The sequence below is a fragment of the Chelonus insularis genome, unplaced genomic scaffold (genome assembly GCF_013357705.1).
Source record: "Chelonus insularis isolate UGA/USDA-ARS -01 unplaced genomic scaffold, ASM1335770v1 contig_75_pilon, whole genome shotgun sequence".
NCBI lineage: Eukaryota > Metazoa > Arthropoda > Insecta > Hymenoptera > Braconidae > Chelonus > Chelonus insularis.
In genome coordinates, this window is record NW_023276737.1 from 460,764 (window position 1) to 520,676 (window position 59,913).

Below are 59,913 nucleotides of genomic sequence, written 5' to 3' on the forward strand. Positions count from 1 at the left end.
TCGCCTTGAGAAAATTTAGGTGTTACAATACGAAAATAAACCCATTGAATAAATGTCACATTAGTTATGAAAATTCTCAGTAATTGTGTCAATAACAATAAAAACTAGAGTTAATTTACGTTTGATAATTAAATTATAATTATATATTATGGTATTTCCTTTAAATAAATTCGATTGAACTATATTACGTTTTTTTTAATAAGAATGGAAATAAAATTTAAATTTTTTCCAAACAACTTAACGATTTTCTTCTTTATAATTTAATATAATCCTTTTTTTCAACATTAAATAATGGTACATTTCCATAATACTGTAGTATTCCTTAAACAAATCGAAATTTTATCTTATTAATTTTATCTAATCTATTAACATTTTTCTTGCGCTCAAAAGTTCGTGTATGATGCTAAATACGAAGCACATTCGCTATATTTTTCAAATATTGCAACTTGCATTCATTATCATAGTGTTCGACAATATTTTTCAATCGTGTGTTATAATCACAAAAGTCTTTCCGACATTTCGGAGGAGCTAGACCAGTATTTCGTTTATTTATTTTCAAATCAACAATAGCGTGTTCAGCCTTTAAAGCCGAAATAAATTTAACAATATCGGCATGCTTGGTTCTTACAAGCGCATTAAAAGATCGATGCCACTCTTCTACTCCGTTATTCGAACGCATATCACCCGCTAACACGCGTTCATAACAATTCCACATATTAATTGCGAACAATGGATTAGAACGTGTTTTCTGATTGCGTTTCAATGATCCGAGCCACGTTGACTCATAATAATCTAATAACTTTCCAAGCATATCATTATTTTCAACAAAAAATTGGCCATTAATAAGATCATCATAAGCAGCGTATACATCATTGGGTGGTACAAACGCCAAACTCATCAACATACGGATATTTTGCGCAACTCTGATACAATTATTGTACGATGACTGTAAACCATACTCTTGTATGTGACGCCACACACACTGTAAATAATGAAAGAGACATCCGCTAACCAAAATTCCAGGAAATACAATTTAAAAAGCATTTATATAAGCTAGTTCAAAGTCAGTTAACATACATCGTAATCGATTTTCATTAGATAAATGTTCTTTTAGTACACTTAATATTTTTACGTAGATCTTCTCAGTTTTATCTGGTGCCAAAACATAAACAAGCGGTGTAGTACGTCCATCAACAACACCATGTATTGTATACAACTGTTTAAATAACAAAGGTACAGAGTTGAAAGTACCATCCCCACACCACATTTCACACTGTGATAGTAAATCGGAATTAGCAGCTGTAGAGTAGATCAAAAAACGCGATTTATTCCCACCATTATCATGGAGCAGAAAAATCTCATTATTTTTGGTTACTTTTAATTCTTCTGGAATCACCAAATCGCTTCGAGATGTAGATTTTACATGCATTTTATTCACCTGTCGAACACGATGGATTGTATGCTGCAACGATGAAATTTTTTCCAACAACAGGAGATTTTGCTGCTTGAATTGTTTTAGCAATAACGCTCAACGGTGCTGAATCACTATTGCCCGCATGACATTTTAATTTCGCACGTAAAATTTTTGCTTTAACCTCCGCAGCATCAGCTGCATGCTCATGTTTCGGCACTGATCTAACAACTTTACCTGAAACAATGTATGCTGATAATATACATATAAAATCAAGACCATTTCATCCAATATTCATTATATTTACGTACCTTCAACTTCATCAGAATTGGTATGAAGAATTTCTGAGCAAGGCATCCTACTATTGTGCGAAACACAACGCCATGTGACACTTCCGTTATTATAACTTTTGAGCGAATACAAATGTCCCTCAAACAATAACAATTTCTTTCCTTTTTGGGAAGTTACAAATTTCAGCGTCATGAAACTAAAAAAAGCAGCTAGAAATTGCAGAAAAATATTCCCTTTGTACTTGCTTTACACACAATACAAGTCTCACTAATGTACAACAAAATATACACTACTCCATTCTTCATCGATATTCGATACACCTTGTTACGGCATGATCGCGAATTAACAGCAGTAATGTCGCGAATTTGAAGATAATTTACCGACAGACTATTTCCGTAATCAATTCAGGTACTTCTACAGCTGACAAATATTTTTAATGGCGGGAATTTTATCTATCGGTTACTTTCAACACGGGTATTATAACAGAGGTATTTTTGATTGCGGGAGTTTCGCTGAGGGTTTTTTGTCTACGGGTAATAACACGCGTTACCAGTAAAATACAATATCAAATATCACTTTCTTTTTCATGATATATTAAATATGACGATTATTAAACTAAAGAATATTTTATTTCGGATGACTACACAATAAATGAAAAATAATGAATTCAAACAAATAATTTATTAAAGTTGAACATGAGAAATTAAAACTACATATTTTGAACATATTTGTGATGATTTGACTGCAACTATTGCACGTATTTGAAACTTGCACTTGACCTTAATTAACTTATTTCAATTAAAAATTATTTTACTTATTAATATTTAACAAGAATTATTTTTTCCTCCAAATTAACGTCACAGAATCACTATTATTTATAATAATATTATTCTTATGGTCAAGATAATTAACATATTAAATTACATCAATTCAGTTGAATAATAAAATATTACAAAACATTGTAACAATGTTTAAGTAAGAACGATATAATTTCACCACTAACTTACTACTATTTTTGGCAAAAAGGACAAGATTAATTAGTAATACTGTCACATTCAATTATAAGTAATTAGTAATTAGAGCATTACACGAGGTACAACTTTTAATTGTATAACTATTTGCCCTACGCGGACATTGATAACACAATCCACGCTCTGAAAGCTGAGTATTCTTGGGTGGCTTAATTTTTCCAGTTTTTAAAATAATTGATCTCAGTTCTAAGGATAGAGTAGGTAATTCAAGACGATTAGTTAATTGCGGATGAACTAACTGAGAGTAAAGCTGTTTCAAGTATTCTCGCCGAGCTACTTTTGTGCCAGTATTTTCATCATAAATAATTTTTGAATTTATTCCAGCAATCTTGAGAAACGCATAAAAAATCACCATTGCCCAGCGTCGTGTATCTCGACCAACATCATACTCTCCTTGCAGTTGATCTACAACATCGACACCAGTTTTTGTTTGGTTTTAAAAAGTTACTATTTCTGGTTTCAGTTTGTCCCCAGTATCTTCATCAATTTTAGCAGATTTGTGTAGAGTAGAGTGCATAAGAACATTCTTAGATTCTTTTGGGACATATGACACTACCCTAGTAAAAAAATAAATACTGATTCTTATAAGAATGTTATAAGATTCATATGTGAATCCTATATGAAATTGGCCGTATATGAATCGTATAAGAATCATATATGAAAATTATAAAATTTTTGCATGAACAATTTTTCAAGCTGAATTTCATCGGATGATTACACAGTTAATAATAAATTTTACTGAATATTATTTAAACATATTAGAAGCTGTTAGAACTTATGTTTTATATCATTTATATTAAAGTTTTTTTATGTACAACTTTTTCTAATATTGATTTCTAATATTTTCAACTAAACAGACATAATTTTTTGTGCGAAAGATTTTTCCATTAATATTTTGCACCTGCTCAGCCTGGTAACGCTGAGTTTCACGAACACAAATTAAATATTCTGACAAGTCTATATAATTTTGTTGATAACATTAAGAATGATATGAATTATCAGAAACTGGTACTAATTCACGAATGACAACATATGTATCGTTATTAATTAGAACAAAGAATTGAATAATACCAAATAATACTTGATTATTCCAAGCAATACAAGAATTACATTTTTTTTTCTCACGATAATATTTTTCTGAAGTATATACTTTAGATTTGATCTTTACTCGAACATAAATACCCAATATCTGATTTTCTAATTCATCTAAAGGTATTGAAATTTCAGTATGGAGCGCAAAAAACATTGATTGTGTTAAATTAATATTTTCCATACGAAAGGATAATACAACTGAATCATCTAATTTATCAGTAGAATTTTCTTTTGAAATTTTATGGTCAAGAATTTTTTTAGCACTATAAAAATTTAGTTTGTTCACAATTTCCATGTTTATTTTGTTTAGTCCAGTCGAACAAATTGTGTTAAATGTGTAAGTTGATGTATATTATAAGTACATTTGTTTAGGCCATATAAGTGCATAAAATCTTTACTAAACATTGTTATCATATGATCAGCTGTATCTAATTCATCAAGTGAAATAGTTTTCTTCAATAATATATAAATAGCTCTCACTAAAAGTAAATAATGTTTAAAATATCGTTGAGGTAATTTTCCTTTTAGAATAACTGGAAAACAATATAAATTTATATTTAAAATTTCAGAGGCTTTGAAGAATGTTTTATATTTAAGGGTCCGAATATCACGATTGATATTATCAGGTACATGAAGATTACGAAGTTCTTTGTTAATTTCTTTACAAGTTGATTTGTCAATATAATATTCAGTATCTTCTCTTCGGAACTAGCATTTCATGAGAGTTTTAAAAACTCCTGTTACACCATGCATATATTCTGGAACAAATCCTGTTGATAGATTAAAATATGGAATAAGTGCAGCAATCGATACACCTTTGATTCCTTTATAATGCTTGATGCCTCTTCTTATAGCTATTTGTGAATACGATAAAATACTTGCATCTGTTCGTGATCGATATTTTCTATGGAGATTGAAAACATGATTATGTCCAGAACCAATACGGCTAATCACTCCAGGATTTTCACAGTAAGGACAACTATAGTAACCTGAATGCTGCATCAAATTTAATACATCTGCTTTTGCTGGAACATCTAAGTTTGCTACAGGAGCTATTACTCGACTATGTATCATACATTTTGTTGGATGTCTCCAATCAAATCCATCTTCAAATAATGATTGCAAAGTGTAAGCAAATGATTTTAGAAATTCAGAAGACTGCGATTTTTTACTTCCACAATATAAACCAGCAACAAGCTGAAACGGTCGTCTTTGTGCTAGAAGGATATTAAGTATTTGGAGTTGGATTGGCCATAATTGTGTTGTACTACTCTTTTTAACAGGAGCACCATCAACGTTCCAAATAAAAATTATGTCATAATCTGATAGTAGTATTTCTTGTTTCAGTTTTTCATAACTTTCACCAGAATATATATCTGTTAAAATATTATCTTTTTCTTCATCTATTATTCCATTCTGTTGTTCTATCAAACTATAAAGGTTTTGTTCCTCAAAATAATTAATTAAAATTAAACGAATATTATTTTCAACGAAAAATCCATTAATATTAGATCTATTACATTTAGGACATGAAATTACGTTAACATCAGAAATTGTACCACAATAGGATCCACAGTCTTCACAAAATCTGTTTTTGTGAACAGGATTATTGAAATGTGGAATATTTTCACCTAGAATTTTTCTTAAAAAATATATCGTGTTGGGAATTTTGTTGGGTTGAGGTAGTGCATCATTGAATAAGTGTAGAATTTGTTCAATACTTTGATTCGTCATCGAATTTGTTAAAGCTATTGTTAGCAATCGGTAAACAAATTCTGCATTTTTCATTTGACATTGCGGATAAAGTGGACAATCAAACCATGAAATTTCTTCTTTATCGTTCTTTTCTTCACAATTTGAAAATTCATTTTCAAATCCCTCATTATTCGTTGATGAATTGTTATCAAAAATTAAAGATTCTTCACTCAAATTTGATAGTGAATCATCATCATTTTCTCCAATTAATTGGGTTTCATTTTCAACAATTATTCGTTCGTTTTCCTGCTCCCATCGCCTTCTTGTTGATCGAGGAACACCTGACTACGATATAACATAATTAATTTTTATATCTTTTTCATATGAAAAGTAAACTTACATCAACGTTTTTGAAATACTGTCGATATTGTCTTTTCATTCTTATTATTATTTGTATTACCATATACTTATTTCAGAGGAATTACTTTTGAAAGTAACTTTGATATTAAAGAAAAAAAATGAACACAAATGTTTTTTAACATTGACTATCTTCACATTGCGTCCATAGTAACTGTAACTAACATTATTCTTGTCACTTTTAGAAGTGCTGAAAGCCTTTAAATTAAACTTATAAAATGCATTTTCTCGTGGAAGGAAAAGATACATGTATTTATACTATTGAAATAACATCCATCTGTAAAATTTATACAAAATTAGATGAAGGCCATGAGATTGATTTTCACTGGCCAAGTTATAATGAAATGACAACTATTTCTGGAAAATTTTTATATCTTTCAGGTAAATAAATCAATCATAAAATAACTAGTAATGATGCATAGAAACAGTATGTGAAAAAATGCTTGATAGAACGACTTAATCAAAAAGGGTCTAATAATTGAATAATCAACTATTGCATGCATAAAATAAATAACAAATAATATCATTGTATATTTGATATATATAAAAAATATAATATAATATAAAATAAATAAAAAATCATATAATTGTATATATAAAATATATAGAAAAAATAATTTCAGAATCTTTGGATCCGCACAAAACAGGCATCTTGGAATGCCTGTAAAAACTGGCGCCAAGTCCACATTCAAGTAAAATTAGTATAAATGGAAAAAAGGTAGGATCAAAAAAACATGTGAAATCAAGTAAAACGCCAAGTTAGCTGCGTCTTTTTTCATAATTTTTTCGAACTAGCAATGTACTATTGACTTATAAAATTTCAGTTAATTTTGAAGTACAAAAAAAAAATCTTCAAAACCAAAAAACTATGGAACTTGGCCCAATTTTGTCTTTAAAGTCTGCCCAATTCAGTTTCAAATGTTCTTATGTATGAACTATAATATATGGAACTGTTGAAAGAATTTAAAAAAAAAATTTCCCGCTGAAAGATCTCAAATTGAATAAATCCTGTTTTCAATTGTTTATAACAAATTTAATTGTTATAAACAATTAACATTAACAACAAGTAGCATATAACTTTCCGAACAACCCCCTCTACATATCTGTTAAATTTGGTCGCAATCGAATTAACCGTTTTGGAGATTACTCCGTACAGACAGATAGACACCAGAAATTTATATAGTACTATATATACGTGCAAGTGAAAGTTCGGTAACATTTCGTGCGATCAAAATGAAAGTTTAATGACGAATTGGAATTTTGAAGACAGTCACCAAACTTCCAAAAAAATTTTCTTCTTCCAAATTAATTTTTTTGTTCAATAAGGTTACTAGAAACAACGCGCGCTCTCCGATGGTGCTGTCTCAAGACGACAACGTTAAAAATTATTTAATTTTTATTTTTATTTATTTCGAAAATTTAAAAATTTATAACAATTTTAGGTAGTTCCTATGCTACATAGGTGTATTTTCGGCTCTTTTATTACTTTGCCAAGCCAGTTTTTTATTCTCCTGAAATAGAAAAAAGTTCAATGAAATAATGTCTTATAAAAATAGTGAAAAATATGATATTTCAATAGGACATTATTTGAAGCCAACCACAAAATTTATAACAATTTTGGATAGTTCTTATGCTACATAGGTGTATTTTCTGCTTTTTTATTACTTTGCCAAGCCAGTTTTTTATTTTCCTGAAATAGAAAAAAGTTCAATAAAATAATGTCTTATAAAAATAGTGAAAAATATGATATTTCAATAGGACATTATTTGAAGCCAACCACAAAATTTATAACAATTTTGGATAGTTCCTATGCTACATAGGTGTATTTTCTGCTTTTTTATTAGTTTGCCAAGCCAGTTTTCAATTTTCCTGAAATAGAAAAAAGTTCAATGAAATAATGTCTTATAGAAATATGCTTTTTTATTAGTTTGCTAAGCCAGTTTTTTATTTTCCTGAAATAGAAAAAAGTTCAATGGAATAATGTCTTATGAAAATAGTGAAAAATATGATATTGCAATAAGACATTATTTGAAGCCAACTACAAAATTTATAACAATTTTGGATAGTTCTCATGCTACATAGGTGTATTTTCTGCTCTTTTATTACTTTGCCAAGCCAGTTTTTTATTTTTCTGAAATAGAAAAAAGTTCAATGGAATAATGTCTTATGAAAATAGTGAAAAATATGATATTGCAATAAGACATTATTTAAAGCCAACCACAAAATTTATAACAATTTTGGATAGTTCTTATGCTACATAGGTGTATTTTCTGCTTTTTATTACTTTGCCAAGCCAGTTTTTTATTTTCCTGAAATAGAAAAAAGTTCAATAAAATAATGTCTTATAAAAATAGTGAAAAATATGATATTTCAATAAGACATTATTTGAAGCCAACCACAAAATTTATAACAATTTTGGATATTTATTATAATTGTTTTTTCTTTCAATCATCTAGAACATCATTTTATCCATGATTCCAAATGAAATCTATTAAAATCGATATGCAACACGCGGGAAACACTTCTTATTTTTTTAATCATATTCTTTTGTTGTTATTATTCGACAAACACTTATTTTTTATTGATTATTTAATACTTTTCTTTACCAATAATTCCTAAAAAAGTTTATTTAAATATACAACACGCGGGAAAAATTTTTCATTATTCAGAACATAGATGTCTCTTGATTAGGCAAGAGAGAAGAAAATATCACGAGGTTAACGTGAAAGAGAGTGATTACAATACGTAACGCAAGAAAGAGGGCACTGTAGGGAGCCCAATGTGAAAGAAAGTGACAAAAGACACATTCAGTAAGAGAGAACACATGATAGAGCGCTCGATTAAGTAGAGTGAAACAGCGAGCGAAAAAATCTTGAATAGCAGAAATATCGCTGTTAGGGGCGTGGCTTATTTATTACTCCGTTAATAATTAATAAAAAATTCTCGTTTAACGTTTAATTGGAAGCTCATGATATAAGATAACTACCTATTAAATATGAAATCATAATATGTAGCAATTATAAAGATATTTGCATATAAAGATGCGTTGATGACGTCACACAAAATTTTTCGTGTATAGAGTAGTCGGTAGCCTCGGCGCTCATGGGGGAAAGAGCGCGCTAGTGAGAAAGAGAGAGAGAAAGGGAAAAGGTGAATGTGCACTTGGCGCCGAGTATCTACCGCTACTCTAGATAAAGTCAATCGTCAGTATGAACGTGTCTTAAAGAGTCGCAAATCCTCTACAAAAAGTACTTCGAAATCCTCAAAAACTAAGCCAAACGACAAGCCTGATTCATTAAGTGCAGAAATTTTGGAAAATTTAGATGAAGAAAAGCCAGCCTGGAGAGAAAATCTTCCATCAACATCGAAAAAAGAAAAAAAGTAATATAAAGCCGTTTCCTTTTTATCGACAAGTCAACCTCTATCTTCCCTTCCCGAACCAAATCCTCATTTTATTATTGACACTCAACCAACTCAATCAGGACCTGTAAAAAAATTTACAGTTAAATCAGACACTGAACAACGAAAAAAATTAGTATTGAATGTCTCACTTGCACTTGCATCTGTCAGCCAACAATTTGAAGAATTAAAAAATTATATTTCAGATGAAAATAATGGAGATGATTCACTAGAAAATAAAAAGAATGACGATTATACAAATAAAAATAAAAAAAGAAAAATTCAACATATTTTAATTTCATCATCATCATCATCATCATAATCAGAAGATGAGAGACAAATAAAATATACTAGAGAAATAATAACAGCAAATTTCAAAGAAGAAAAAAATCAACCTCCAAATTATGGTGATGACCAAAAAATAAAAGATACGAAATGGACATTAAAATATCCAGAAGCAATACCTGGAATAACAACGGAGCTTATAAAGGGTTCTGGAATTTATGTAGAGACTGCTACTTTTGAAATGCTTAAAAGAAGAGCCAGAGATCAAAAAGCCTTAGCACGAGGTTTATTGGATCTCATTTATATAGAAGTTGCCCTCAGAACCTGTACACTATGTGGTGGACAGCCAAAAAATTTAGATGTAAGTGAAATAATAGTGTTAGAGGACCGCTTGACCAACATGCTCGGAAAATTTTGATGAATTTCGTGGAAGAGCATCGGGTTCTCCATGTTGGAAAAAAATGATTGATTCTGTCATCGATGGAAGTTTGAGAAATAAATTGTGGGACAAAAAATCAAAAAAATTAAAATTAATGTTTAAAATATTTAAATTCTTATTTGTTTGACAATTATTGTTAATTAAGTCATTCATTGATTTCTTGTATTTTGAATAATAATAATACAGTGGTTAAAGAACATTATATTAGTAATTTTTACAGTTTGCGTTCAATTCTATATGTACCAATTAAAATTAAAATAAAAAAATTTCTAATTTATGAATGTTATAGTTTTCATATATGATTCTTCTAGAATTCATATCTGGCCAATTTCAGAGAGGATTCATATATGAATCTTATAATATTCTTGTACTAATCAGTATTTATTTTTTTACTAGGGTAGCGTACTTTTATCGGTAAACACAAATTTGCTGCTATAAATTGACCTGTTTTTAATTTCAGTCATTGCTTCCGGAATTTCTCTTTTATTACGTCTGATGGTTCCGACAAGAGTTGTATTGTTCTCTAATAAGTAGGTTGAAAGAGGTATGGATGTGAAATAATTATCACAAGTTATATTCCTACCTGTTTTTAGAATTGGAGTGGTCAATCTTTTAACGACATCAAATGGAGAATTAGACTTTTGAAATGGCCCTGGTGGTTGTTTTCCGCAGTAAATGTCTATATTATATGTATAAAATTTCTTTGAGTCAGTCATGGAGTAAATTTTTATACCATAATTATTATTGTTGTCATCTGTATCCATTGAATCTGATTGCTCAGTGTTAGATTCATGATCACTAAATTCCGATTCGGTGTCAGACATTTCATCAATATTGGAGACACCAGTATCACATTCGTCTTCAAAATCTGTAGCTCGGTCCATATTGCGTAACCTGGTTATTTTCAATGGAAATTTGTTATTCAATGTATAAATTAAATCCATTAATACGTGAAAAAAGTAACAACTTTTAAGTGATAAATGACAAATTATTATATTTTGTTAGAAGTTTTTCATTTAAGTTATTAAAATCTTACAAAATAAAATATTTGAGATAATTTAAACAATTATATTATGTATAATTTGTAAATATTTAACAATCACTCAAGTTGAAACATATTTTTAGGTTACGTATGTATTTATGGCAGAAAAGCATTATTACATAATATGTCTTACCTCCTTCGTTTGTACACTGAATAAATAATAGTAGTTAGAAACTAGGATATAACTGACAATTATTATTTATAAATTATCACATTTTTGGTTATTTAAAATAGTAAAATACTAGTACACTTGTACACGACTTTCAGAGTAATGTATATTCGTATATTTACATAGAGTAAATATGGCGGCTAGAAATTACGGAGATAGCCAAAATGGAACGAAGTCATACGAATAGTAATTTTTTATGTCCCTGACTTAACTTACGTGATGAGAGAAACTCTCACAGCCGACAAATAAAGAATTTTTTTTCTTTATTTTTTAAGTTTAAGAAGATTTTTCTTTTCGTATCGTTAAAAGCATTAAATTTTAGGAAGGTAAAAAAATTTTCAGAGGGTCATTCCATTTGAATTTAAAAAAAAAAAAGTTTTAAAAAAAGTGTGAGAGAATCTCTCTACACAATAGTTCCGAAGGGTTAAAAACTATACCATTCGACTCTAAAGGCCTTAAAACGTGGAGATATATCAAAATTTTCAATTTGCAAAATCGGACCTATGACAATAACTTTCCACTGGGAAGTTAAAAATGTAATATTGTTAACTTCACCTCTTCATATTTGATTGATCTCGAAAGTAAAAATTACTAGAATTACAACTTTTATTTTTTGTAAAGTGAGTGGTATTCTATGAAGTAAAAAATTATCTGAACAGTAAAATAATATCATCCAGTCGAACCAAAACAAATAATTGTGTAGGCCTAATGTTTACATTCCTTGTGTGTAGCGTTATATAGTCAAGTACAAAGGCAGCTTTGTTTACGAAAATTCACTCAATGTATCTAAACTGAATTATTGACTCATATAAGCGAAGACGAATTTACAATAATCAAATGAAATTTCAACTGAACTTTTCGTCATCTATTTATTCATTGGATTTCTTTTTGAATTATTAAATTTTTTTAATCTTTCCTATCAAATATCTTGAAAACGACATATCGACAATTAAAGACATGATGCGTATGATTTTTAGAAATTTTTTAATCAACAAAGGACAAATGAAGAAAATGATCAAAGCCTGTGCATTAGTGTGCGTGTTGTTTTGAAAGGTATCTGGCTATCATGCACAGACTTCAATAGTTACATTAAATATAAGAAATTTCTTGTTAACGTATTTTTTTCTATTTTTTCAAGTGGGCCATCATAGGTCACTGAGGTATTTTTCCTGCTCTCTCTTATGTTTTTTTTATATCTCATAGTTATTAGTGGTTAAGCGAAAAAAATTCGGGTGTGAATTTTTTTTTACTCAAATAAAGTAATCAGTGTTAGGGAGATTCAAACCGATGACCGCTCTCATACATACGCGTTTTAAAGTGGAGCTTTAACGCACTTGGGGGTTACCCCAGAACATCCCACATTATACAGCAAAATATTATAAACTATACACTAACTAACTAAGACACAACCTTTTTTGGTTCACCTTCATACTCACTCAGCATAAACAATTATATTATGGACATTAATTGATACGTAAACTTTTTTTTCATCGTCCTTCAGAAAAAATTTATATTTTTTTTTTTATATACACACTAGGTTTTTGCATATTAATTAATTTGTCTTTTATTGCTTAGAAAAACATTCAAAGATTCGTAACAGAAGGTTAATGTCTATTTTATCGAAGAGTTCAGACTAAAATTCCTAATACAAATTTTTTTTTTCAGTAACAGTATTTCTTTTTTGACAAAGTATTTGTTATAAATACATTTACACTATATAATTTTTTTACAAAAATCGAAAGAACCGTTTTTTAGTATATGTTAAAAAACCTAGTCTTATAGTGAATTAACATTAGTTGAAATGGAGAGAAGAAAGAACTTAAATTTCAAATAGCTCGAGCTCTAAACGGTGAATCGATCTTTTATATTGAAATAAACGTTTTATTTCCTAATAATCTTTAATTGTAATGTTGTAAAAAAAATCTGAAAAAAGTTAATCTCGATCGAAATACCTCAAGTAAGTGGGAAGTACGCCATATGAAGATGCTGGGACGCGGAGAGGAATCCGCGTGCCGGTGGTGTGGTGAGGAGGAAGAGACGCCTCTCCACATGATAAGGGAATGCTCGGGGCTAAGGGAACCCAGGCAGCGCCTGTTAGGGAACCTTGAGACCGACGCACCCATCCTTGAGACGGTCGGGACGGACAGGCTTCTGCAATTTTGCTACGAGGCCAGGCTGTACCAACCCACCTAAGACCGCCTTTACCACAAGCTTGGACCCAGTACAATGGCCCCGTGGCTAAGTGCAGGGGAGGCGGGGCAGATTAAAGGAGAAAAGTGGGAAGTATATATACATATAGTACATTCGGATTTTTACAAAAGAAGTTGTTAAATACTATAGTACAATTATCTTCATGTCACACATTCTTTGCAGTCTTTGAAAACATTTCCTATAAATTTAATTTAAGTTTGATTTGCAATCTATGTTGAAAAAATAGATTATCCAAGAAAATTTTATCTCTATACAAATATTAAATTAATTTAATACATAATATTATTTACAAATTATGAAGCTAAGAGTTAACATGAAAAAAATACAATTTTAACATGATTAATTTTTCTATCAATTCTTATCTACGTCGTTTACATGGTGGAGGCAAACAATCAGAATTATCTTCAAATTTATACATTTTAATATAATTACATAAAATTTCCGAAGTCATGGGTGCTCTAATACTTTGGCAAACAGACTTACCAGTAGTGAAAGAATTGGGAAAAGATTAAGCCGTTCTTTGACGCATAAACACCCAATGCTCATTTTCAAATTGACATTCAATTATTTTGTTATTTAAATCTCTAATTTCTGTAGTAATTTTTGTGTGATCAAATGTGTCTTTTAAGCCTCCAATATATAAATCACCTATTTTTCTGGGTAGAATACCCATACCTGATTTAACGACGATTTTTAATTAAAAATCTACAGAATTTAATGACAATTGCTTCCATTTTAAGACTTCTGCTACGGTTCCAGGGATGAAGGGTTCTTTCGAAGGCTGGAAGATTAATCTAGTGGCTAGTTGGCTAGTGTGATATTCCGAAATTGCTTTGGTCGGATAGAAAAAGGTACTTGTTCTCGTTGTATTCTACTTTCTCTCAATGCTCTATATTGGCCTCCCATTACTTCTCTTTCGACGATGGTATATCGATCGGGGAAGAATGATTTTTTAGATACATCGTTCCCGTCATACATGATTACATCATAAGCTAAGTACTCGGGATATTCGGTACCATTTACTTTATCAATGACTATTTCGCCATCCAATAAAGTATCTTTCAGAGTTCTTGAAAGATCTCGAGGGTGCGGAAATCTCAATCCAGACACTTGGAAGACACTATTATTTCGATCAATGAAGAATACCTTATTGTCTGCTAGAATTAGCATCATGTATCTAGTACCATCAGCTTTCCATGATACTCTATATGGTTTGATATTAAGTAGAACCATATTCTTCTGGTCTATGGAGACTAGTTGAAAACCAGGAAAGCCACTTCTATTCCATTGGCATATTTCTTGAACTTTTCCTTGAATTCTTGTAACTTTAGCTAAATCTTGTACAGGTACTATTCCAGGAACTCCAGCCATAAAAACTGGATTTTTAACAATATGTTACTTACGTCTTCGAGTGTGTTTCCTACTCCCGAATTGGTCATGTTCTTTCTCGTCCCTTCTGGAGTTGTCGTATTCCAAACACCAATCTGGACGTAGTGGTGCAGGCGGTCTATAATTCTTATCATCATATTGTCTGTATAATTCTTTGATGTAGTCGTCTTTGTAAATTCCAGGAGGTCTAAAAAATGAGAATTCACTAACAGCAGCGGCCAAAGTATATGTACCACTTTCAACTAAGTAGTTTATCAAAAGAAACCCAGTTCTATTGAAACCATGGGTGCAATGGACTCCAATAATCTCCGATGGATTTTGTGCAAAAAAATTTTTGCAAATTTCAATAAAAACCTTGGTTTGTTTAATGGAAGGAGTTTCTCCATGACCTCGAAATTGAAGTTTGACGTTACGATAACCGTGGCCTTCGACGTCAGCTTTGTTATAAAATCTGTTAGTATTCGTCAAATCTATCAGTCAAATCCCATTTTCAGTCTTTGACTCTTTAATGATGTAAACAACATGTTTACAGAAAAAAGACATTCTTCAGGAATTTGGCTATTATATTCTTCTGATAGTGGTGTTTTAAATGCAAGAAATTGATTGTTTATTAATTTTATAAATTTTTGAGGACAGTGCAACCATCGTGGAGGGATTATCCCTTTGCTATGTTCAATATAAATTTTCGGCACTCCAACTTGACATTATTCGTTAACATGACCTCAGCTGTATAAATCAAACTTTTTCTCTTACAAACATTTACTTTTCCGTTTAAATGTTCGCTTTTGCGTTTTGATGATGCAAATGTTGCATAAAATTGGAACTGCACTTGTATTTTCACAAAAAAAGCAAAGCAAAAAATACATGATGTTCAATGGTTGACATCTAAGTTTCAAGTGATTGCAAACTGTTTTCGTTGCCTAGACTACCAGTCTTGTGCGTTGTCTAGCGGTGAAACTAAATATCGTGTTACCATGCGCCACCTGGTGTAGCGGTTATGAGCTAAATGGGGATTACCACTACAATAAATTGTAGAAGAATAATTATAAATAATTATATATTCATTTAAACAATAAGAATAACTAAACAATTAGAATTCGTGAAAATGTTGTCTTTTTAAGCATCCAACGGAAAAGCAACAATAATAATTTTCAACACAAAACAATCTAGCAAGGATATAATGAAACTTGAGGTACCGCGTGAAATTTATAAATGTAACAAAGACAATAACGAAATAATGAAAAAAAAATCGTAAAATATATAATACATTTTTATTTGATCTATGTATGGTTGTTAGATGGAGTAGAAACAGAGAGGTGAGAGTTGATGAATTATTGCTAGAGAAGCACAAGCTGAAGAAGACGAATGGATAAACTTTCATCACGACGAATTAGTTGTTAAAGATGAACTCACTTTAGCAACACTCAATCCATTGTTGATAGAGTCAATAAACGATATTAAAATGTTTATATTTAAAAAAAAACGAACTTTGGTATAGTTATTACGATTAGTTAATTTTTTTTTGACATATTTTGATAAATACTGCAATTACGATCAATTATAAAATAAACTTCGATTTACAGTTCAAATGAAACAGAAATGATCTACAGAGTAGATATGTAAGGCCGGTTCTGGATCACTCTGCAATACCGGCCGAGTCAAAAAGTGGGTTCTGATCCGCACTAATTACCGACCGCAATAACATTGACGATAAGTTACCGACTTATCAACCGTGATAAGTTATCGACACTAATAGATTATCGGCAGCGATTTTTACTGATCCTGATTGGTCGTAAATTATCTTTACTGATAATATTATAATTATCAGAAAACAAATAACCGTAGAAAAAAAATAGCTGTGACGTGTCTCAAGAATGTTAGATGATGGGAAAGGGTTTTAAAGTGAAAACGATTTCTCTTTTAAGAGAACTTTTTTTATTAAAAGAAAAAATTACAATATATTCCTTCTTTTTTATAAAAAAAAAAAATGATTCCATGAATGATGGTTCCCAAGTAGCATTAATCTACCTGTACGAATCAAGATTATTTTCTTTAATATCTTTTTTCATATAAGTAAAACTAGAAAAACTAATCATAAAACGAGACTTACAGTATCATAACCATCATCATAGTCAGTGGAATCGTCATCATAATTATTATCGTCATCAATTGGTGGAGGTGAAGGAGGTAGAAATTCTACCTCACTATCCTCCGATGACACAGTCGCTGGAGAGGGAGGTAGAACTTCTACCTTACTATCACTGTCTCCGACAGTGATGATTTCCTGTAATAGTCGCCAATAATTTTACTAAAAACCGATTATTTGGCTGCTTGAAACCTTGAAAATCCAATATCATTTCCATGATGCACGTAAAATTTGTACACATGCCGAAAATGTAAAACCCAACTACATAGTTTTACGGTAAATCATCTATTTATATGTTCAGCCCCACTTATTGAAATTATAGCATCTAATTTTATTGTTTGATCACTACAACGATTGGCTATAAAATTGTATTTTGTAGGTTTTTTTTTTACATTGATGAAACATAGATTATCATTTCGTACCATGGTGGAGCTAGCAATTCTTCTGAATTCATAGTTAATGATGAAATGTAATCTCAAATTTTACATGTCTCAAAAATAATGAATACGATGAATAAAAGAAAAAAACAAATCGAAATTATTGTTGTTTTGATTCAAATATTTCCCCTTTCTACATTTCAAGAAGATCGTTACTTAACATAAGTTAAATTTGGTAATTGACATACTCGTACTTTCAAGACATTTTTTGGATTATGGCACTCATTACAAGGTCATCCAAAATCCTATATAAATCTTTTTAAACACGCTTTTCCATCATTGTAATTTTGAAATTTGTTTAGTATAGTCAAAAATAAGTGCACCGAACTATTATTCTGATTTAATTAAAATGATGGAGGAGGCTAATGCTCTTCTACCATCTTTGAATCATGAATCTAGTGAAATCATTGATAAGTGGGTGCGAATTAGTAGTGACAATATAACTACATTGAACAGACATTTGCAATCGAGTGGTTCATCGGTTGGTGAAAAACAACGAATTTAATCGATAATTGCAGCACTCGCAACATTACATTAAAAATTCGTAAATCATTTAGTCGTTGGAGGAAACCTTTAATCAACAGAACAATTGATTCGGTAGAAAGATTCAGAAAATGTTTTTAGGAATCAAATTCGCACTAGTGTTGTCATTAACTTGCAACATTTAAATTTACGAAACTTCTTATTGGACGCTGAAAAGCTGATTACCGAAGTGTTGACAAATATAGTGACAAGTGAGGGAAATTTAAAAGTGAACTTCGTCCTTGCTTGTAAATTTAGTAATCAAACAAATGATGGAACAGTTGTAGAAATTAAGTACTTAAATGGGAAAAATGGAAAATGTTGTTGACGGACTCCTAACAAAAGTCGGGAATTTTCAAGAACGAGATTCTGGTTGGTCACTTTGTCGAAATTGAATATATGCAAGTCAATATTAATCGTTATCAACCTTTATCAGCTGGACAATCTACATTTATACCTCTACCAAAATTCATTCAACAAAAAAAAGCAGTACTAAATATTAAAAACAACGATCAATGTTGTTTCTCTCGGGCGGTTGCTGCAGCTCTTTATCCTGTTTTTGTAAATTCAACAAGAACCAGTTCATATCCCGATTACGAAAGTGTGTTAAAATGTGACGGTGTCAACTGTCCCACGACCTTACATGATGTTCCAAAATTTGAAAAACTCAACGATTTAGCAATAAATGTGTATGGTTTAGATGATTGTACGTATGGTTTAGATAATAATTGTAAAATTATTCCGTTGTATTTAAGTTAATATTATAAAGTAGATGAGCCATGTATTCACCTGTTAATGGTACAAAGTAGAGTAGAAGTAGGTGATGAAAATAATATTAATTCAGTTTTTCATTTTTGTTTGATAAAGGATCTTTCAAGATTAGTTGGGAATCAAATTTGCACACAAACTATTCTTATGTGATAGATGTTTAAATCACTTTAAAATAGAAAAATTATATAAATATCATCAAAAAGATTGTATCAATATGAACGATACGCGAATTTCACTTCCGGAAAAAGGTGTTAAAATAAAATTTAAAAATTTTCACTTTAAAGAGCCTGTGCCATTTGCTATCTATGCCGAACTTGAGAGTATTCTTGAACCTGATAATGAAGGTAATCAAAAGCATATTCCATGCAGTGTAGCCTATTATATGCACTATACATATGCCAATTCAAGATGTCGATTTAATCTAAAACATGACGTTAATCGTATAAACTGGTTCATGACTAAGTAAAAAAAAATAGCTGAAACTGTCAAAATCTACCTAGAAAACGTAGTACCAATGAAACTATTAACATCCCGGTAGTTAAACGATTTTCGTGATGCAAAAATCTGTCACATTTGTAATAAACCATTTTTACATGATGGAACAAAAGTACATGCTCACTGTCACTTTGCAGGCAATTATCGAGGTGCTGCTCATGTTAATTGTAATTTAAATTATCAAAATTCATGCATAATTTTAGTCATTTTTCATAATCTCTCAGGATATGACTCACATTTTTTTATTAAATCATTAGCTACATCATTTAAAGGTTATATGGAATTATTACCTGTCAACAAAAGAAAATACATAGCATTCACAGTTGATCAGAAAATTTCCTACCAAAAAAGAAAAAAAAAATAGTTGTCAAATTACGATTTATTGATTCTTTCCGATTTATGAGCAATAGTATTGAAAAACTTGCATTATTTTTGGATAATCAATTACCAAAAGTTTCTATCCCGAGCCAGATAAATTTCAGTTAGTAACTCGTAAAGGTGTTTTCCCATATGAATATATTGACAGTTGGGAAAAACTTGACGAACGACAATTACCTGACAAAACAAAATTCTATTCGAAACTTAACGATTCGGACATTTCCAATGATGATTACCAACATGCACGCCGCGTTTGGAATCACTTTTATCTAAACACCTTCGGTGAATATTTAGATTTATATTTAAAAACAGACGTTTTTCTGTTAGCAGACATTTTTCAAAATTCTAGACAAAGTTGTATCTCTACTTATGAGCTTGATCCGTTACATTACTACACTGCACCTGGATAAGCTTTTGATGCTATGTTAAAATATACAGAAATTGAACTCGAACTCTTGGACAATGTGGAAATGCTTAATTTCATAAAAAAAGTTATTAGAGGAGGAGTGGCATATTAGATATGCAAAAGCAAATGACCCGTATATGTGTAATGATTCTAATCCCAATGAAAATATATCATATCCCATGTATTTTGATGTAAATAATTTGTATGGAGCAGCAATGAGTGAGTAACTACCAACTGGATCATTTGAATGGGTGAAAGATGACATCAATATTTCTAATATCTGTGAAATCATTGAAAATATCTCCAATGATTCTCCAACTGGTTACATTTTCAAGGTTGATTTAGAGTATCCAAAAATCTTACATGAGCATCATAAAGATTTGCCATTGTGTCCTGAACATCGTAATCCTCCAAACAGCAAACTTATGACGACATTATTACCTAAACTTGAATATGTGATTCACTACAGAAATTCAAAACAATGTCTCGATTTGGGAATGATTGTAACCGAAATCCATAGGATCCTTAAATTTAATCAATCACCACGGATGAAGAAGTATGTAGATCTGAATACAGATTCACGATAAAAATCTAAAAATGATTTTGAAAAGAATTTCTATAAATTGATGAATAATAAAGTTTACGGAGAAGCAATGGAAAACGTTCGGAAGTATAAAGATGTAAAGTTTGTTACACAGTGGGAAGGTCGGTATGGTGCAAAAAATCTCATTGCCTCTCCAAAATTCCACAATAGTATAATTTTTGACAATGACATGGTAATAATAGAAATGGAGCGAAAAAATATATATTTCAATAAGCCGATATACGCAGGATTTGTAGTTTTAGATCTTTCGACAATGTTTATTTATGATTTCCATTACAATTTGATTAAAAGACAATTTACAGACAATCAGGTAAAATTATTATACACAGATACATATAGTTTAATTTATCAATTTTTCAATGCTGATATTTACGATTGCATCAAAGATAATATACATAAATTTGACACCCCATCCTATCCACCGAATAACCGTTTTAATATTCCATTAGTTAATAAAAAAATTGTAGGTCTTATGACCGATGAAAATAAAGGTGAAATAATGACGGAATTCATTGATCAAAAAGCAAAAATGTACACATTCAAAGTTCAAAATAAAAAAGACAAATATAGTGAAGGAAAGGGTGTTGAAACTGCAACAATAAAATCTATAACATTTGATGATGACAAAAAATGCCTACATAATCATGAAAAATTATGTAAAACGGAATATTATATAGTCAGCAAGAAACATAAAGTACATACAATTAGTAGACAAAAATTAGCATCAAGTTGGGAAGACAATAAAAGAGTTCTTTTAGCACAAACAACTGATATACTTCCTTGGGGTTATAATTTATATTAAATAATGTTAATAAATTATTGTAAATATGAGGTTTATGTAAAAAAAATAATTTGTAAGAAAAAAAAATATTATAAATTATTTACATTAGTTTGTATTGAATTCATCTTCTACAAATAATATGACAAAATCATTTTCATCCTTCTTGATCTTAATTTATTAAATTTCTTTTAACATTCGTTTATTAATTTTATCAAGTGAATAAGTCATGTCAGTATTTACATGATCATCGTAAATGTGTTTTAGATTCATGCCATCTTGTCTGAAAAGTACAAGAAAGTTTGTATTGTCACGCACCAAATGTTTAGGAATTCGTGCATAAGTTTGACAAAGATAGAAGCAGTCAATATCACTATGTCGTCCCATACAAAAATAGGTTCACATATTATCTTGTTTTTCGCAAGCTACGCCATCGAAAATCATAATTGAGTTGGGTTTTGCTTCATCCGGTTTTACCACTTCTTCATGGTCATTAAAAGCATAAAATTTAATACCTTTAATTGGTTCAATTATTATTTTAAAAACTGATATTTAGGTTGGTTGAACGATTTTGAATACAAATGAATATTTTTAAATCGTAGACCATTTGGATGTACAATAAGTGCTAAAAGAGTATTTGTCTTTCCACAATTTGATGGACCACAAATAACACCACGGACACTATTTGGTAAAAGTTGTCCGTGACGTTTGATATTCGTGTCTCGTGATAGGTCAAAGTTAATTACAGGCAACTCAATGTCTTGTCGATTGAACTCCATCTTGATGTAGAATGACATTATAGCTATAAATTTACATCTTTTATAGGTGTCGAGTTAGTCGTTCTTGAACAATGATAGTGTAAAGACGTATCAAAAAACGAGGTGCTGGTATTGTTAACACACTTATAAACGAATTGCCATTTGAACGTCATATACCAGGATATCATTATTGTAGTCCGGGAACTAAATTGAAGGAGAAATTAGCACGTGAAGATCCAGAAATCAATCCATTAGACGCTGCTTGTAAGAACACGATATTGCATATTCGCAAAATCGAGATAACATTGAAGCTAAAAACGCAGCTGATAGAATACTTGCTGAAAAATCTATAAAACGTGTTCTCGCAAGACACGCAGATATTGCTAAACGAATTGCTGCTTTAGGAATTTCCAACGTCATGAAAGTTAAATCAAAATAGGGAAGTGGTTTGAAAGAAAAAAACAAAAAGGACCAGGGAGTTAAACATTTGCGAAAAGTTGTTAATTCAGCAAATCTTATGTTAAATTCCAGTTCAGATCCTATTAAATCTGCATTAGTTGCTGCACGAAAGACTGTTCGCGATGCTGATGGAAAGAAAAAAATCGAAGTTCCACGTATTATACCAATGCCACCAAAAGTGGGAGGTATTTTACCTCTTATACCTCTATTTGCAGGTTTAAGTGCAGTTGATGCTGTAGCAGGTGGTACTGCTGACATTGCAAAAGCAATTAATGATGCTAGAGACGCCAAACGTCAATTATAAGAAGCTAAATCGTATAACGAGAAAATGGAAGCAATAGCTTTGGGTAAAAGTCTACGTCTAAAACCACACAAGAGAGGATTTAAATCGTATTTAAAACCGGCAAAAAAAAAACTTTTAAATTTACCCCATCGTGCACTGACTGATATTGAACTTCAAAAATATGCAAAAATCATGAAAATACCCTTTTTTGTGATATTTTTATGCGAAACGATCTTTCGAAATCTATACCGTGAAAAAATGAATCAGCATGAAATATTCATCATGAAAAACATAAAGATTACAGTACAGATAATTGCGGACACTTGTGTTTAAAATTTTCACATAGAAAACTATAAAAGTAATATGAAATTCCCAATAAGTATCAGTCATGGATGATTCACTCACGTTAACATTGTCTGGACAAACGTCCATTCTAGAAACGTTTTATTTTCCACCAATTGAATTATCATCATCTAAAAAATATATCCTAGGACTTGTGGAATTGTTAACATTCAATTCCATTCTAAATATTGATAACGGTAGCAATAAATTTCATTGTACACTCAATGCTGAAGATAAAAGTATTAAAATACCCACAGGAAGCTATGAAATTGAAGACATTGAAAATTATTTGAAGAAAGCTGATACTCAATTATCAATTTCTATCAAGCCCAATAATAATGAACTACACAGTGAAGTTTATAGTGAAAATGCAACAATAAATTTCAAACCGCATGATTCTATTGGTAGTTTGTCGGGCTTTAGTCCACGAGTTATTTTTTCAAAATTGACTCATACATCAGACTTACCAGTGTCTCTCTTGAAAATTAATGCATTAAGGATTGAAAGTAATATTACTACAGGAGCATACATGAATGATCAGTTGGTACATACGATTCACGAATTTTTCCCATCAGTTCATAATTTACAACGGCGCATTGTTGATCAAGACGGTCAATTGGTTAATTTACGTGGTGAAACTGTAACAATACGTTTACATTTGAAATCAGTCACGTGATAGGGATTAGTTATAAACCAATAGTAGGGGTAAGCTATAAAACTAACATATCATGCCTGAATCCCATCAGTCATCGAAGAAAACTCAAACGATTAACGTATCGAAATCGATTATTCTTACAAAGTCTGGGACTAAAAATACGCAGAAGTGCCATAAAATAAAAGTGAAAGTGTGCTGTCTTGCATGTCTTTTACCATGGAAGAAGAAAAATTAGTAATAAGCAAAGGTGTCATATTTGATGAGTCTATTGCACACATTGAGTTGCATGCTCATCAACCATATGCATCTACAACATATAATAATAATGATAAGATACATATCTCAGTTCAACATCAAGATTTATGTCTGTTGCCAAGCAAAAGTTCCCTTTATGTTACGGGGAAATTTACAAAATCTAACAGAAATGCAGTAGCAGCAACATCAAGATTCGTTAATATGGCCGTATGCTATTTATTTGAAGAAATACGATATGAATTGAATGGTGTATTTAATGATAATGGATACTTTGATGTTTCGATACCGTTACATATGCTATTGGGGTTTGCTGAAAATTATCATCGCATAGTTGTCAATGTCAAATATGAATTAATACTTACTCGTTCAAATACCGATCTTAATGCAATTGTACAAGCTGCAGCGGAACCTGAAGAGACGATCACGCTTATGAAAATTGAATGGATAATTCCTTATGTCACTGTTGCAGACATAAAAAAAGTAGAATTGTTAAGTTACATTGCAAAAGACCCACCGATTCCAGTGAGTTTCAGATCATGGGAATTATATGAATATCCAATGCTGCCAAACACAACCAAACACGTGATTTAAGGGATGTAAAACTTTTCCTCAATTCACAATGTTATCTACATGGCAACATGAATCTTGACATAAGTCACAATCAATTTGCCTTATTATATGATATGTATAGAGATTTTCAAACATCATATTATAATAAAGAAGCAGAATCTCTACTCACGAAAAAAAAAATTCATAGATATATCACCACTCGTTGTAATTGATTGTTCTAAACAAAATGAATCCTTGAAATCAGGATCAGTTGATGTTCGACTGGAATTTGAATCATTAAAAGCTTTTCCTGCCAACACATCTGCCCATTATTTGATTTTACATGATCGAATCATAAAGTATAAACCTTTAAGTGTGCATATGAAAAAACTAACATAAAATATTGTAAAAAAATATGTATATTATATAATTACGATTATATTATTCATGTATTAATCAAATTTTTTTGCTATAAATAAATTGTGTACACGAGCAAGACTACTGTTTTCATTCATTTATTTCCAGAAAAACCCAATAGTCGGTAGCGCAAATTTGAGAAAATATTAATACATTGAGAAACCTATAAAAATCAGTTATTTTTGCTGATCCTAAAATTTTAATCGTGGTTGGTAAAAAAATTGGTATCATCAATGAAGATAATTCATCGAGTTCGGTAAAAAAAAAATCACAATCAATCAATCCCGATAATTTGTCGCCAAAAAGTTATCGCAATCGGTATTATCGCTAAAAATAACTTATTGAGGACGGTGAAAATCGATATTATCACTGTCGTTAACTTATCACGGTCGGTAAGTCAGTAACTGAACGTCAAAGTTATCGCAGTCAGTAGTGAATGCAGATCAGAACCTGCTTTTTGACTCAGCCGGTATAGCAGAGTGATCCAGAACCGGCCTTATATATCTACTCAACAGCATTTTTTCAAGTTCAATTGATTTCACCTTAAATGTTTTTACACGGTGTTTAAAAATGTACTGTATATATCTACTTTTTGTTTTAAATCAAATTTGTCACATCGATTTTTCCTATAAAAATAGCGTTTCTTAATTCAATGACCTTACATAAACATAAGTGCATTATAACTAGCTTTTAGTTATTAAGAATTATAATTTAAAAAAAAAAAAAGAATTTAAGATCCATATATTTATATATTAATTACAAATATAGACAACAATTGGAAAGTTCTTAGGCTTTGGGAATTAATTAGCTAAATACCAATTTATTGGCATTGTTTAAATTTATAACATTTATTGATACCGTGAATTACAATATCTCAACACTCGATTCTGATTTGATAATATTTCTAGACGTAAGTTTCTCGTTATTAGTTATTAAAAATGATAATGTTAGAAAAAAAAATTTGGCGGATTAATGAAAAAAATCAATTTAAAATTTATATATTATAAGAAAAGCAATTATTGATAACCAATATGAATAATTGAGAATACCCATAATTTAGGAAAAGTTTAATCTCTAATCTAACTTTCTGTTATATTCTACATTCCAGGTAGGCAAACCTTTGCCCCTAACAGCTATAGCTACCTGTCGAATCTTCAAGAGTGCAATCAAATTGATAATAAAATAGAATTACATAGTTAGGGTCATAATGTGTATGCTCTCTTTTAAACAGGAATTAAAAAGGGAAAATTTTTCGAAAAATTTTAAATTATCATGCAGGTACTACAAAATAGTCAGTTTTGATTTTTTTTGCAATGAAATATCTTTTATAAAAGTACAAAGCAAGTTATGAATCTGAAACATGTTTTTGACTATTTTATAATACTCTTATCAATAGCAATATTATCCTACGTTTCTAATTCTAATCTATTGTTAGTTCGTGCTGAAAAGAAAATTTCCTCGTCCAATGGGAACTCGGACTCCTTATATTTGGAGGCACACTGTAAATATAAGTGTTTGATAATAAAATACCAAAATATTTAAAAATAAATCATTAATGCGTTTAACTGAAGAAACCGCTTTAGAACAGAACACGGAAAATGTTTCAATTTTACATTTGACATGCATGTGTTTGATAATGAAATACCATGTATTTCATTATAAAACGCTCAGTACATATAAAACACTAATTATATTTTTAAACTTAAAAAGAAAATCATAAAAATAAATAAATCAGTTCAATAAATAAAACACTTAAAATAATTCATATAAATTTTATTTAATCAAAAAGTTTACATCTTACGTGATTAATTAGTGGAACAAAATGTCTATTTTTACTCATAAAACTTGACAAAAGATGAGGAAAAATCAAACTTTTGACATTTATGACTATTTGCTGACTATCTTCCATTTTTTGGATCTTATAAGCGTTCAATTTATGTTAATAACCAATCGTTTTCAACCATTTTAGAACAAGAAAAATATTTGTATTTAAAATACATATATTTTCTACTATTCCAAAGGCAGGCAATATATTTGCCTCACATTTTAGTAAAACAATGCTTTCTTGTTGATATGTAGTTTCATGAATAATCACTTTAGATGATAGCATAATTTTACATGTATGCCTTTCCGATTCATCCACATAATTGAGAAGTAATTCTGCACAAGATAGGTTTATCAAAAGAATAGTTGGTTCTTCATTGATTGTATCTCCTTTGTACAAAAATAATTTTGAAGACTGTCCAGGATAATGATTCAATCGAGAACAAAATCTCCCTTGGTGACGATACGACATAGTGTATGGCATATTTTTGAAATTATGTACTATTGAAACTAGTGATTTGAAGTATGCATGGGCTGATTCCAAACGAAAACACCACTGTTGTCGTGTAGGACCAAATAATTGTATGTATCTTGGAATGTGAATCAAAAAATGGAACTTTGGAACAAATCTATTCGGATATAAATGAACAAAGCTTGATAAAAATTCTTCAATCATGATGCTTAACAGTTCAATCGAATTTGTAGTAATTTCATATGCAAGGCAAATATTCATAATTTGTAACATTAAAATTAAGCAGTCAACTCGTGCTTCAAGATCCGCATCTTCATTATTCAATATCCATTTATTTAATAAGAATGGCAAGGTATGGGCTAATACAAACAGTTGTGCTGCGCTTTGTCTTAGAGGAGTAATGATAGAGAATTCTTCTTTTTGAATTATACCCGGCTTGTCTCTAAAAAAGTGACCAAAATTAAAAGATTCTATTTTTTTATTGAATTCATTAACATTTAAAATTTCTTTTTCTGTAATACAATAATGTAGAAAGAGACGACAAGTTATTTCTGTAACTCCTTCGATAAGCACATGCATACAATCTTGTGGTAGGCAAGTTGTCACTTCAAAATTAGGAATATCCATTAAAGGACTTCTGCCATTAATTCCATAACTGTTCTGCCAAAACTCTTTTGCAGCTCTTGTAAGATTCGGCTCGTTAATTGCGAGTAACTGATCGGCATGAGCAGTTCCATTTCGTAATATAAAGTCACTTTCTTCAAAAAAGTTCTTTATATCCATCTTATTGGCCATACAGGTACGACATGGATGATTAGCAGCAACGGATTCCTTGAAGCCACCCATTAATGCTGATGCTGGAGTATCACCTGAAGAAAATAATACTGATCCTTTATAATTTTTCGTAAAACCATTAATATTAATATCTATTCCATCAGTCTGAAGAATTTTGATGTCATCTATGAAAAGCTGGAAAATTTTTGCAAGAGCTCCAGATTCTTTTAGATATTTTGTCTTTACAATCGCCAACAATTGTATTGCATTCAGTGATGATCTTAATTCTGGTTTAATGTTTGCAAGAACCCAATAGAATATTGACAATTTCTGAACTTCAGCGCCAGTACCACTGGGGTGAGTGATGCCAAAATCGTCATAATATAAAATAATTGCCAGTGCATTTTTATTTTCACGAAAAAATGGACTTTCTTAGTAAAAACTTCCATCAAGAACTGTTCGGTATACACCATCTACTCGCTGTTCAGGATGATCGATATGAGATCGAACTTCTTTATTCCTCAATAAATTTTTTAGATTTTCTATGAATGAAATGACATAGCCATCATGTTCAACATTACATAATTTTGATTGTTTTTCAGCTGGCCCTTTTATCATTTTCCAACTTAAATGTTTGGAAATTACTATTTTTTCTGGTACAACTAAATACATCTCATTGATTAAATAATCATCCAGTTGATTTTGTATGTTTAAACCCGAAAAAATAAGTGTATGAGGATATTTTTCATCAAATATATTTTTTATATTCTGCAAATGGATCGTTTGTGTCTCAGGGTCATGTAAGTCTTCACACTCCTTCTGAAAATATAATATAATAATAATGCTTGCTACTTCTATAATTATGAAAGTACGTTTTAATAATAGCAAATGCATTTTCAAATAATTAATAGTTAGTTACGATTCTTTAAAAACTTCTTTTCATTGATTTTATTTACATATTTTCCCATAAAACACAAAATTTAGAATACGATGAAAAAATACATTTTTTATGACTGATAAAAAAAGCATAAAAAAAATTTTTGAGTTATTTCTTCAGAAGTTTTGTGTTGTATGAAATGTATTAAAAACAAAAAAAAAACTCCAGCCACAAGGAAAATTTTTACAAGCCACGTACAATTATAATTGATGAATACATCTCCACCAAACTTGTAACACCATTAACGATTTTCTCAACAGCACTTTGAGAAATTTTACAATTCTCACGAATGTCAATTAAAAATTCGACAGCATGCCATCGAAGACGTTGTGTTGATGATTCAAATGTTCCTAAAAGTGATAAAATTGCATAAACGTAAATTTTTAATAGTTGAAAGAATAAAATAAATCCAACAAAACTTCCAAATTTTTTGATCATATACTAACGTTCAGGTTCTTCTTCATCTATATCCATTTGTACATCAGGAAATTGATCTATTGGAATATCAGGCACAATTATTGTATATACACCTAACTCGAAACTGTGGATCTTGTTGATGATATCGTATGATGTGTTTCATTAACATGTAGCTCGAATTACAGGTAAAAAAGCACATGGTACATTCTTTGATGATGTTGTTATTTGCATTCATGTTGATGACTTGATATACACAGTTTATATCAAGTAAAAAATATTTTAATATTGTTTCAAACTCTCAATCGTTTTAATAATTTTTATTACCATCACTTGTAAACATATAAACTGTTGACACTCGAAACCGGAGATAACCTAAGTTTCTGCGATGCCTCTGATAAGACCCGATTGACGCACGATTTTAACCGAAGTGCAATCGGAATACCTCGTCGCGCGTCTAGACGCGGCGTCTTTCTTCTACCGATGAAGCTCGATCTACGAACTAACTTAGCCGAAGAACAATCGAAAAATTTCGGTTCACGTTCTAACACTGCATCATCTTAGTACATTTTTAGCAAGTTACGATTCTTTGAATTTCAGTGTAAACAACTGTTGCATTTCGAATATATATGTTATGATGGAGAAGAAAGTGTATTGTGCTATTGGCCAACGCCAAAAATGTATTAAATTTTTGAATAGAACAGGTGAATCGGACGTAGAAATTATTAAACGTAAAGTTACAGATATTTGTCAACGAGACAAAGAATTAAATGTTATGATACGAAATAAGACAATAGTGATTCAAATGAAAGATAGTGATAGAGATATATGGTGTGATGTAGAAGAAGAGGATGATATTCCTGATAAAGCTGATTTTAAGGTCATTTTTCTGAAAAAAATTTCAGAATCAGCACTGTCTTTTTTGATGAATGATAACATTTCAACTGAATCATCAGAAACAGTGCAAAATGAAGAAACAATATCTATGGACGTAAAAGTGTTGTACACAGAACCTTCAGTTCTTCAACAAGAGGTTAATCACTCTGAGGCTTCATTGGAAATTAACAAGGAAAATGACTTAACTGTGGTAATTGTGATGAATATTGTTGAAATGTAATAAATAGTAAGTAAAAATAACGTATTAATGTCTGAAAAATTTACAGATAAACGTCAATAATAAGGAAGATCAATTCGAGTCACAATCAGAAGCAACGTGCAACAAAGTTCCATCGCCTTCTACATCAACTGAGATCACTTCTAGTTCAAGAGTTTGTTTACTTACAGCACCACTACCATCTTTGACTGTTGATTTAAAAAATAAAATTAAAGATGTTGGCATAATTCGTTCGCGAAAAAATTTAATTTATCATTGGGGGTCATATCTATATGATGTAACATCAGGAGAATCATCCAAAGAAGATTACCGTAATTTGGCCACGAAAATTGTCAACACTTACCCATCACTAAAATCAGAAACAAATGATCCTGTAAGTATCATCGCAACTATCCACTGTTACTCACAAGTGTTGATGACAGTTAAACATACAATATCAAACATTGATGTTTTTATCTCAATAAGAAAATTAAATGTTCTTAAAATTTTAGACATCAATAGTTCGAGCATCACTAAGTCTTTGGATAAGGAATCATAGAACACATTTAAAACAGCAAGCAGCTAAAAGAGATGCAGAAGGGAATATTTTAAAAAAACCAGCTGCAAATGCAGTTCTGGTCACTACTAATGAGTGAGTATTAATACTACGTCCGTCTAGAAATGGTAAAAACTATATATTAATACTATCAATTACTTGCTACTATTTATGTTTAATGTTCGAGATCTTAATCCTAACTATTTGTGTTGACATCTATTATTTAATTTAGATCCAGCACAATCACATACGAATATGACACCGATCTAAAAGAATTAAAAAAAAAGCAACATGAAGGCAATACACCTCATATTTGTCGTCTTTTGAAAAAAACTTTCACAGGACGACGAAAATGGATTGAGTCGGATCAAGCTAAAAGTATATCTGAAATCATTAGTGAATTTCCTCATCTCACCAATTATGATTTGGTAAATGTTTTGAATAATAACCATGTGGATATGTACATATAGAAAAAATATCAAACAATATTTCCATTATGTTTGAAAAATTGAGAAAATTTTTTAACATTCAAGAAAATAATGATAAATCAAAGGCAGTTATAACACATGTACTGTTTAAAGTAAAACGTTTAAAATGTTTTAATAATTTAAACATCTCCAAATGATTAAAAAATGAGCATCACTATTTAAGTACGTAAACGTTTTGAAAAGAAACACTTCAGCAAGTTATAATAAAACACTTAAATTTACAGTGCATAAATGAATTAATTTAAATATCGACTTAGAGTATTATTGATTTAAAATCATCAACACTGAGATAATTTAAAGACTCTTAAAGGACACAGTAAAAAATATCGATGCAGGCTCCCGTATTGCTTTTAAAAATTTCAATGAATCAACAATTATCTTCTCAAGACGTTTTTTTGTCACAGAAGTTTGTCGCTGTTCTAATTTACGTTGTGCTGACTCTATTGCAACACGATATCTACGAACAATGTGAACGATTTTTCGACTCCAAATTGCCATTCATAGTTGAAGAAAACGACAATGATACGCCATGAGCTGGTTCTAAAACTTCTCCATTTGGTGATAAAGCTACTTTGGCTGGTGTAATATTTTCCCGTGTTCCAGATAATGAAAGTCTTGGATCCCTTTGGACCTTTGAAAGTGCAATAAAATTAGAAAAAAAGTAGAAGTTAGTAGAAGTATTTGAGTTTTTATTATTAACTTTATTAATAAATGTCATTAACTTAAAAAATACCAATTAATTTCCGAAGCATGGGAAACTTTTAATTGTCCATATTGGTTGTAAATACATAAATATATAGATTTTTTAATTTTGTTCCCAGTTAATAATTCTTAATAGCTAATAGCTAAGTACTTTAAACTTATATCTTAATGATTCTAAAATAATTTTTGTTACTCAATTTTCTTATTCCTAATAACGAGGAGCTCTGGTTCATAAATGTTATTAAATCAGAGTCGAGTGTTGAGATGTTATTATGAACGTTTTTGATTAATGTTATTAATTCAATCGATGCTAACGAGACATGAGTAATTTTAAGTATTTCAAGGTTTTCGAAGTATATATTGTTAAATTTATTCTTTGAAGTTTTTTTAAATTAATAAGAGAATTTTCTCTTTTCAATTCTTGTTCAGAGGAGTGCAAGTACATTATTATCCAAACTTTCTAATTCTATGTTATTATTAATTTTATTGCACTCTTGAAGATTCGACAGGTAGTTATAAAGGTTTGCCTACTTGGAATAAAAAATATAAGAGAACATCAAGCAAAACTTGACAATTTCCAAAAATATTTACGATCATTTGTTAGTGAAGACTATTACTCTGAGCGATTGTACTTTTCTTAGATGATGAGCAATTCTCCAGACACTAAATAACAAAGCATGGGAAATTCCCAATTGTCCGTATTGGTTATCAATATATAAATATATAGATTTTTTAATTTCATTTTCAATTAATAATTCTTGACAACTAATAGATAATTACTATAAATTTATGTCTTAAAAAATTCTTTTTTCTCAATAACTAAAAAGTTATGTCGCTAAATGCTATCAAACCAGAGTCGAATATTAAGATTTTATTATTAACGTTGTTAATAAATGTTATCAATTCAATAGATGCTGATTGTATAGTAAAAAAGGAGACATTTTTTTCAATTTTTTTTTGTTTTTTTTCTAAATTTATAATTCTCAATAACTAATCGCTATGTACTTATGTCAATGAAAAGTAACTAAATTAAGAAATGCTACTTTTATAGAAAAAATCGATATAAGAAATTTTATTTACAACAAATAAATAGATGTAGACATTACATTCTGACATATAATAATACAATTACTACATTACAATATCATACATGTATTCCAGTCTTTAAACACAATATGTAAAAAATTAAATTTAGCTCAAAAAATGCCATTAAAAAATATGACATTTAACAAATATAAATTATTAAGTTAATATACAAAGTACGTTTTAATTAATTAATAAAATAAAATTGATTTTCGAAATAATCTATCACATATGATAGTAAAATTATTTTCATATCACACATTCTTTTCAGTCTTCGAAAACATTTCCAATAAATTTAATTTAAGTTTAATTCGCAATCTATCTCGAAAAAATAGATTATTCAGAAAAATTTAATCTCTGTATAAATATTATTTCAATTTGATAATAATAATTATTAACGAATTATGAACCTAAAAGTTAATGTGATCAATTTTTCTATCAATTCTTATCTACGTCGTTTACATGGTGGAGGCAAACAATCAGAATCATCTTCAAATTTATACATATCAATATAATTACATAAAATTTTCGAAGTAATATTCCATTGGTATATTTCTTGAACTCTTCTTTGAATTCTTGTAACTTTAGCTAAATCTTGTACAGGTACCACTCCAGGAACTCCAGCCATGAAAACTGCATTTTTAACAATATGTTTTTTACGTCTTCGAGTATGTTTCCTACCTCCAAATTGGTCATGTTCTTTCTCGTCCCCTCTGGAGTTGGCGTATTAAAAACACCAATCTGGACGTGGTGGTGCAGGCGGTGCACAATTCTTATCATCATATCGTCTGTATAATTCTTTGATGTAGTCGTCCTTGTAAATTCCAGGAGGTCTGATAGATAAGAATTCACTAATAGCAGCGTCCAAATTAAATGTACCACTTTTAACTAAGTAGCTTATTAAAAGAAACCCAGTTCTATTGAAACCATGGGTGCTAAGGACTCCAATAATCTCCGATGGATTTTGTGCAATAAAATTTTTGCAAATTTCAATAAAAACCTTGGTTTGTTTAATGGAAGGAGTTTCTCCATGACCTCGACATTGAAGTTTGGGGTAACGACAACCGTGGCCTTCGACGTCAGCTTTATTATAAAATCTGTTAGTATTTGTCAAATCTATCAGTTATCCCATTTTCAGTCTTTGACTCTTTAATGATGTAAACAACATGTTCACAGAAAAACGACATTCTTCAGGAACTTGACTATTATATTTTTCTGATAGTGGTATTTTAAATGCAAGAAATTGATTGTTTATTAATTTTATACTTTTTCGAGGACAGTGCAACCATCGTGGAGGGATTATCCCTTTGCTGTTTTCGGCGACCCAACTTGACATTTTCCGTTCACTTGACCTCAACTGTATAAATCAAACTTCTTCTTTTACAAACACACACTTTTACGTTTGAATGTTCGCTTTTGGGTTTTGATTATGCAAATGTTGCATAAAGTTGAAGCTGCACTTGTATTGTCACAAAAAAAACAGAGCAAAAAATACACGGTGTGCACTGGTTAACATCTAAGTCTCAAGTGGTTGGAAACTGTTTTCGTTGCCTAGACTACTAGTCTTGTGCGCCGGCTGGCGGTAAAACTAAATGTCGTGTCACCGTGCGCCACCTGGTAGCGCATTGGATGCCTCCAGTGGCATGGCTATGAAACAACAAACATTCCGGCAGTAATGGCAATAATCTGCATATAAATAAAAAGCTTGTTGATAAAGGGAACCAATGACTAATTTATTATACAAACATTAATTAGTGAAAAATATGCTTGTGTACGCGCGTATATTAGATAAATAATTTTATTCATGCGTAAGTTTTTATGTGTATTTGGAGATTATCATCAATAAATAAGAATTTATTACTTTGTGTAATTTGAGTTGAATATATATCTAGAGTAGCGGTAGATACTCGGCGCCAAGTGCACATTCACCTTTTCCCTCTCTCTCTCTCTTTCTCACTAGCGCGCTCTTTCCCCCATGAGCGCCGAGGCTACCGACTACTCTATACACGAAAAATTTTGTGTGACGTCATCAACGCATCTTTATATGCAAATATCTTTATAATTGCTACATATTATGATTTCATATTTAATAGGTAGTTATCTTATATCATGAGCTTCCAATTAAACGTTAAACGAGAATTTTTTATTAATTATTAACGGAGTTATAAATAAGCCACGCCCCTAACAGCGATATTTCTGCTATTCAAGATTTTTTCGCTCGCTGTTTCACTCTACTTAATCGAGCGCTATATCATGTGTTCTCTCTTACTGAATGTGTCTTTTGTCACTTTCTTTCACATTGGGCTCCCTACAGTGCCCTCTTTCTTGCGTTACGTATTGTAATCACTCTCTTTCACGTTAACCTCGTGATCAAGAGACACGTTTATTTTAGTAGTGTCTCGAGCGCCAAGTATGAATAGCGGTGACGAAGGCACTACCGTGTCTCTATTCCGCTCAAATTAGCACTTTTGAGGTTACGCTCCTTTAAATTTCTAATTTCTCTGCAATGATGACATAAACTTTATTAAATAATCTTTGAAAACCCCATTGATTAGCTACGACAATAAATTGCAATTACTATTGTGTCCTCAAAATCATTTATTTGCAAAAAAAAAATTGGCCACGCCCCTTGGACCGCATTTTAAGTAAAAAGAATCTTTTTCCTTAAAAGTACGATTTTTTTTTATAAAGTTGGTACTACCATGAAGTTGCTGCATGACTATGGAAAATATTATGTTGGTAAAAAACGAAAGAATTACTGAGGCGCCAAATTATGAATGTAAATTTTTTTTGGTATAAAAAATTAATAAAAAGTAATAAAGTTTTGGGGAGTGTATCAATTGATATACCGTGTACCTAGAGATGTGAATCGGTAATTGACGGGTAAATTTACCGTAAATTACCGGTAAAAAACGCGTCAATGACCAAGCCTGTTTTACCATACCGGTCAGAAGAATGCTGATCTCTGATTGGTTAATACATGTCCAATCACAGTTTAGAATTCCCAACGGCATACAACTGTTTATTTGTTCTATCAGGTATATATTTTCATTTTTATTTGTTTATTAAAAATACTGATAATATTTAATATAAGAAAATTCAATTTGTAGATAAGGATTTTCATTGAGAACTTGGTGCAATGGGGGAGAACAAATCAATATATAAACATCAATTATAAATCTTGGTGATAAATTAAATCTAAATAGTGATAAGGTATTAAAAGATTTAACAGATTATGTGTCAGAATCAAGTATGTGGAGTTACGACTACGTTAAGCGAGCAAGTATAATCACTTCAGCATGTCAATGGTGGCAAAGTATTTGCCAAAAATCTTCGTTGAGCAAAATAGCTGTGGCTATATTGACTTTACCTGCAACATCAGCTGCAACCGAGCGTTCCTTTAGTACACAAGGATGGATTCATTCATCTAAAAGAAATAAGTTAAGTATCGATAGAGCTGGAAAAATAACATACATTGCAAGAAATTTAAAATTACTTAATCCTTCACCAAAAAATACAGAAGAAGAATGGGAAGAAGATGAGGAAAGTAATAAAGGAGAGGATGAAATAAGTGAAATTTGTGCTGAGCATGAAGAAGTTGAATTTTTAGAAGAAGAATTTACTCAAGACTAATTAGTGATGTTGATGGAATTGAATCAGTATTAGACTTGTTATTTCCTAATGAAATATGTCAATTATTATGTGATATTACTAGTTGATAAAAACTATAGATTATATGGTTTTATTTTTTCATAAATAATTTACATAAAAGTTAAAAAAGTCAAATTCTTTATAATATGTAATAACGAAGGATTATCTATTTTATAAAAAAAAATGTACCAAAAACTTAACTAAATAAACGTTTATAATAATTTTCAATATATTTATTATTTCTGTCCTAACAGTCAAAAATGTAAAATATTTTTTTTATTACAAATTACAAAATTTTTTTTTCATCTTATAATAATTAATTAGTTTTAAATTAACAAGTGCAAAAAGCAAAATTAACTTAAGCAAATTGGCAAGCAAGTTCGAAAGCAAGCCATTTCCTCAGTAAAAAGCTCATCATATTCATCTATATAGATGCGAATGACCGGTAATTTACGGTAATTACGCTGACCGACGGCTTGACGGTAAATTTTACATTCAGAATTTTTTGACGTCAGAATACCGTCAGATACCGGTAATTTTACGTAGTAATTACCGAATTTTCTATTACCGGTAAATTCACATCTCTACGTGTACCTATTACTTAAATAAAACAACCATCTTTCAATAAATGTTCTTTTAGCGCTGGTGAGGGAAAAATCTCAAGCTGCGAAACAAAATGTAAAGGTTATTTTATTGCAATAACAATGAAGTAAAGTACAACCAAATGAACATTGTCATTTTATAGTTCAATGTCTTTTTCCAGATATTACACATCAAAAAGAAAAAAAGAAGAAGAAGAGAAGTTGGAAAAGAAAAGAAAAGGGTTTGACAAATTATTAAAAATATTAGGAGAAAATTAAGTAGATTTAAAATCATGTTTTCATGTGTTTTTGAATTTTTTATAATTTTGAGGTACAGATAAATTTAAAAATATACTTTTTTTGGTAAATAAATAAAAAAATATAAAAAAAATAATCAATGAATATTCTACTAATCATAATGAATATACTTTATATCCAATAAATACATGTACTAGAGGATCATTGAATAAATAAACACAATGAACGGTTGAAACTGTTTCTACTCTACCAACATTGTAAATTTACTGCTAGCACATTTCGAAAGGGGCACAAATGTTATATGACCAAAATGTTCAGGACAGTATAATTCTGGTACAAATGTCGCTCCAGTACAATAGTATAAGGCATTTAAGACGCAACAGTTAAAATTGTGTTAAAATTATTAATAATTTTTTTCAAAATTACTTTTTATTTGAATTAAGTTTTTGGGAAAATTCTAAATATAGATTTACAGAAGAATTCAAATAGTTATTCTGTTGACTTTTGATTCACTCTCATGTGAATGCAGCATGAATCTTCTGTCTACTTACGACTTCATTCTGAACGGTCAATTTCCCCCTAAAGAAAACCAAAGTGTACAAAGTCCAGAGATTGTTATTTATTTCATAATGTTTAACGAAAATTAAGTGACTCATAAATGATAAGTAAGGTAGCTAATCTATTTTTTACATTTAATCACAATAATTAAAAATTGAACATAATAAGTATTTCTTTTCTTTTATTTGTAGGAAATTCTCATGAAAAAAGTTGATGGTGGGAATGCAATAGAAGAGAAATTGTATCCTACTAAATTGAAGAAAAAGAGAGGAGAAAAAATTTAAAGAATAGAACTAAAATTTATGTGCTCATATGAATTATTGCACTAATTGTTTTACTTACATCTCCTCACTTATTACTTTTTAGATTTTATAAGTTAAAATCAGAAAAGGCGCAAAAATCTAATATGCCGGAAAATTTAAGGTGCCGCTTCTAATTCTGAACCTGCGTGGATGTTATGCGCGACGATCGATCGTACATTCAGCGCTGTCATTATGCCGTGTCCGTATTATGCCGACCGAGTTTTTCGGTATCGAAAACGACAAATATTTATGTACATTTTAAGTTGATAGGTAATACATAGAATGTATTACCGATGGTTTGACGTTTTAAAAAAAATCGTTTTACGTTTTTTGAAAACTAATTCATGTCCTTCAATCAATAATTTTGTTTATATCTCAAGATCGGTAAAAGATAACAATTTTTTTTTTATTGAGTTGATAGTTAAATACTACCAGACTGAAGACTATTATACAGTACCGGACATAAATGCTGTGTGATTTTCTATAGGACGGTATAGGAAAATCGCCTGTAGAACCCTTAAACAATTGAACAGCATTTATGTCTGGTACTGTACAATCTATATACAGATAGTGATGTCTGTTCTAAAATTCCATGTCGTAGTAACGGAGTCGAATAATATATATTCCATTTGTTGTACAAAAAATCGTGAAATCACACCAAAAACAGCCCTAACGGACTTCACAAAAATACGCGCCAAGTATGAATAACGAAGACGATAATCATCGTTCATCAAGTGCGATCTCTATAAAACTTCTTTATGTGAACAACTACAAAAATGCATGAAATCATTGCAGCCAAGTATTTGAACATAAAGATTAATTATATTTAATAAAATAAAATAGAAATGTTTTTTAATTTTCGTTAAATTATTATGTAATTTTTTACATAAATCAAAGACAAACTCTTTATAATGAGATAAAAAAAAATTCAATACATGAAGAAAGTTCCCAGCCTTATTACGTTTTAAAATTTTAAAAATAGAAAAAAAAATTGAATTAAAAACAAAATTTCTCTTTTTTTATAAAAATTTATTTAAACACAATTAACTTGGCGTGGCTCTTACAGCTGTAGATAAAACTATAATTGATTAGATGGTTCATATAATCGATAGCCACGCCAAGTTAATTGTGTTTAAATAAATTTTTATAAAAAAAGAGAAATTTTGTTTTTAATTCAATTTTTTTTTCTATTTTTAAAATTTTAAAACGTAATAAGGCTGGGAACTTTCTTCATGTATTGAATTTTTTTTTATCTCATTATAAAGAGTTTGTCTTTGATTTATGTAAAAAATTACATAATAATTTAACGAAAATTAAAAAACATTTCTATTTTATTTTATTAAATATAATTAATCTTTATGTTCAAATACTTGGCTGCAATGATTTCATGCATTTTTGTAGTTGTTCACATAAAGAAGTTTTATAGAGATCGCACTTGATGAACGATGATTATCGTCTTCGTTATTCATACTTGGCGCGTATTTTTGTGAAGTCCGTCAGGGCTGTTTTTGGTGTGATATTTTCTTCTCTCTTGCCTAATCAAGAGATATCTATGTTCTGAATAATGAAAAATGTTTCCCGCGTGTTGTATATCGATTTAAATAAACTTTTTTAGGAATTATTGGTAAAGAAAAGTATTAAATAATCAATAAAAAATAAGTCTTTGAAGAATAAAAACAACAAAAGAATATGATTAAAAAAATAAAAAGTGTTTCCCGCGTGTTGCATATCGATTTTAATAGATTTCATTTGGAATCATGGATAAAATGATGTTCTAGATGATTGAAAGAAGAAACAATTATAATAAATATCCAAAATTGTTATAAATTTTGTGGTTGGCTTCAAATAATGTCTTATTGCAATATCATATTTTTCACTATTTTCATAAGACATTATTCCATTGAACTTTTTTCTATTTCAGAAAAATAGAAAACTGGCTTGGCGAAGTAATAAAAGAGCAGAAAATACACCTATGTAGCATAGGGACTACCTAAAATTGTTATAAATTTTGTGGTTGGCTTTAAATAATGTCTCATTGAAATATCATATTTTTCACTATTTTCATAAGACATTATTCCATTGAACTTTTTTCTATTTCAGAAAAATAGAAAACTGGCTTGGCGAAGTAATAAAAGAGCAGAAAATACACCTATGTAGCATAGGAACTACCTAAAATTGTTATAAATTTTGTGGTTGGCTTTAAATAATGTCTTATTGAAATATCATATTTTTCACTATTTTCATAAGACATTATTTCATTGAACTTTTTTCTAGTTCAGAAAAATAAGAAACTGGCTTGGCAAAGTAATAAAAGAGCCGAAAATACACCTATGTAGCATAGGAACTACCTAAAATTGTTATAAATTTTTAAATTTTCGAAATAAATAAAAATAAAAATTAAATAATTTTTAACGTTGTCGTCTTGAGACAGCACGCTCGGAGAGCGCGCGTTGTTTCTAGTAACCTTATTGAACAAAAAAATTAATTTGGAAGAAGAAAATTTTTTTGGAAGTTTGGTGACTGTCTTCAAAATTCCAATTCGTCATTAAACTTTTATTTTGATCGCACGAAATGTTACCGAACTTTCACTTGCACGTATATATACTACTATATAAATTTCTGGTGTCTATCTGTCTGTACGGGGTAATCTCCAAAACGGTTAATTCGATTACGACCAAATTTAACAGATATGTAGAGGGGGTTGTTCGGAAAGTTATATGCTACTTTTTGTTAATGTGAATTGTTTATAACAATTAAATTTGTTATAAACAATTGAAAACAGGATTTATTCAATTTGAGATCTTTCAGCGGGAAATTTTTTCTACTACTGAAACAATGTTATCCACTGTGTAAAATGAATATAAACATACTTCTTTTGTTCGTAACATACCATTTGTTGTAAAAGAACAGAAATTGAGTTTTACGATCATTTCCTTTCATCATCAGTAAGAGTGCTCCTGTAACTGGAGGAGTTACCCAGTGAACACAGAGTGTAAATGTGACAGTCACTAAAATTCCATATCAATACTATTCGTTTCAATCTTCAATATCCGTTATTAGGTAAAAAATTAAAAAACTAATTGTGATAAATCTATTTTTTGTAACAAATTTTGATATTTCCTCAGTTATTCTGCTCCTTTTAGATTCTTGAAGAACAGAACTCATTATATTATATGGTTCTTAACCGTATATCCGACGTTTATCGTATTTTTCTGTTACTTTTCTTTTTTTTATAGATTTCAAAATTTTTTTGGAAGTTTGATGACTGTCACCAAACTTCCATAATCGTTGTAGGGAAGTTTGGTGACAGTCACCAAAATTCCAATTCGTCACCAAACTTCCACTTTGGTCGCACAAAATGTTACCAAACGTCCACTTGCATGTATATATATATATATATATATATATATATGTATATACTTCTACTGTTATTCAAGAGGAACGCTTCAACTTCATAGCTATAGATATTATATCAACGTTACTATGTCAGTAACACGGATGATTTGGTGATGTGAACTTACAAGTTTGTCCCCTACTAAAAATTGCTCCAACGCGCCTGAAGAAGTTTTCACTTCAAAAAGAAGTGAAATCCGCACAAAACAGGCATCTAGGAATGCCTGTAAAAACTGGCGCCAAGTCCACATTCAAGTAAAATTAGTATAAATGGAAAAAAGGTAAGATCAAAAAAACATGTGAAATCAAGTAAAACGCCAAGTTAGCTGCGTCTTTTTTCATAATTTTTTCGAACTAGCAATGTACTATTGACTTATAAAATTTCAGTTAATTTTGAAGTACCAAAAAAAAAATCTTCAAAACCAAAAAACTATGGAACTTGGCCCAATTTTTTAAATTCTTTCAACAGTTCCATATATTATAGTTCGTACATAAGAACATTTGAAACTGAATTGGGCAGACTTTAAAGACAAAATTGGGCCAAGTTCCATAGTTTTTTGGTTTTGAAGATTTTTTTTCTTGTACTTCAAAATTAACTGAAATTTTATAAGTCAATAGTACATTGCTAGTTCGAAAAAATTATGAAAAAAGACGCAGCTAACTTGGCGTTTTACTTGATTTCACATGTTTTTTTGATCTTACCTTTTTTCCATTTATACTAATTTTACTTGAATGTGGACTTGGCGCCAGTTTTTACAGGCATTCCTAGATGCCTGTTTTGTGCGGATCATCAATCTCGACCTTAATCTTCGACGCAATTTTACATGGTCTTCCGTTATTGCTGACATACCTGCTGCAATAATTGGAGCTGATTTTCTTGCACATTTTGGTGGAATTATTACAAACAGGCAACCTGCAGTAACAGTGAAAGTTTGACAGCTAAAAGGTAAAAAAGCTGAGATCCATAACTTACTGGACGTTGGTGATCATAGACCTTCTAGTAGTAATTGGGCTAGTCCTATTCATCTGACACCAAAAAAGGGTAACTCGTGGAGAATGTGTGGCGATTACCGGAAGCTCAATAGTATTATACAGCCAAATAAATATCCTCCACCAAACATCCGCAACCTATTTCCATTGCTTCATGGAAAAAAAATGTTTTCAACAATAGATCTCAACGAAGCATGTCACCAGATTCCGATGCACGAAGATGACATACCCAAGACTGCCATCATTACACCATGCGGTCTTTTTGAATATGTCGTTATGCCATTTGGATTGAAGAATGCAACTCAAACTTTCCAGAGATTTATGGATTTCATTTTTAGAGACCTGGATTTCATTTTTGTTTACATCGACGATATCTTGGTTATGAAAAGCAGCATAAAGAGTATCTCAACAAGGTCTTCGAGAAACTCTAAGACTACTCACTCAACATCAATACCTCAAAATGTGTTTTTGGTCAGCCACAAGTCAACTTTCTAGGTTACACTTTGAACTCTCAAGGTTTTTCATCAACAGCAGAAGGACTTGAAAAAATTCGTCAATTTCCAAGGCCTGAAACAGTTATGGAACTTCAAAGGTTCTTGGGCATGATAAACTATTACCGCCGTTGTATTCCTGAAGCTGCGAAACTACAAAAACCACTTTATGAATATCTAAAAGCTACTTAGAAAAATTATGAAACCAAAATATCTTGGACAAAAGAATCAATTGAAGCTTTTGATGCATGTCAACAATGCTTAACCTCAATTACTCGTTTCGCTTTTCTATCACCTACCACAGATCTAGCTCTCTCTACTGATGCTTCTTTAACTGGCATTGGAGCAACATTAGATCAATTTGAAGATGGTACTTGGAAACCATTGGGACATTACTCGAGAAAACTAAGCAGTTCTGAACGTAATTACTGCACTTACGACCGGGAATTGTTAGCAGTTTTCGCGGGAATAAAACATTTTCAAGATCTACTTGATGGTCGTCATTTTATTGTTAGAACTGACCACAAACCTCTCATCTATGCTTTTCAACAAAGGTTAGATAAAGCTTCAGAACGCCAACGTAGACAACTCGACTACATTTCACAGTACACTACAGACATTGTTTATGTGAAGGGCAATGAAAACGTAGTTGCCGATGCCCTGTCACAAATTAATACTCTAGATATGCCTACAAGACTCTCTCTTGAAACCATACAAAAAGCCTAAGAAGATGATGAAGAGTTAAAAGATCTGATCGAGAATCCAACTTCACTTAAACTCCAACAACTGGATATAGAAGGTACCAAAATCTACTGTGATATTTCTGATAGTATTGTTCGACCTTACATTCCAAAGACTCTGAGAAAGACTGCTTTTGATGTGATACATTGTGTTACTCAATTCGAGTCTTCACTCTTTCAAGCTTTCGCTGCAGATAGTAGAGAGATGGCACAGAACTCTGAAGACAGCTCTAATGTGCTCACCTGAACCATGGACCAAAATATGACCTACAACTCTACTCGGACTCAGAATGAGTTACAAAGAAAATATGAAAGCTACTCCAGCTGAAATGGTGTATGGAACTACTCTAAGATTACCGGGTGGATTCTTTGTTACGAGCGAAGTGAATCCTGATCCAGAGAGATTTTTGCAAAAGCATGGTGAATACATGCATGCCTTACGGCCGACGGCGACTGCACACCACTCAAGATCTAAAATGTTCATTTTGAAAAGCTTAGATACCTGTTCTCATGTCTTCATCCGCTCAGACCACGTGAAAGTACCTTTAGAACCGCCATACTCTGGTCCCTTCAAGGTGGAAGACAGAATATCAGACCGTGTCTTCAAAATAAATGTAAATGGTGAGATTAAAACAATTTCTATTAACCGCCTTAAACTGGCATTCATCACCAAAACTGATGACTTGTGCAATGAAGGAGATCCTCTTCCTGTCCAGCCACTGCGACCACATCATTGATAAGCCTCGTTGGACCGTTCTGTTAAAACGTATCAGAGGAAAGTCACTTTCAAATCTCCCCCAGGGCCTCATACGTCGAGGGGGGGGGGTGGCCGCATTGACCTAACAACGACGCCTTTACCGATCAAGAAGCCTAACTTTGCCCAGATAGCAGCGCGCCCAGTGGTAAGCCTGGTAACCGCTGGCAAGCCAGTTTACCGGCAGTTAATCTCCAGCCTTTGTCTGTGACGCTTAAGCTGTAGAAAAAAGACTTAACACTTTCGCGAATTCTAATTGTTTAAATAAATATATAATTTTTTATAAGTATTCTTCTGCAATGTATTGTAGTGATAATCCCCATTTAGCTCATAACCACTACACCAGGTAGCGACGAAAACAGTTTGAAATCACTTGAGACTTAGATGTCAACCAGTGCACATTGTGTACTTTTTGCTTTGTTTTTTTTGTAAAAATACAAGTGCAGCTTCAATTTTATGCAACATTTGCATAATCAAAACGCAAGAGCGAACATCTAAACGTAAAATTGAGTGTTTGTAAGAGAAAAAGTTTGATTTATACAGCTGAGGTCAAGTTAACGAACAATGTCAAGTTGGAGGGCCAAAAATAGCAAAGGGGTGATCCCTCCACGATGGTTACACTGTCCTCGAAAAAGTTTAAAATTAATAAACAATCAATTTCTTGCATTTAAAAAACGACTATCAGAAGAATATAATAGTCAAGTTTCTGAAGAATGTCGTTTTTCTGTGACCATGTTGTTTACATCATTAAAGAGTCGAAGACTGAAAATGGGATTACTGATAGATTTGACAAATACCCCCAGATTTTATGATAAAGCTGATGTTAAATATCATGGTCGTCGTTATTACAAGCTCCAATATCGTGGACATGAAGAAGCTCCCTGTATAGAATAAACAAAAGTTTTTATCGAAATTTTCAGAAATTATATGGCTTGTAATCCATCTGAGATCATTGGAGTTCATTGCACCCACGGTTTTAATAGAACTGGGTTTCTTTTGATAAGCTACTTAGTTGAAAGTGGTACATTTTAGTCCAGTCATATTAGATTTTAAATCGTGAAATCTTGAAATGGACAAAATTTTAATAGACTATTTGTAGGGGATGTAGAATTAGTTTCCCCTAAAAAAAAGTGAGCTCCGACACCGGGCAAGGGTTGAAATCACCCTTTAAACGCTTTTTTATGCATTTTTTCATGTTTGTTCTCATTTTTTTCGAGAACTATAACAGATATGGAAAAATATTTTAAACAAAAGTTGTAGCGGCTACAATTTTACATAAAAAAGTCCGCATCTTCGCAACCTTACCTGTAACAGGTAAAAAGTTATTGACCTCTAAAGGTTGGAAAAATTCAAAACAATGAAAATATTGAACACCCTTTAGGCACGATACTGCTGTGAGAGAAACAAAGCGATATGTCAGCGCTTGTCACACTCATTGCGAGTACTTTATCATAATAAACGTGCCTAAACGAAACACAACGTAAACAAAACCCATGGGATAGACAAGGAGGGTTATGTTTATGTATTCAAAATATAGGAAAGGATAGCTGACATCACAAGGTCAGCATTTGTAAGACTTTAAAGAAAACTAAGTGATCACCAGCATTGTATAGAGTAATCACCCCCAGTGACATAAAAAAAAAATTGCAAAATTGCTATTTGCAAGTTAATTTTAATCGATGCTGTTTTTAAAGTAAAGTTAATTGAAATTAACTTGAGCTCACTTGCAAATAGTTTGTTATTATTATTTTTATTCTACCCCCAGTTACCCCATGTATCGTTAAAAAAAAATCAAAAAAATGAATATCATTCATCGACTCAGCATTAAAAACTTTATCGATTGATGCTATTTAATTTTGCGATTTTTTTTTTATGTCACTTGGGGTGATTTCTCTATACAATGCTAGTGATCACTTAGTTTTCTTTAAAGTCTTACAAATGCTGACCTTGTGATGTCAGCTATCCTTTCCTATATTTTGAATACATAAACATAACCCTCCTTGTCTATCCTATGGGTTTTGTTTACGTTGTGTTTCGTTTAGGCACGTTTATTATGATAAAATACTCGCAATGAGTGTGACAAGCGCTGACATATCGCTTTGTTTCTCTCACAGCAGTATCGTGCCTAAAGGGTGTTCAATATTTTCATTGTTTTGAATTTTTCCAACCTTTAGAGGTCAATAACTTTTTACCTGTTACAGGTAAGGTTGCGAAGATGCGGACTTTTTTATGTAAAATTGTAGCCGCTACAACTTTTGTTTAAAATATTTTTCCATATCTGTTATAGTTCTCGAAAAAAATGAGAACAAACATGAAAAAATGCATAAAAAAGCGTTTAAAGGGTGATTTCAACCCTTGCCCGGTGTCGGAGCTCACTTTTTTTTAGGGGAAACTAATTCTACATCCCCTACAAATAGTCTATTAAAATTTTGTCCATTTCAAGATTTCACGATTTAAAATCTAATATGACTGGACTATTTAATTTGGACGCTGCTGTTAGTGGATTCTCATCCATCAGACCTCCTGGAATTCACAAGGAAGACTACATCAAAGAATTATACAGACGATATGATGATAAGAATTATAGACCGCGTTCACCACCACGTCTAGATTGGTGTTTGGAATACGACAACTCCAGAGGTGACGAGAAAGAACATGACCAACTCGGAAGTAGGAAACATATTGTCAAAAATCCAGTTTTTATGGCTAGAGTTCCTGGAGTAGTACCTGTACAAGATTTAGCTAAAGTTACAAGAATTCAAAGAAGAGTTCAAGAAATATGCCAGTGAAATAGAAGTGGCTTCCCTGGTTCTCAACCAGTCTCCATGGACCCTCGAGATCTTTCAAGAACTCTGAAAGATACTTTATTGGATGGCGATATGGTCATTGATAAAGTAAATGGTACCGAATATCCAAGGTACTTAGCTTATGATGTAATCATGTATGACAGGAACGATGTATCTAAAGAATCATTCTTCCCCGATCGATATACTATCGTCGAAAGGAAAGTAATGGAAGGCCGATATAGAACATTAAGAGAAAGTAGAATACAACGAGAACAAGAACCTTTTTCTACCCGACTAAAGCAATTTTGGGATATCACACAAGCCAACAGTTTGTTGAGTGAGAAATTCACCAAACGATTGGGTCATGAACTAGACGGATTAATTTTCCAGCCTTCGAAGGAACCCTTTATCCCTGGAACCGCAGCAGAAGTCTTAAAATAGTAGCCATTGTCATTAAATTCTGTAGATTTTAAATTAAAAAAAGTCGTTAAATCAGGTCTGGGTATTCTATCCAGAAAAGTGTAGGCTTAAAAGAACCATTTGATCGCATGAAAATCACTACAGAAATTAGAGATTTAAATAACACAATAATTGAATGTCAATTTGAAAATGGGCATTGGGTGTTTATGCGTCAAAGAACGGATAAATCTGTTCCCAATTCATTCACTACTGCTAAGTCTGTTTGCCAAAGTATTAGAGCTCCTATTACTACGGAAATTCTATGTAATTATATTGATATGTATAAATCTGAAGATGATTCTGATTGTTTGCCTCCACCATGTAAACGACGTAGATAAGAATTGATAGAAAAATTAATCACATTAACTCTTAGCTTCATAATTAATAATACTTATGATTATTAATAATTAATAATTATTATCATCAAATTAAAATAATATTTTTATAGAGATCAAATTTTCTTGAATAATCGATTCTTTCAAGATAGATTGCGAATAAAACTTAAATTGAATTTATCGGAAATGTTTTCAAAGACTGGAAAGAATGTGTGATATGGAAATAATTGTATTATAATATTTAATAACGTCTTTTGTAAAAATTAAAATGTACTATATATATTGACTTAACAATTGACTTTTGTTGAATGTAATTTTTTTTTTTAGTTAAATTAAATCATCTTACATAGAGTGAATGCATGTGTGATATTGTAATAACAGTAATTGTATCATTATATGTAAAAATGTACTATATATATTTATATATTTGTTTTAAATAAAATTTGTCACATCGATTTTTTCTATAAAAATAGCTTTCTTAATTGAAAAAATTTCTTAATTGAATTACCTTTCATCGACATAAGTACGTAGTAATTAGTTATTAAGAATTATTAATTTGAAATAAAAAAAACAAAAAAAAAAATCTAAACATATATCCCTAAAAAGACTTTATTGATAACATCTCAACACTCAACTCTGATTTGATAATATTTCTAGACATGAAGTATGAGTCATTGAGAATGAGAAACCATATAGTTTCATTTCAATTACTCAAGGAATAGAAAAGCTCAATAATAAAATATTTGAATGTAGTTTCAAGAACGGTCGTTGGGTATTTACGTGTGAAAGAACCGATAAATATTGTCCTAATTCATTTAAGACTCCTCAATGTATTTTTAATAGCATTAACGCGCCGGTAACATCTAAATTTATGTTTAATTTCTTAAGTAACATAAATTCAATGAGGATTGGGAAGATTGCTTGCCTCTACCAACCAAACGACGGAGATGAAAATTAGATTTTTTTATGTTTTTAATTTTTTGCATGATTAAAGTAGAGTGAAATGTCGCAAATTACATTTTAATTTAATATTTTTAATTTTTTTTAATGTGATCGATGATAAGAAAAGTGCGTGTAGTAATCATTACCAACGCACTAATATGAGATCTTTAAAAAAAAAAATTTTTTTCTTTACAATAATTATTTTCAATTTAAATGAAATTTTCGATTTTTGAAATTTTAATATATAATATTTTAAATCAACGGTTTAGAGTAACAGTGACCAAGCACTTTTCTGGAAATGACAAACTTCTTTTTTATCTTATATTTTTCAGCCTAGGTGGTCAAACTTTAACCTTTGACAATTATAATTGCCTTGCCGACCTTGGTGAATGCAATAAAATCTAAAATAGAATAAAGGCAGAAATTTAGGGTAATAATGTACCTGAACTTTTTTAAATGTGGATTGAAATGGAAAAATCCTCTGAAAGTTTTTAAAATCACGTAAAGGTACTCCAAAATAGACAAAACTAGTTTTCTTTAGAACGAAGATGTACAAATAAAAAGAAGACTTTGACTATTTTATAGTACCTCTATCTTTGGATGGTAATAATGAAAAAACTAATAATATTCCAAGTTTATAACAATTGTAATAATGTGCAATTTGAAAAAGAAAGCAGAGAAAAAATTTTTTCCATGACCAGCATCGAACCCGGCTCGGCAAAATAGGAGTCTGGTGCTCTATCTCTTTCAATAAATGTATAAAGTTCAGTTGAATGTTAGGTTAAACACTAAACCCAATGGCACCAATAAATCCAGATTTCTCGTAAACAAAACGGTCAAAAGTTTCATAATTTTGTAATAAATCAATTCTAATTGTCAAGTTTTATTTAATATCAAATATTGTCATTTATCTTTAAATTAAATTTTAACATAGATTTACCCTAAACTATACTATTGTTCGTGATCGAACAACTTTAACATTGAAAAGAATAAGAAAAAGAATTATAAATATTATTTATTTTTATTCTAGCACGTACGAATTGCAATAATATGCAATTAAAAATCGGTAAAAAAAAAAAAAATTTTGCCATGACTGGGATCAGACCCCGCTTGGCAATTTGAAAGAATGCAATTTTACCAGAAAAAAATTTCCCCAGCTGGGTTTGAACCCTTTTCGGCAAAATGATAGTCACGTACTCTAACTACAGAGCTAATACATTCATACATGGGATATTCATATTTATAGATCAAAATAATTCTGACCGCTGCCGTTATTATTATTATTATTATTATTAGTTCGACTTCCGGAATGAAGCCATTGGCGCTGCAGTACTATTGGAGCACCATTCTGGCCAAAACTTGTACTATGTCGAACTACAAGATTATTTACTGCTCACTCAGACGTGTGTGTGAAATTACTAATTTCGTTAATACTCCTTATGTATTCTACAATCTTTTTGATCACTTTAACATTAACTGTAAACGCCAGGCTTCTTATCTCGTACGGGGGATTAAACCCTTCTCGGAACAAAAATTCAACTAAGTTATTAGATTTTTCCTCTGTAAGCGGACAGCTCTAAAATAGATGATTTAGACACTGCACTTCCTCTCCACAAGGACAATCACTTGATTCTTCTATTTTAAATCTATAAAGATATTCCTTCTTACAGATATGGTTGGATCGGATTCTATTAATTAGTGTGATCGATAATCTATCCAATTTTAATCTGTGGAATCAGCTTTCCTTATATCTTGCTTCATTTCTTAATTTTCCATAAACTGCTCTTAAATGAAACATTTATTAACAGTTGTGTGAACATACATTATATAGTTTTTTGCATTTTACATAAATAATTGTACATACATTTATTTCACAGTTCAGTCAATTACAATATGATATTTGCAATAAACATTTTGTATCAGTTGCTACAACTACCGTTGGGAGTTAAATTGACGACATTTACGTAGTCAACAGACTACGTTTGAAATAGTTGAATCTTCTACTTTTTACTAGTTGCACTTACTACATACGAGTAGAACAGACAAACATATTGATAAGAATGTAGTTTTATAATTATAATATATTTATAAATAATTTATGTTGTCAGAATAAAAGTACTTTTCGTACGTGTGAAGCACATGGCTCTATTAACTACGAAACGATTTTACAACGAACTACTTTTATTGTAATGCTAAAAACGACAATTTGTATGTTCGTATAACTGTAAATAAATATTTTATAAAACTATCATTTATTTGTTGCCATAACTATGGTCCATCATTCCAAGGAACCTTTCCTTTGGTGTATCTACATTCTTATCAATATGTTTGTCTGTTCTACTCATATGTAGTAAGTGCAACTAGTAAGAAAAAGAAGATTCATCTGTGTCAAACGTTATATATGTGTACAATTGTTATTAAATTTCATAGAATGTATGATTCTCATATGATTAATCATTTTTAATGTATAAAATACTTTTTGGAATAAGCTTAATCTTTATTTTTTGATGGTCAATAATTTGGAGTTTTTTTTCTATTTACTAAACAAATCTACGAATGAAACGTTGGCATTATGATTAAAATATAAGATTATTATATGGAATTTAAGATTTCCGCTTAACATAATGACTATGTTTTGTAGTTTAAAAAATAATAGCGAATGATGGTACGTATATATATTGGAATCTATCCTTATTTACTATTTTGTAACTTTGTAAGTGCTTTTTTATCGTTATTATTTTGAATTTTTGCCATAAATGTGCATTGCATTTAATCATCAGAATGCAAAATCAGCTTTTTCTTTAAAAATGATCATGATTTGACCATATATCGTAAAATTTTTCTCATCAATTTTAATGATAGCATTATTTTTATATTAGACATTATCAATGACATTCAAGTTACATTTGCTTTGAATCTACTTTGTTTGTTTATCGTTTATTTCAGTACTACCATAAAGTCAAATAGCGATTTTTAATGCATTGTAAAAAAATAATGAAAAATTGATATTTATGGAATTGCTATCATTACTAACGGTATATGATTCATTTTCTATTAATCTAATATTATTGTCTTACTTATGTAGTACAGTACTGTGATTTTTATATGAAAATTATCGAAATTTAAAGTGACTGATTGAAATGCGATTGAGATTAGTGAGAATTATTTTTAAGGGGCGCAAAAGTTTAATTAAATGTAAATGAGCATTCAAAAGTTAAGAAAATAAATCTAAAACTTGAAAAATTTCGATCAATTCAACATAAATAGAATGCAATCTACGCGAAAAACCATATCTTCAATGATAATTATAAAAATCACATAAAGTGGTTTTTTTATAAAAGGTAGGGACCTCCAATTATTATTGAATCTCCACAAAATTGACACTTTTATTCATTCTTATGAATCCTAATTAATAAGCCATGCCCGTGTGGGAATATTTTTTCAGAAATAATATGAAACGTTCTGAAATACTCCGAAAAATTTCTGATTTATTCCGAAAAAGTCAGAACATTTTTTATAATGATACGAAATATTCAGGATCTTTCTCAAAATTGAAACATGTTTTTCTGGAAAGTTTCGAAAAGAAGAAGAGTAAATTGAAAGAAAAAATTTTTGTATATTTGAAACTTTCTGATAATTTCAGACTTAATTTGAAAAAATGAGAAAATTCGGTTTGATGAATTTTTTAACAATTCAAAGAGTATTAGAATAAAACTATAATAAAACATGACTAAGTTTGGATATTTCAAAAAGGTTTCTGAGAGTTTCAGTGAAACTTTATTCGCTAAGGACGTGTCTCACAGTTTTTAGAGAATTTCAGAGAGTTTCAGACTAAGTTTGAGTATATTCAAAGCGTAGGTTTGGAGAGTTCCTGAGCTTTTCAGAGAGTTTTAAAATAAAACTAGGATAAAACATGACTAATTTTGAATATTTTAAAAATGTTTAAAATATGAAATTGGCCCGTCTATAGAGGTAAGAGCACTCTCCAGATAACAAATTTCCCCATAAGCCAAAACACATGGCTTCTGGGTTTTCCTGGTCCTAAAAAAACTCTGGATTTTCTCTGGCCAGAAAAAACTCTGGGTGTTTTCTAGCCCTCAAACAATAAACACTCTCCACATCTGGAGCTTTTCCACTCTACCCTCTACTTCCTGTCTAGGCCTCTTTTTCTCCCTCCAAACAACGAGGGAAATCATCTTCTCTGTAAAAGAAAAGGGCGAACTCAACCAGTTCTTGTTCGGTGCCTGTCTGAAGCAGCTTGATCGCTCTCGCAGATGTAGTTTTCGTGTCTTCGTAGTCAGTACTGTGTTTGTGTGATTTGCTGAATTTAAAAGCATTGCTATCTCTCAACAAGTGATCTCCTACAGCATAAGTAGCATTACCAGCGGTGAGTTCAACTCTTGGACTCTCCATCGAGAAGTCTCCGCCAGAGACTCTACTGCATTAAGCTGATGTCTATACCAGAACACTTCTTCCTGTTTAAGGTCTCCGCTAGAGACAATTTGCCGTTAACTGAGAGGTCTCCGCTAGAGACATATTCCTGACTCGCTTAGTCAAATGAGTTGATCCGCTCGATCAACTCCTCTAACTTCCGACAAGCTTCCAGCTTCCAATCTGGAAGACGTCATTTGAGTTAGTTTGTCTTGCTAAGACACCCCCTTTTTTTGAACATTCCAGTGCTCTCATCAACGATTGCTGACGACCAGGTTGATCACCCTCCTCTACGTGGATCGTGGCCGTAGACGTGCATCTAGCAGCTCGCAGACGTGAAGAAATCAACACCTTGTCTATTTCCAGCGAACTGAATTGTAATAACTTCTTGTGCTGTTACTGTACTAACTAGTTTTTAAAAATTTTTGAAATGTACAGATTACATTTAAATAATTTTAACAAGAAGGCTTCGGAAAATTCTGAAAATTTTTAAAATTTTCAAATCAGAGTACAAGAAACACTCATTTTCGAGTGATTTATGAAGATTTTTACGTTGCTTACAAAAAAAAAAAATTAAGAAAAAAGTTGTGTTTCCATTTTTCAACGAATTTTTCAATGACCTCGAATTGCTCATTTATTATGTAGCTTGTGAAATGACAAAATAATGATTTTCACATCAATCACATAAACAATTATTTGATAAATTTGCATTACAATATTTTTGTTACAAATAAATATTGCAACCTAATGACATTTTGTTTGGTGATTAAATGTTAACTTTTAAAAAAATGTATATTAGTTTTAGATTATTAAACAATTATGCTTTCAGTATTATAGTATTTATTAAATTTTTTTTTTACTTGAGAAAACATACATGTTTTAATGTTATCATGAAACAGTTTTAAATCTTTAGAAACCTAAAAATAAAACGATTAATTTCTAAAAACTTAACAAGCCCGAGTTTCTATCATGTTAAAAACAATTCAGTTTTTAAAAATAAATAATTTAATCTTATTGTTGATTTTCATCGCTCAATTTTTTGTTAGTTTCCCGTTTCACTGTCTTTTCGGCTGATCCAATAGCTCGTCCTAGATACGCATTAAGTTTTTTCTTCTCGAGAGTGTATGTCATCCTATCGCATTTACGATCTTTTAAAAATTGTTTATAGTGTTTGTTGAGTACTGCTACTGTATCTTCTTCTAATACCGGACGCTTTCGCTTTCCCGCAATTTCTTTTACACATCGGTTTGCCAAAACGTCATGTCCCCAAATTGCGTAAGCCATGGTGGAAACGAATTTTGCCACTTCAAGTTGATCGTTTGCTGCATCATACGCACTTCCTTTGATCCAGACTCCGTCTCCCAGATGAATTTTCTTATTCCGTACGGTGCCAACCGAAACATTTTCATCTACAGCAGAAGGAATATTAAGGGTTGAGTCGTTGCACAGTATTGATCTTGAGCGTCCCGGTACAGGATCAATAACTAGCAGCGGTGAACCTTGTTACAAAGTTGGTAGAGATTCAATATCATCATTATTCTGAAAAAATCAGACTCATTACAGATATTCAAATCGAAAATTCTGATAATATATCAATACATTTGTTTCACAAAAGGCTACTTACATGATCATTGCTCACATGTTCTTCAACTCGATCCTTTTGATGTGTCTCTAAAATAGCTTCAGCCCTTTGCTTTTTAGCATTTGTTTTTTTTCTTGAAGTTTCTGTAAGAATTGACTATTATTATCATCACAGTAATAAAGATAAAAATAATGTTAATGATTATTATTGTTATAGAATCAACAAAATGTTTCTTAAACTAAGATATTCTTTTTCTGTGTTTAGAGAAAACTATTCTTATATTTATAGAGAAAAGAGAAATAGAGAAAAGGGGCCACAAAAAGTTATCTAGAAAAATAATTCTTAATTTTATTATATTCTACTGCACCGTATTGTTTTAGTTTTATTTGAATTTTTTTTATTTTAAATAAGTCCATGTGTTCTGACTTGGAGGGGCCCAAGTCAGTTAGTCAGGAATAATCAAAATTTCGTAATGCTGGACTTGTCCACCGGCGCTTCAGTCAACTCACTGGACCAATCATCGGGAAGTATTTCTCTCATGGCCCAGAAGGCAACTCTACGGCCCTAGTGACGCCAACAAGCACGCGGTAGAGCACTTGTGGCGTCAGTTAGCTCCAGGCAAATCAAGCGGTCAACTCTGTAAAAAATTACAAAGTCAGTTAGCTCCAGGCAAATCACGCGGCCATCTCTGTATAAGTTTTCGCAGTCAAATCGTAGTTTTTTGCAGTCAGCTCACTCGTTGTACAATAAAGTACGGTCAAATAGACTCAGACAACTCTCACGAAGAAGCGTGAATCATCAAATCACTCTCATCAGTGCAAGTGGTCCAGTATATTCAGTTTGTAGTGCCTTTGGGCGCGAAGCTGAACTGGCGTCGACGCCATAGTGCCTCACGGACATTCACCTATACATCGCTCCCCCGAATAACTCTGGTGTATACTGTGAATGTTGCTATTCACTGTTTTTTGAGACTATGTCATTTGGTGAAAAAATAACCATTGGACAACTCATAAGTGTACAACCAATTATGGTACAGTCAACTCAACTAGATGTAGTGATGATTAAATTCTATTGAGTACGTTAAGTGTTATTGTTGAATAAAAACTATAAAACCCAAGCAATCCAGTGTTACTAAACTATATTTTTGAACCTTCTAGCATCCAACCTTTTGTTCTTATTCTGCTCTTAATTCATACAGTCCACTAGTTTTCAGTTTGCTCATTCGGCCGACTCGAAGTCAGAACACCATGAGTTGCAATGATAGATAATCGAACATTGAGTATTTAATTAAAAAACCAGCTTATAATCAATAAAATTATAGTAATATTGTAAGTCTTAAATCGAGATCGTTAAGGGATAGTTATAGACAAATTTAAATTAATCTTTTAATTACATTATAAAATAATTAAAACAGAAATCAATATTATCAATATTATTTCTTATGAAGATACCAAAAAATTTATTTTTAAAAATACCTTTCTTTGCACCTTTGCTACTTTTCCATCATCTTCATCACTTATCACACCATTATCGGTATTTTGATCTTTATGTTCAGTATTTTTGTCTTTATTAATTTCAATTTCACAAGCTACACCTTCATCTATTTCATTGTCAATCATCCCATCGGGATTCAAAACGTCATCTGTTATATCCGAGTAATTAAGTTTTGGATCTGGAATCCTTTTGGTATTAATTTTTGTTTGGAGCTCGTTTTCGGTCGCTTAAAAAACCGAGCATTCAAGCATTATTAAATTTTAATATTTTTTCAATTTAATGAATGAGTGTAAAGACAAAAAGATTATTGATTACGGTACAATTATTGATATGAAAATTATTATATCGACATCGTGGCCTAAGTGGTAACGTGCCATCCTGGCGCACTATGGGTAGCGGGTTCGATTCCCGGCCGAGACAAGACCCACTTATAATATAGTCTTTTCTCTGACCACGATGAGCGGGAGGCCTCTCAGAGGGCAGTCAAAGGCGTAAGCTATCGTGCTGATGACTGAATAGTACAAAAATGCTATTGCCGCCACGATGCCGTTGGGGAACCAGGCGACACCCCATTGTGGTACAGCCTTGCTGATGCTGAGTCTAAAACCAGGACCCTTGAGATAACCGGTAGAATCTCCGAGTGTAGGACGATTTCTTGTGGAACTGGGACGACCTCTTAGGTTGACACCAGGCCTATAGATCTTGCCTACCTAAGGCTGAGGAAACCGGGGGGCTCATGGGGCTTAGCGGAATCTCCAAAAGCAGAAATAACGTTCTTTCGTACCACCATATATACATATTGGAAATTGACAGGGACTGTTACGGGGCTCAGAAGGGAACCTAGGGAACCTGCAGGCCTAAGATATAAGACGACCGCCTTTACTGTGCAAACAGACGCTGTACAATAGCCCCGTAGCTGAGTGTAAGGGGAGGCGGGACATTCTAAGACACCTTCCAAAGACAAAAAGATTATCAACTACAGTACAATTATTGATATGAAAATTAATTTTATTACAAAATTTCTTTTTAATTGATTGAAAAATCTCTTTTCAAATCAGTATTGGATAAACAATTATATTTTGAAGTTGAGTTTATATTTTATACAAAATGTTTTGTAATATGTTGTTTTCTCGTAAAAAATTTTGTAACAAGTAATTCGATATTAAATAAAATTTTATTTGAAATTAACTGAAATAGATTTTTGGTCTAATAAACCTGACCTTTGTTTTCGATAGTAATGTACGTTTTTTACGTGAATGTTTTTCTAAAGCTACATATCCATTTCTAAAAACAGCTAAATATCAACAAAAATAGCAGTACACGTTTTGTAGAATTGAAAACAACTTTTGTTACTCGCATTACTATCAAAAATAAATATTTGAAGGAGATATCTTTTGACCGAATAAAAAATTAGATAAACCTTGGAAATTAATTATTATTATTAACAACGACTAAGCTCAACAATATATTTAACGTGTATATATACAGATATTTAGAACTGAAAAATCAGTGTTTTGCCAAAGCACTCACAACTGTAAAAAAATTATTGAAAAATAACACAAGATTTTTTGAATGAATTTTCTTGTAACGTAATAACATCTTTGTTTGATGGCTTTGAAATATAAATGTCAAAATCAATTAAATTATCAGTGTTTACAATTTTTTTCGGAAGTTTTAACTAACTTAATGTACGCGAACTGCATTGTCACAAAACAATTGTTATAATTCCACCAAAAATGAATTGTTTATTATTTCTTATAGCTTAGAAACAATTACCCTGATCTGCTATCAATCTCAGTTTATCTATACATTGAAAAGAAAAGCAACTATAACCAGAATTTTGTAATGTTACATCTGTAGAATATGCCGTCAATACAAAGAACGTATGTAACATCGATGTAGCGATGTTACATTACAATAACATTACGCGTATGCAACACATGTTACCTAAAATTAGTAAAAATATGTTATGTAACATTTAAATAACAGTTGCATAACAAATGTAATGTAACATAGAGATTACATTGTTATATCATAGAAACATAACATTAAATTACAAAAAATATATACTACTAGTATAACAGTGTTATATAACATGGATACAACATGCATGTAACGTTAATTATATTGCCATTAAATAACTACGTTATATAGCTACAACGTCACATGGGTGTGACATCTGCAATATAAACTTGTTACTTTGACAATATATTACAGTTATATAACATATATGTTACTTTTCGTTGTATAACTTGTTACATGTTGTTACCTTCGTGTTATATTGCTGTTATATTCAGTGTTTACTGGGATACTATGATTTGTTCGCAAATAAATAGTACTATGAGCGAACATTCGTTAAACTCCTTCATACTGTTTTGCGCTGTCTGTACATATTCGGGATGTTGATGAATCTACATACTTTTGTATGTACGGCCACAATACCTTCTTGTTTTTTCCATTCACCTGAAAAATAACCCAACTTTGTCTTTCTTGCAGTATAAACCAAGAACGGTTGTTGTCATTTGCTCGGTAATACGGCCCCGATTGTATTTTCTTTTAGTCACAAACGTTTCATCAATTTGGACCGTTTTACCTTCCAACCAATACCACCAAGTACCAAATCACTGTGTGATGCGATTACTTCAGCTATTTCTTTATGATTACACCAGGCTTTGAGATGATTGTACATATCAGTGA

General features: G+C 31.0%; 3 protein-coding genes and 2 pseudogenes across 3 annotated transcripts; 3 read left to right on the plus strand and 2 right to left on the minus strand.

Moving 5' to 3' along the window:
- Positions 1-277: 277 nt before the first annotated feature.
- On the minus strand, positions 278-1,979 carry pre-mod(mdg4)-X. Its single transcript, XM_035090137.1, has 2 exons — positions 1,723-1,979; positions 278-1,648 (listed from the first exon to the last, which is right to left on the minus strand). Exons 1-2 carry the CDS (start codon positions 1,892-1,894, stop codon positions 1,431-1,433), a joined length of 390 nt encoding a protein of 129 aa, XP_034946028.1. The 5' UTR covers positions 1,895-1,979; the 3' UTR covers positions 278-1,430.
- Positions 1,980-13,840: 11,861 nt separating this feature from the next.
- LOC118071154 (mRNA-capping enzyme-like) lies at positions 13,841-34,954 on the minus strand (annotated as a pseudogene).
- A 1,475-nt stretch (positions 34,955-36,429) lies between these two features.
- LOC118071183 (uncharacterized) lies at positions 36,430-37,170 on the plus strand. The gene is made up of 2 exons (XM_035090177.1): positions 36,430-36,507; positions 36,580-37,170. Exon 2 carries the CDS (start codon positions 36,722-36,724, stop codon positions 37,100-37,102), a length of 381 nt encoding a protein of 126 aa, XP_034946068.1. The 5' UTR covers positions 36,430-36,507; positions 36,580-36,721; the 3' UTR covers positions 37,103-37,170.
- Positions 37,171-44,723: 7,553 nt separating this feature from the next.
- LOC118071201 (uncharacterized) lies at positions 44,724-45,170 on the plus strand. The gene has a single exon (XM_035090226.1). The coding sequence runs from the start codon at positions 44,724-44,726 to the stop codon at positions 45,168-45,170; it is 447 nt and encodes a 148-aa protein (XP_034946117.1).
- A 581-nt stretch (positions 45,171-45,751) lies between these two features.
- On the plus strand, positions 45,752-48,770 carry LOC118071202 (mRNA-capping enzyme-like; annotated as a pseudogene).
- The last annotated feature ends 11,143 nt before the right edge of the window (positions 48,771-59,913 follow it).

Coding starts and splice junctions, on each gene's coding strand:
- LOC118071183 (XM_035090177.1), top strand. CDS start 36,722: ATGTGGAGTTACGACTACGTTAAGCGAGCAAGTATAATCACTTCAGCA.
- LOC118071201 (XM_035090226.1), top strand. CDS start 44,724: ATGAGTTACAAAGAAAATATGAAAGCTACTCCAGCTGAAATGGTGTAT.